Source organism: Cornus florida, unplaced genomic scaffold (genome assembly GCF_030987335.1).
Source record: "Cornus florida cultivar Cherokee Brave unplaced genomic scaffold, ASM3098733v1 CherokeeBrave_3.0.0_Hap2_Chr06, whole genome shotgun sequence".
In the NCBI taxonomy this organism is placed as follows: Eukaryota; Viridiplantae; Streptophyta; class Magnoliopsida; order Cornales; family Cornaceae; genus Cornus; species Cornus florida.
Window position 1 is genome coordinate 52,727,220 of NW_026775576.1, and position 72,089 is coordinate 52,799,308.

General features: G+C 36.2%; 1 protein-coding gene and 2 pseudogenes across 1 annotated transcript; all 3 read right to left on the reverse strand.

Moving 5' to 3' along the window:
- Nucleotides 1-3,829: 3,829 nt before the first annotated feature.
- Nucleotides 3,830-5,572, reverse strand: LOC132314105 (thaumatin-like protein 1; annotated as a pseudogene).
- Nucleotides 5,573-11,824: 6,252 nt separating this feature from the next.
- On the reverse strand, nucleotides 11,825-49,023 carry LOC132314107 (uncharacterized; annotated as a pseudogene).
- An 11,535-nt stretch (nucleotides 49,024-60,558) lies between these two features.
- Nucleotides 60,559-62,044, reverse strand: LOC132311522 (thaumatin-like protein 1b). Its single transcript, XM_059809439.1, has 2 exons — nucleotides 61,950-62,044; nucleotides 60,559-61,425 (listed from the first exon to the last, which is right to left on the reverse strand). Exons 1-2 carry the CDS (start codon nucleotides 62,005-62,007, stop codon nucleotides 60,746-60,748), a joined length of 738 nt encoding a protein of 245 aa, XP_059665422.1. The 5' UTR covers nucleotides 62,008-62,044; the 3' UTR covers nucleotides 60,559-60,745.
- Nucleotides 62,045-72,089: the final 10,045 nt, after the last annotated feature.

Below are 72,089 nucleotides of genomic sequence, written 5' to 3' on the forward strand. Positions count from 1 at the left end.
AACTTTCCTGGGACTTAATGTGTTAAATACATCATTGATATAAAATCCTCAAATGACTTTTCATATCAATCCATTTCAATTGCTAAAACAACTAGCAATTACATCTTCCTTTCCTTGACAGCTTGCACACAAAGATTCATAATTCATGATGTCCCTTACCACAACCTATACTAACTGTTTAACGGATTCAATAGGTTAATTTTAAACATTTAAAACTCCCCATAACTTTCCAGAAAGTCCATTCAAGCCCCTAAAATCACAAAATATCAGAAAAACACCCCGTAGGGCATTTTTACAAGGGAGCCGGCTCTAGAATCCTTGGAGCCGGCTCCTGAGCTTCCAGAGCCGGCTCTTCCTCATGAAGAGCCAGCTCTCTCTTCATGGGAGCCGGCTCTCCCCCTGAGAGCCCCCTCTGCTTCATCTCTGCTTCGTCCGGTGATCTTCTGTACTTCCGGCGAAGTTCAACGTCCCTGTCCCAAATATTTTTAACATACCTAGGGTTCAATTTAAGTTCTTATTATCCTAGAAACTCCGCACCTTCTTGTATGAATTAATTGACAAAAAATCTAATCCGAAAACAAAAACAGTTTATATTTCCTCTGTTCGTCTTCCTTGATTCCGGTAAAGTTCTATCCTCTGTTCCAAAGTTTTCTTAAAGTTCTTAAGGTTCAAGATAAGTCCCAACAGTCCTAGAAACTCCTCAATTTCTATTACGAATTGTTTGATAGAAGTTCAAATCAAAAACAACACAGTTTATGCAAGAAACCGATTTCAGTTACTTAAACGTAAAACAAGTTACAGTCCAACATAACATGCATCAACCATCAATTTTAAAAGTTGAATTAATCCCTGGAGACTATAAAGAATGCACATAACACAATTTTACAGGAAGAAGATAGAATGAAACTTGCCTTTAGGTTTCAGTTTGAAACCTTAAAACGTCGTCTCTATAATCCGGCAACTCCAAGACCATTCATTCTTCCTCTGTCCACTGCTCTCTACCTAGGTTGCTCCTTGGCTCAACCCACGAGCAATTCCCTTTATTAATCTCCCAAGACCCCCTCTGTTTACTCTCAAAACCATTCCAGAGCCTCTGTTTTCCCCTCTCTAGATAATACGTGAATAAGGTTTCTCAAACCCTTGCAGACATATATTGTTCTATATATATATCGGCTTCTGTAAAAATCCTAATCCCAGCTTACTTATACGTCTGCTTACCTAATTACATAAAACAAAACCCTAAACTTAAGTATACGCAAACACTGTATTAACAAATGACCAAACAGTTACGTCCATTACAATTAAATAGATAATTAAATAAGACATTTAAAACAAACAAACCAAGGAAAACAAATAAATCAATATAATTAAATAAAACATTCCAAACACATCAACAATTAAATTAAAACAATTTCTAATTAATAATTAATTTAAATACACAAAAATAATCAATTAAGCAAATACACATAAAACAAATTCACCATTAATCAATTAAGAACCCAAAACACAAAAGTCACATAATTAAATAAAAACGCAATAAAATCAAAATTAAATTCCCAATTTATCCTTTTGAAAACTAGGGGTATTATAGGCATCATGGCAACATTGCCACAAAAAATGCTTGATTTTAGAAGGGATGTCATAGCACCAAATAGACTTCCACCAAGCAACGACACCCGAAACCCAAAAGAGATTACAATTAGACGCAACGGGAACCACTCCAGTCATCTCATTTAAAGAAGCAGCTAATCGATAAGCAGAATTAAAAGAAAATGGGCCCAATATGGAACATCATCTTTGTCGTGATAACTAATAGCAATCCAAGAAATAGCCTAGGCAACTGGTTCCTAAAATAAATGATAGAGAAGGTCCATCCACCAGGAATGATTAATAGGATCAATAAGCTCATCCACATAGCGAAAAGAACTAGGATCAACATCAGGCCGAGGAGTGAGCAAAGCCAGCAGACTAGAAACCTAGTGATCATGCCAAATATGAATAGTTTTTCCATTACCCACCGACCATCTTAGCCCTGCCTTCAATAAAGGTTGGGTTAACTAAATACTGCGCCAACCCCATGATGGATTGGAGCCCAATGATGCATCTAAACAGAACAAGAAGAAAAATACTTAGCTTTAAGCAGTTTTATAATCCATACCTCAATGAAGAACTTGGAAATTCCAAGCATGCTTGGCCAATAACGCCAAGTTAAAACCTTCCAAATCCCTGAAACCAAGACCCCCAAATTTCTTGTGCTGACACAATAGATCCCAAGTGAGGCAATGAATATGTTACTTTGTCTTAGACTTATGCCACCAAAAATCACAAATGTATTTCATCAACTTAAGATAGAGAGATCGAGGAAGTTTAAATGACAACATAACATATGTAGGAAGTGCATTCAACACCACCTTAATCAATATTTCTTTTCCACCCGCCAATAAAGTTTTGGATTTCCAGGACACCAGCCGATCCTGCATATGTTGAGACACAAACTGAAAGACATCCTTTTTAGAATGCCCAATAATAGCTGGCACACCTAAGTAACGAGCACGCAGTCCATCCTCGGAGAGACCAAGTAGCCGACTCAAAGAATATCTCAAACTTCGGGAAGCATTTTTAGAGAGAAAAATGGAAAATTTAGCAACATTAACTTGTTGACCCGAGGCTTGTTCATATTGCTGCAATATTCTTTTTAAAGATGTAACCTCACTTTTAGAAGTAGAGCAAAACACAATAGAATCGTCTGTAAAGAATAAATGAGAAATTTCAGGAGCCCCTTGCAGATTCTAACTCTTGTTAATACCCGAGCTTGTTGAGCACGATTAATAGCCAAGAGACATTCTCTGTGGGGCCCTTTAATGGCCTATATAGTTGAGCCGCAGCTGTATTCATGGATACCCACTCACTTTTGTTGATATACCCTCACAAACAGATTGCGACTGGACTATTAGGTTAGTTGAGACCTTTTGAATAAGAGAAATTGCATCGAGATGATGGGATTCAATGCAATATTAGAATCCAATAGGTAAATTTTTTTTTTATTTTTAAATCTCATATATTGATGCAAAATTCCTTAAATAAGATGATTATTTGCAACAGAATGAGAACAGTCACAAATAGAATAACTCACAATAGATTCTAAAATCTCATATATTGATGCAAAATTCCTTAAACAAGATGGTTAATTTGCACAATGAACACATATTGTCAACTGGACAGATGTAACGAGTTGGGTGGCTCGCAGTCCGACTCAAAAGCTTAAGTTATTAAGTGGTGCTAACACCCAACCCATCAATGATTCATTTCACTTCACATCCAGATTTAATGTGGGACAAGTCTCCCTCCCAACATATCCCTTGTAACATTCTTACCCACCCGAACTTACAACCCCCGTTTAGGCCACCTTGCCTACCCGAAGAGGAACTCAAAACGCCTTTATTACAATCAGGCCACCTTGCTTACTCGGGAAAAATACACGAAGACCTCTAGGTCGGGCACTTGGCATGACATCAGATCAAAAACTGGGTGGGTCTAACTCTGATACCAACTATAACAAGACGGGTGCTTCGTGGTCCGAGATGCATACCTCTTCTCATCCGTATCTATTATGGGACAAATATTCCTTGTAACAGCAGACCTCTTCCACATGTTCATTCCATTTTTATATTTATGTATGGTACATATTATCTATATGTCAAGTGTGACCACAAGTACAAATTTAGACATGAACTTGTAACTTATACAAGAGAAATATAAATTGTTTAATTTCAGTAGCTAGTAAACAAGTAGGAGGGGGTTGTAACGGAGTCAGGAATTTGTTAAGAGGGGCAATGTTAAACATAATAAAATAAGGTTTTTTTAAATAAAGGTGCAATAAAAAGCAAGTTGAAGTTGTAGTAATGGTACAATAATTAAAATTCATAATTTCTATAATACTTCAAAAAAATAAAATAAAAAAACATAAAAACTTGACATTAAGGAATAACTACAAGCCCCCCTCAAAAAAATAAAAAATAAAAAATAAAAAATACTGTGGACATACAAAAATATTCTATCTAAACAAATATTTCTCCTCTCTGCTGTTTCTCATGGACAGAATGTAATGGCATAGTTAGGACCACCAGTGCACGTCAAAGTGCTAGTTTTGTCATCATAGGCATAACTATACGCCAACGGACACATCCCTTTCAAATACTTTGAATAGTCCGTGGGTGGACAAGTCTCTGGTGAGCCAAAAGGCCCGATGCAACAATATTGTGGCTGATTCAGTGCTAGGCATGCACTCTTGCAACCAATTGTGACACCATCTATTTTTCAAGGCAAGTTCTGGTGGACATTCGGCATTGACATCGATTGGGCATACCGTGGCGTTGCAGTTATCGGATCCACCTACGTACCGGGGTGACGGAAACCGGTAAGTTGAAGCCGTCCACTAGGCTAACGTCATAAAAATCTTATCCATTATAGCCTGCTAGGGTTAATTCTATTAGGGTTGCCGGTGGGATTGCTCCGGCACCATTACAACTTATCTAGCCAGAACCACAGTTGCCACTCTGACATGTGAACTTTCCACCAACGTCCATGGAGAAAAAAGCCCGAGCCCAAAACCTGCCTGACCATGAGGCCGGCGCGTCAAGGGACGATAAGGCTTTGGATGCTAACTCGAATCCAGTTGACGATAATTGAGCGCCACCACCCCCAGTGAGGGTTCCATGCCCAATAGTGTAAGGACAGTTATTTGTGAATATGAATGTGACTGAGTGAGCCCCTAAAATACAAAAGAATACCATATAGAATTTGCATGCACGATCATGAACATGCTTCACAAAAAATTTAAAAATATATATATGTAAACAAAAAAAGTGTCCATTTAATTATATATATATGGAAACCATTATAGTACTTGTAATTTACTTTAAAATTTTCAATTACCAAATCTAACTCCAACTCTATCAATTTCCTATGGAGATTAGTTATTCCTTTCTGTATCTAGCACTATCACTTTTTATTGGTATTCCAAAATTCTTGCACTTTATCAACACAAACACAGATTCTTTGAATACCATACAGACTATATTTAGCATAAAAACATATTGTCTTAAGATTAATATCATGAACATGTGTTTGTAAATGGTAATAAATAACTATATATATATATATATGTGTGCGCGTGCGCCAGTGTACATATAAGTCAAATTTGAGTTCATAACAAATCATCAAACATTATTTTTTCATAATAGAGAGTAAAAGATGAATGAGTTCAAGTTTCTGCAAAGGTGAGTCTATATTAAATAATAATAATAGTAATACTTATTATATAAATTGTTGTGAAGCAATCAAAAAAAAGAAAAAAATCAACTTTTTCATTATAATGTTTGAAGGATAATGAACCACTGACCAATTAATGAACACACACATTCACTATAATATTGTTCACGCACATATGTAATATCTGAAGAGGAAGTCAAGAATAACTTATAAAAGAAAAACAAAAAAAATACAAAAACTTACAGGAATAAAAAATGGTGGCGAGGGCAAGTGCAACGAGAAAATATTTAGCATTCGTCATTTTCTGTAATACTGTGATACTGAGTTCTGTTATGTGTAGTTGTGCTTCCGTAGTAGGAGGATTATATACATGGGTCAAAAGCGTGTAACAATAAATAATTAGCCATAAAAAACAGGAATCACATGATTTGATTACCTTTTTGAATCTTTAATTTGGCATTGATATTTTTTAGGTTAGATTATTATGTAATTTGAAATTTTGAGGAGAGTGCAATTAATAATATTTATGACTGAAATTTGAAATTTTGGTCAAATTACAAATTACTTAATTTGGCAACTATTAATTTTTTTAACAAATTAACTTGGTTTGTGGATGAAATTCAAGCAAATGTCATGTCATTGTTGTCCACGTTCATGAAATAAGTAGAAAACATGTAGACAATTTTTTTTTTCTCCCTTTTTTTAAAAAGGAAGTTTCCTTGCTTCGAAAGGTGAAATAATACCTTATTAGGCACAAGAAAATCATTTTTAACTCCGTGGGAAGTGTTCTAATATAATCTGTATCTATTTTCTACAATTAAATGTATGTAGAGTTTCTTACCATTTTTTAATTTTAAACTAAGATCAATTTAATCCAAATATATATATATATATATATATATATATATATATATATATAATGTTATGGTCTTTCTTGTAATTATGCGGATGGAGTCAAATTTGACTCTTAAGAGCAGGTCCAATGGTCTATATTTTGGCAAGATCCGCTCAATTTGGTGACCCAATCCGCTCGTCCCCAAAATTGAGCCGCCAATTTAGAATCGCTTTGTGGGTCATCCTTTTTGGCGACTCATTTCGTTATCCACAATGCCTGTATTATTATTTCTTTTAAAAAAAGAGTAATGGTACTTTGTTCGATCAAATTGGTCTATTCGTAGTCTGAATCTTACGTGTAATTGTCACTAATTATCTAAATCGTGTTGATATTTTATTTGCATGCTAAAGATACCAAAAATAAATACATGGAAAGAAGCTGAAAATGTTTTGACGGCCCATCTCTATCCCTCTGATTTCGTTCTGCTGATTCCTTGATTCTTTCTCTCTTTAACTCACTGTTCTCTCTTTTTCGGAAACGGATCATCTCTAAGAAAAATTATATCCAAGCATCTATATGTATTAATCCTACAACTATTAAGGCGCCACATCAACAACTTCTTTGATTCACTGAATATACTAAAAGTTACATCACTTCTTAAATTATCTAATTACAAGTTTACCCACATTAAAAAAACATTTTTTCTCTTTCTCCTCTCTTCCTTCTCTCTCCTATATATATATATATATATATATATATATTATATACGGTCAGAGTCTCGGCGATGGTGTCTCTGGCGTCCATGCGCTTAGAGAAGGCGGCCATGGGTCTTGTGATCAGGCTTCCATGTGTACAACAGGACCATCTCCAAGGTCGAAGAAACCCTAAATCGAGCCCACCGTGAAAGTAACATCCTTGTCCATGGAAATGAAACCCTACATTGAGCAAGAGAGAGGGCAGAGGAGGAGATGGACGGAGTTACCTCACCCTCTCTCAAAATTTCACAAACCCTCTCTTTGATCCATCCTTCCCTTGCTCAAGCTCCAAATCATTCAAACCCATTCCCTTCAACAAGCCCAAAACTCGGATCAGTCAGTTTCGCTGATGATATTGCACGCAGCTCGCGATCACGGCTTGAATAGACCCAATTTGCTTCTTTTCTTGATCCGCCATTGACAACTCTCTCTCTCAAACCTCCTCTTTCTTTATTTCTATGTCGTTCCAGAGAGTAGTGTGTCTCATCGAATTGGGTTCACAAGAATCCGTTGAAAAGTGGCGAACAAATGCTTCAAACCTTCAATCAACAAAACTATTCAAGCTTGAAGCCTTCAAATCAATTAATAATTCTAATGCTTGGCAGTCAACAAAACTATTCAAACTCTTAAATATATATTATTGGAGAACTATAATTGAATTTCCTAAATCGGATATAAATACAAGTTGAAGGATCATAATCAATTTTAATTGGAATTGACAAAAATAAAAAATAAAAAATAAAAAATCAATTCAACAGTAAAGAAGAGAGTTGAATTGTATATAATCTGTATATATATATATATATATATATATATATATATATATATATATATGTTATATATAGGAGAGAGAAGGCAGAGAGGAGAAAGAGAAAAAAAGTTTTTTTTTAATATAGGTAAATTTGTAATTTAACATAGTTAAATATTTTTAAAAAGTGCCGTAACTTTTAGTATTTCCAGTGAGTCAAAGAAGTTATTGATGTGGCGCCTTATAATCGTAGGATTAATACATGTAGATGCTTGAAGAGAATTTTTCTTGGAGAGGATCCGTTCCCCTCTTTTCCACTAGCAAAATTGACAGAAAAACAAAGCATTGAGAAGTCTCTACTGATTCATAAAATCAAAAGGAAAAATACATACATACATACATATATATATATATGTTTGCTTGAAGAGGAAAAAATGAACCCTAATAAGATTGAAGGTATTTTTTCATGTTTTTTTAATTTCATTTTCAATATATATTTTGGCTTCCGTATATTGTATCAGTTTTGGGGATTTGATTAGGAAAAAAAAAAAAAAAAAAAACTTCAAAAGTTCATTAAGAATTGTAATGATGAATAGTGAGTTAGAGATATAAATAATCAATGGAGCAGCAGAACGAAGAAGATGAATAGAGAAATTCTTTCTATATTTATTTTTGGTATCTTTAGTGCCCAAATAAACTATCAACTATTTAGGTAATTACGTGGCAGTTACATGTATGATTCGGATTAGGAGTAGGCCAATTTGATCGGACAGAGTATCATTACTCTTAAAAAAAAGGCCCTGTAGCATTCCAGATATGTTTTTAAAGTCCTGTTTACCTTTAAAAAAAAAAAAAAAAAAAATTTAAGTTTCTTGGCCTTTTTTATTTAATTTTTTCACCTCAACAAAATTAAACCAAAGAGTCATTAAGCTAGGCATTGTTTGGCTGAAACAAAGAGTGCTTTAAAGGCTTTTTTGGGCAAAAAAAGGCTTAGACAAATTCAGTTTTGTTTTTTTTGTTTTTTTTTTTTTTTTTTTCCTTTACAACGTCTACTATTATAGTTGTTTGGCTGACACAAACATTGCCTTAACAAACTATATTGGCCCAAAAAGTTTTTTTTGGGTCTTTTTTTTGCTCCTCTATAAATACGTCAATCGTACCATCATTCACCTCACATCCAACCCATCTATATTCTCAACTCCTTCAACCTACAACTATAACTCCTAAGTCATTTTCTCAATCTTAGCTATATTTTTAATACTCAAGTTGAATCCATGGATCCTCCACCCCCATATTATAACTACAACTCCCAAATTAACCAATCAAATGATGATTTTGAGCCCTTCAACCAATTTTATGGAGGAGAATCCCAATTTCCATCTCATCAACCATCCCGATTTTTCAACATTGGTACTAAAGTGCCACAATCGAGTAACTCCCAACCTTCAAGAAAGTAAAAGGTTAATCGGCCTCCCAACTGGTCCACACCCAAAGATAAGGCTTTATGTTATGCGTGGATGACCATTGGCTTTGATGCAGTAATTGGTTTAGACCAACAAAACTTAGCGTTACGGATCAGAATTCATGAAAATTTTGAGAAACATAATAGTGGTGCTGGTACACCTAAATGAAATAAAAACACTTTGTTGAATAAAATTTTCTAGATGTATGGCATAGATCAAAAGGAATCTGACTAGTGGGCAAATCAATGAATACAAGTTCTTTACTGTATTAAATTTATCATGTAAATATTTTAAACATTTTCCTTCTAATAATTATTGATTTTTTTTAATTAATTAATTAATTAATTAATTATTATTATTATTATTATTATTATTATTATTATTATTTTTTTTTTTTTTTTTTTTTTTTTTTTTTTTTTTTTGTAGATAGTAGTAACTAAAGAACTATTCTCTAGTCAAACTTGCACCCAATTTAAGTTAGACAGTTTTTTTGAAGTACAATAATAAATGGCATTCACATTGTACCGGTTTAGTAAGGAAAAACAAAAGGAAACATCAGCAAAAGAAAATGAGTGGAATCCACATTGATGATAATGAGCCTATCGGTTACTTAAACCTATCTACTCCATCAAGTAATGCAGCAACGACACCACGCTCGGTTGAAGGATCAGCACACATAGGCGAAAATGATCGGCCCGATGTTGAAGAATGTAAACCATTACAGAGACCACAAGGACAAACAACACGGAAGCAGAGCCAAAATAAGAATAAAACTTCTGGCTAATTACAGAATGAATTCAATAACAAATTCGATGATGCAACAACCCTTTATCATTCTCAATCTCAAAGTCCGAAACTCAAAGTGGAAAAAAAAAAAAAACCAGGCAAATAGAGCTTTAAAATAAAGAAAGAGCTAAAGAGATGTCAATCATGCAAAGAGATCCAGAATTGATGCCAACAATAGCATGGAAGGCATGGCTTATTGAACGTCAAAACGAGATATTAGAATCTATATGTTCATGCTATAACTCAAGCTTCCTATTGGAATTTTTTTTTCTAGTTGATTTTATAATAAATATTTATTTTTTATTTTTTTAAAAAAAGAAAAAAATCATATCATATTGCATTTGTTTTAATTTATTTTCAACCACAATGGATATTGTATTGTTTAATTTCTTTTTATAATAAAGTCATTTGTAGTATAGCCCTTGGGAAAATATTTTTTTAAAAAATTATTAAAAATACTAAAATATTATTATTTTGGAGAACGAAAATACACCATTGGAGCACATGCGATAGCTAAAATTATGAGAGTCCAAAACTCCAACTTGACTTTTGGAAATGTTCATGTGGCTCTTGGAAAATGTTGACATGGCAAATTTTAGCTTTTCCAATGACTATGTTTCTAACAGCTATATATTAAATAGTTATATTTTTCATATTATATAAATACTCATTTGCTCATCAAGAAAAAAAAAATGATTAAATTATTTGTTGTGTTATTTCCCAAAGACAATATTCTTCCACCGAACACATATATTTGCAAATAATTCAATTTAGTAAATTATTATTTTTTATTTAAATTAAGCAATACAATATCCATTATGGGTTGATGTATTTGTTATAGATGTGAAAACAAAGACAAATTTTTAAAAAAATAAATTTATTCTTTAAGGAAAAAAAATTGAAAATTAACTTGCTAGGGACAATAAAGTCCTAAGTCATGCATTAATGACTCTATTTTCAATGTAGTACAAAAAAAAAAAAAAATTTGAAAAAAAAAAAGAACCGTTTTGGCACTTTTTGTGTCAACCAAAGAGTGCTTAGCGGCTCTCTTCGAGTATTGTTGAGGGGAAGGAAAAAAAAAACCCAAATACACACAAAAACTGATATTTGGGATTTTTCTGAACCAAACAAGCGCTTAGAGCAATTACTTACATTGCTATGGGTCTCTTTAAAATAATAATAATAATAATAATGAAAGTGGGTCCATATGTGCGAGTGCGAGTGCTTGATGCTATATGGGTCACCCTTTTTGACATCACATTTCAATTATCAAAAAATTGGGTCCGTTTTAAAGTAACTTGGATTGCCAAATGCGAACTTGGGCTCGCTTAAATGCAACTACTGAAATTGCTCTAATGTCACATATAATTTTCATATATATATATTCCCTTTGGGCAATTTAATACAATCAATCAATATATATATATATATATATATATATATATATATATGCAAATGCCTTGATAGCCCAATGGTTAGTGCCTCTGGTGAATTTTGGGAGTATCAGACCTCAACTTTTTGTACCTACTAATCTAACTTCTAATCCTTCTTGCCTTGTAATATACACACACACACACACAGTGGAGGGAGTTTCGTCACGAGGGGATGCGCGATTATAGAACTGTATGAATTTAATTCTTTATTCCAAAAAGTTTTCTAACAAAAAGGTATTGGCTATATATATTGTAAAATGACAAAAGTGGTGCTAGATATGAATAGTGGAAATGCCTACACTTAAGAATACCCAAACATGGACGACCAAAGTAAAATTGCAAACTATACTCAGAATATAACTAAAATCAGATTTCAGTGAAGCATTGTTTCATGTGCATGCATTCCAACTTCCAGGTTGCAATTGGCAATTCTAAGAACTTCTGGGATGCAAGCTTGGTTGTCCCCCATTGTAGAAACAGAATTTGATTAGAAAATCAAAAGATATTTTATGCTTCTATTGAAGGATTATCTACTATATAACTCCGTCAAGATTGCCAACAACGAATCGACTCCCAGCAACTTCATTTATCATTTATCTGTAATCCATGTCGAAGAGTTTCACGAACGACCATTGCATCCATACTGCACAAAAAAATAACAATGTAACTGTAACGATCCACTCCACCACATGCTTTGATATTTTCTGCTTTGGGTCTGAGCCCGCACAGTTTTGCTCTTGAGCTTTACTCCAAAAAGCCTCATACCAATTAGAATGACACACCTATATATAAGCACTTCACTTTTCCCTTTTCCCAGATGATGTGGAATTGTGCACCCGTAGCTCACTAGTGTGGTAGCCTGTCAGCGTCTCGCACCCGCCCACGGCACACCAGCCCACAAGGTCATCACAATCCACCCCCCTTGGAGGTTCGACGTCCCCGTAGCCACATTTCTGGCTGGATCAAGCTTTGATACCATTTGTAGCGACCCACTTTACTACATGGTATGATATTGTTCGCTTTGGGCCTGAGCCTGCAACGGTTTTGCTCTTGGGCTTTACCCCAAATGGCCTCATATCAATTGGAGTGACACACGTACATATAAGCACTTCACCTTTCCCTTTCCCAGGTGATGTGGAAATTGTGATGATCTAGTGGGCGGGTGTGCCGTGGACGAATGCGAGACACTGACAGGCTACCACACTGGCGAGCTACGGGTGCACAATCCCACATCGCCTGGAAAAATGAAAGGTGAAGTGCTTATATGTAGGTGTGTCACTCCAATTGGCATGTGATGAGCACTGAAAAGTGCGCATTTAAACCCGTTAAGCTTAAGCATTCTAGTACCTTTATCTATCTTACTTTGCCGTTTTAGACTTATTACATGTTATTTATATTTTCAGGCACTAATCCCAAAATTGAGCTAACTCAGCCAAATAAGAGCTTAATTGAAGCAATCCTGAGATAAACCAAAGGAGGGAGCAAAGTGGAGAAAGAAAGGAGTAAAAAGGAATCAAGTTGTGCAGCTGAAAAGTTCGATCAATCCAACTTAGAGTTCGATCGATCGAACATCTATAATCGATCACAGTACTTCTCGATAGATCCAACCTTGGCCTTTGCTGAAATTCCAAGTTCGATCGATCGAACATCACCTTCGATCGATCGAACCCTATTTTGTCCTATTCAAATGATTGATCTTATCCACAGCTATACGCCTACCAACTACTTTTGTCTTTTTCCCCATAAATATCTTGAAAATATCCCAGCCTTGTCATTATCCGGAGGAGTCAGACCACTTCGATCGATCCAAGATGCAGTTCGATCGATCGAACCCATTTTCGATCGATCCAAGTTAAGGTTCGATCGATCGAACTTCCTCCAGCGAGAAAAAGTTAAAGTCCAGCTCATTTATTCCGTCCTTCATCCAATCATTGGAGAATATGCCTTGCACGACCACAGCTCATCATGGGGTGTATTTGACCTACCTATATAAGGAATATGATACACTTTTTGAGAAAAAAAAAAAAAGTCTCTTGTCACACATTGAAAATCATCTTGGAGGCTATTCTTGGAGAGGAAGAAGGGAGGAAGCTAGAGCAACCATTGGAGGAGATCTTCACCAACAAGGAGCAGCCATGGAGTTAGCCCTTGAGGGTTGGATCATCACTACCATGAGTGGCTAGACATCCTCTTGGGGCTAGAGTTAGCCCCAAGCATGCTTTCTATACTCTAATTTTGTGTATTATTGAGGGATTAGTGTTGTATGATACATCTTGATATTCATGTATATATAAATCTTGATTATTTCATGGTTTGTATGGTTTAATGCTTCCAATTGACTATTCTATTCTATCCATATGTCTATGTATGCTAGAGTAGGATATTCATGTGCTTATCCCTAGATTTAGTGTTTTTGATGCATGTCTATGTGTATTGATGCTATAGATCTAGAGATCATCAAGATGATATGCTTAATGAATGCTATTTTGGTTCATTTGATGGTTTATGCCTATTCTTGATGGTTTGTGCCTCTCCCCTAGTCTAGATAGCTTTATTTTCATGCTAGTAGTGTAGATTTAGTGTAGTGATAGTGTAATGTTAGATGGGAGGACAATCTACTCTTGATGTTTGATGTTCCATGCTTGTGAGTCCAAATGACATATTCCTCTAATATTGTATTGTATGTGGATTGTGAGCATAATGAAGGATTAATGACTAGTTATGATATGTTGTATCTTTCACATATGTTTAGACAATTTATTCCTCTCCCAATAGATATTTTGTACCTCTCACATGATGTTTAGATAATGCATGTTTAACTAAATCATCCTTATGGATTGCTTGGACTATGAGCCTAATGAAAGGTTCAATGACTTGAATTGTTATTTTGTTATCTTCACATGTTGTTTAGACAATATATTCCTCTACCAATAGATGTATTGTGGCCTCACACATGTTGATTGAGACAATTTGCACTTGTTGAGTCACCCTTACCAATTGAATGTCTTTTACACACACAACATTGTTGCAACATATTCATTTCCCTCATTAGTCACTTGATTATGGTTTGGAATAGTATTGCTTGGTGGTAACCTCTACACCCCAAGACCTCTCTCTCTCTTGTTTACTTCATATTATTTTATTTAGTTGAATTCAATTTAGCTTAATCAACCAACCCAATTCTCTTTTGCAATCATTTGGTACGCTAGAGTCGAAGTTGAAATTCCAACACGTATGATCCCTTGGGACGATCCCTACTCACTCTTGCTACGTTAGTAGTGGTGTTGGTAGTGGTTTTTATAAATTTAAATTTGACATAAAAGGCTTTTCTTGAACCACACATTCACTACATTTAGTTTGGCGTTTACAAGCAACCTCGTCAGATTTTGAAAAACTTGTTGGTTTCCTTGATGGAGTCGCCACAACCAACAAAGCTTGAAAGTTGTGTGTGAATTTAGGAGGTGGCCAAGTTTTACATTTATAGAAAGCCGCTACTACCTTTCTCTATATAAAATATAGATAGGGTGAGTAGGGATCGTCCCAAGGGATTATACGTGTTGGAATTTCAACTTCGACTCTAGCGTACCAAATGATTGCAAAAGAGAATTAGGTTGGTTGATTATACTAAATGAGCTAAACTATAATAAAGCAATGCAATAAGATAAAGAGTAAGTAAGAAGGAAAGGTCTTGGGGTGTAGAGATCACCACCAAACAATACTATTCCAAACCATAATCAAGTGACTAATGAGGGAAATGAATGTGTTGCAACAATGTTGTGTGTGTAAAAGACATTCAATTGGTAAGGGTGACTCAACAAGTGCAAATTGTCTCAATCAACATGTGTGAGGCCACAATACATCTATTGGTAGAGGAATATATTGTCTAAACATCATGTGAAGATAACAAAATAACAATTCAAGTCATTGAACCTTTCATTAAGCTCATAGTCCAAGCAATCCATAAGGATGATTTAGTTAAACATGCATTATCTAAGCATCATGTGAGAGGTACAAAATAGCTATTGGGAGAGGAATAAATTGTCTAAACACGTGTGAAAGATACAACATATCATAACTAGTCATTAATCCTTCATTAAGCTTAAAATTCCATTACACCACAATATTAGAGCATATGCTTCTTGCATTCAAAAGGATGGAACATCAAAGAACAAGCATGAATTGTTTCCCCAACTAACACTACACTACTTAAAAGAGAAGCACAATCCATCAAGGAATAAGTATGAACCATCTAGAGAACCAAAATAGCATTCATTAAGCATATCATCTTGACAATCTCTAGATCTATAGCATCAATACACATAGACATGCATCAAAAACACTAAATCTAGGGATAAGCACATGAATATCCTACTCTAGCATACATAGACATATGGATAGAATAGAATAGTCAATTGGAAGCATTAAACTATACAAACCATGAAATAATCAATATTTATATATACATGAATATCAAGATGTATCATACAACACTAATCCCTCAATAATACACAAGATTAGAGTATAGAAAGCATGCTTGGGGCTAACTCTAGCCCCAAGAGGATGTCTAGCCACTCATGGTAGTGATGATCCAACCCTCAAGGGCTAACTCCATGGCTGCTCTTTGTTGGTGAAGATCTCCTCCAATGGTTACTCTAGCTTCCTCCCTTCTTCCTCTCCAAGAATAGCCTCCAAGATGATTTTCAATGTGTGACAAGAGACTTTTTTTTTTTTCTCAAAAAGTGTATCATATTCCTTATATAGGTAGGTCAAATACACCCCATGATAAGCTGTGGTCGTGCAAGGCATATTCTCCAATAATTGGATGAAGGACGGAATAAATGAGCTGGACTTTAACTTTTTCTCGTTGGAGGAAGTTCGATTGATCGAACCTTAACTTGGATCGATCGAAAATGGGTTCGATCAATCAAACTGCATCTTGGATCGATCGAAGTGGTCTGACTCCTCCGGATAATGACAAGGCTGGGATATTTTCAAGATATTTATGGGGAAAAAGACAAAAGTGGTTGGTAGGCGTACAGCTGTGGATAAGATCAATCATTTGAATAGGACAAAATAGGGTTCGATCGATCGAAGGTGATGTTCGATCGATCGAACTTGGAATTTCAGCAAAGGCCAAGGTTGGATCTATCGAGAAGTACTGTGATCGATCATAGATGTTCGATCGATCGAACTCTAAGTTGGATCGATCGAAATTTTCAGCTGCACAACTTGATTCCTTTTTGCTCCTTTCTTTCTCCACTTTGTTCCCTCCTTTGGTTTATCTCAGGATTGCTTCAATTAAGCTCTTATTTGGCTGAGTTAGCTAAATTTTGGGATTAGTGCCTGAAAATATAAATAACATGTAATAAGTCTAAAACGGCAAAGTAAGATAGATAAAGTACTAGAATGCTTAAGCTTAACGGGTTTAAATGCGCACTTTTCAGTGCTCATCAGCATGAGGCCTTTTGGGGTAAAGTCCAAGCGCAAAATCGTGTTAGCTCAGGTTCAAAGCGGACAATATCATGCTATGTGGTGGAGTGGGTCGTTACAAATGGTATCAGAGCCTAGGTTTAAGAATGCCAAGATGAAGGGAATGTCGTCAGAATGGAGCTTAAGATATGAAGTGTGTTATGGAATGCGTAAATTATTTGTTGTCGAAGCATGCTCCATCTTAGGTTTGATTAATTGTTAGGACTAATGATTATATCATTTTTCATTAAATAGGATGTCGGGAGCTGGTATGAGGCCTTTTGGGTTAAAGCGCAAGAGCAAAATCGTGTGGGCTCAAGCCCAAAACGGACAATATCATACCATGTGCTAGAGTGTGTCGTTACAAATGGTATCAGAGCTTAACCCAGCCGGAAGTGTGCCGACGGGGACGTCAGGCCTCCAAGGGGGGGTGGATTGTGATGATCCTGTGGGCGGGTGTGCCGTGGGCGGGTGCAAGACACTGATAGGCTACCACACTAGCGAGTTATAGGTGCACAATCCCACATCGCCTAGGAAAGAAAAAGGTGAAGTGCTTATATGTAAGTATGTCACTCCAATTGGTATGAGGCCTTTTAGGATAAAGCCCAAGAGCAAAACTATGTGGACTCATGCTAAAAGCGGACAATATCATACCATGTGGTGGAGTGGGTCGTTATAAATGGTATCAGAGCCTAACCCAGCCGGAAGTGTGCCGACGGGAACGTCGGGCCTCTAAGGGGGGTGGATTGTGATGACTATATGGGCAGGTGTGCCGTGGGCGGGTGCGAGACACTGATAGGCTACCACACTAGCGAGTTACGGGTACACAGTCCCACAACGCCTGGGAAAGGAAAAGGTGAAGTGCTTATATGTAGGTGTGTCATTCCAATTGGTATGAGGCCTTTTATGGTAAAGCCCAAGAGCAAAACCGTGCGGGCTCAAGCCTAAAGCGAACAATATCATATCATGTGGTGGAATGTGTCGTTACAAATAGTATCATAGCCTAGGTTTAAGAATACCAAGGTGAAGGGAATGTTGTAAGAATGGAGCTTAAGATATGAATATGTTATGGAATGCATAAATTATCTATCGTCGAAGCATGCTCCATCTTAGGTTTGATTAATCGTTAAGACTAATGATTATATCATTTTTCATTAAATAGGATGTCGGGAGTTGGTATGAGGCCTTTTGGGGTAAAGCCCAAGAGCAAAACTATAGGAGCTCAGGCCCAAAGTGGACAATATCATATTATGTGGTGGAGTGGGTCGTTACAAATGATATCAGAGCCTAACCCAGCCGGAAGTATGCCGACGGGGATGTCGGGCCTGCAAGGGGGGCTGGATTGTGATGACCCTGTGGGCGGGTGTGTCGTGGGCGGGTGCGAGACACTGACAGGCTACCACACTGGCGAGCTATGAGTGCACAATCGCACATCGCTTAGGAAAGGAAAAGGTGAAGTGCTTATATATAGGTGTGTCACTCCAATTGGTATGAGCCCTTTTGGGATAAAGCACAAAAGCAAAATTGTGCAGGCTCAGACCCAAAGCGAACAATATCATACCATGTGGTGGAGTAGATTGTTACAAATGGTATCAGAGCCTAACCCAGCCAGAAGTGTGCCGACGAGGACGTCGGGCCTCCAAGGGGGGTGGATTGTGATGACCTTGTGGGCGGGTGTACTATGTGCGGGTGCGAGACATTGACAGTTTACCATACGGGCGGGTTACGGGTGCACAATCCCACATTACCTGGAAAAGGAAAAGGAAAAGGTGAAGTGCTTATATATAGATGTGTCACTCCAATTGGTATGAAGTCTTTTGGGGTAAAGTTCAAGAGCAAAATCGTGCGAGCTCAGGCCCAAAGCGAACAATATCATACCATGTGGTGGAGTAGGTCGTTATAAATGGTATCAGAACCTAATCCAGCCGAAAGTGTGCCGACGGGGACGTCGGACCTCCAGCAGGGTGGATTGTGATGACCCTGTGGGCGGGTGTGCCGTGGGTGGGTGCAAGACACTAACAGGTTATCACACTGGCGAGTTACGGGTGCACAATCCCACATCGCCTGAAAAAGGAAAAGGTGAAGTACTTATATGTAAATGTGTCACTCCAATTGGTATGAGGCCTTTTAGGACAAAGACCAAGAGCGAAACCGTGCGAGCTTAGGCCCAAAGCAGACAATATCATGCCATGTGATGGAGTGGGTCGTTACAGTAACTTTATAGCAAGATAAACCATGCATTCCCAGAAAACAGCCGAAAGGGTATATCTTGTGTGTTTATGATCGAATTACGAATACTTTTGATGCCTCAATTTAATCATATTTGGTGTTGCAAAGTATCCAAATTAGCACGAGGCCTCCAGTTCCTAGGGTTGACCATTTCGGATTTGGTCCTCCTTTGTTTTTGAACAAAATGACAATTTCTGAAAAGCTGCAGATGGGTATCTAGAGTATAAACGAGAGCGCACACACATAAATTCGGAACTAAATCCACGATCCATTTCCCACAGTATAGTAAACAGAATCGAAACAATGTAACAAACTATAAGGGAAGAACCAAATCGTCTCGATTTTCACTATTTAAAAGAAATTGTCAAATATTCAAATAAAAGCCCTGTTATTTCAACAAATATTCTGTCAATTAGATAAGGGCATATACCAAATTCATATTGGTCTGGCAGCTATTGAAGATCTGAATCATCTGATCAACAACACATGTGTAGCCTTCACTTTTCTTAACCAACAAAAAATAGAATACTTAATGTGATTGGACAACGAATACGCAAATTGCATTAGGTCAATAGGAGTTATCGATAAAATTGATCAACAATCAAAGAATACAAAATTTCAAGGAAATTTCTTAAAGTTAGTATTATTACACTAAAAATGAAGCAATTCCATAAACATTGATACAAATTATGATGATAATTAGAAAGAGAAAGAAACAAAAAATTACAAGTCACTTGCGTTTTCGCTCTGGAGACATAGGCTAGTATAAATTTGCTCTGCCCTCCCCTCCCCTCCGAACATGGAGAAGCTGTTTCACAGTATCAAAAAGCAATGGAACGTCTATTCTGTTGAAAGCTTACATATTGTCCAGGGCTTTTTTTTTTACTAGTGATTTTCTTTCTTTTTTCTGAAGTTTCAATATCATCGAAAAAGAAAAAGAAAAAAGGAAAGCAGTGTGAATCATTCAACTAGGAAAAAAAAAATCATTTCAACTAGGAAAAAAAAAAATCATTCAAAAAGAAATGCACTGCCATGGGCCAGTCAGGGCAGCTTATGATGAATCAAGGTTCAACAAGGGAGTGTATGAACTTTCAAGACAAAAACAAACAGGTTTCGGGAGGAGGGGGAAAAAAAAACAAGAATAATTGATTTCAAATAATAATGAAAGAACAACCAATCAAAATTGTTAATAATAAGAAAGGCTCGTATATAAGTCAGAAATAACAAATTAAATTAAGCCCCAATTTTATGAAAAGGAAAATGTAATGACTTCCACACTCGAAAGGAGTTAAATGCCCTTCTAAATTATATATCATTCTAGGAAGAGGTTCTGCTTTCAATTAGGCTTGAAAGCCAGGCTTACATGCACTTTGCTTCATTTTGCAATTGAATATGCATGTGAAGATGTACTACAATTAAACATGGAAACATCAATGCATGTGTCTGAGCATATGTCCGCACATTCATACATTATGTGTGTACGCATATTAGTTGAAAGATTTAAGGAAAAAAAAAGAAAAAAGGATATATATGTCAGCACCAAGAATCAGATCAAATCCTATCAAATCCCGTTGTAAAATTTGGTTTAGCTGATCAGAATTTCCCCATTCTAGCTTCTCAGCTATCAACCCTGCATATAAAGAGTCAGAAAAATATGTCAACTTATCCAAACATAAATCTAGATTTTGCAACTTTGTTTCTTTACCAGCACAGCAATTAGAGTTCTCAGAAGATGAATGCAGCTCTATATTTTTCTTCAGGATCTGAAGGAAAAATTAATAAACAGTTACAACATGAGATGATTAAGTTTAGAAGTTACCAAAAGTTAAAAAGAAATTATATCTGAACACTTGACCTGCCTTGAGGACTTCCTCATTATGGTCAGTCAACACGACTTCACGGCAAAATCGACTGCAGAGTATTCCAGTTATGCCTACACGTTGGGAGGCAAAGCCATCAGTCTATATCATCAAGGACTCAAAAATGAATAGTGTTAAGAAAATTGTAATAGAGAGACGACTGGACTGACCTTTTCTTTCTCTAAGTGGATAACTTTTTGAAGAAAGAAAAGAGCGCAAGAGATCCTCGCCAAGAGGAATTACAATGGGAAATCTAACAGTAAGTTAAGGATGCACAAACTATAAAGCTACATCCTTAATGCGTTTAAGTTTGGAAACTACATAACCAATGAACCAAAGATGATCACTCCACATCCGTATATCCAAAAGTCCAAGACATATAGAGTATAACTAAACAAAACATGCCTTCTGCAATTTTACTGACCTATATGAGGATCCTATCTTCTAGAGCTGTCAAACACAAATTTCTGGACATAAACAAACTTTGAGGAATAAAAGAGCTCTAAAATCCATCCCTCATGTTACACTATAGGTTGGCACCTTCTAACATGCATCACTTACTCTCAGAACTTTGTAGGTATGCAGTTTATCAATTGATCTAGAAGATCTGTCTAGATTGCAACATAGATTTTTGATCACGCGCCGGGGGCTGGGCTTAAGAACATAGATTTTGATGTTAGCTGACCCTGGCAACCGCAATGGATTGGATTCCAATATCCGCAAAATTTTACTGTCAAACACATACATTGCTTTGGATTATCACTTACCAACACCAGATCCTAATTCTATAACAGAACATCCTTGAAGGATCTCAGCATTCTTTGAGAGGTAATCATTCAAAAGCAGCGCACCAGGCCACACCATCTGCCCCGTCAAATCAAAATCAGCTGTCACAAATAATTAGCATAAAAAAGATATTATTTTATATGATAGGCAACATTTAGCATTACTTGACCAAAAAGACCGCATACAATAAGTAAAAATTCATCTTCTTCACAGATTCTATTCAATTTCTTGCGATATAGCCAGCAGAATTCATGGGTCAACTTAGGATTAATATGGCAGGTTTTATTTGATTTTATTTTCCTTCTTTATGCCTTGTGATTGTAGCCTTCATTGTAGCCATTCTCTTGTATATATGCACCATCGTGTATAGCCATTAGAAATATAATGAAATGAATATACAGTATCTTCCACAAACTGTCTCCATCTCTTCCAATATTTGACATGGTATCAGAGCTTCTTTTTTTTTGAAACTCTTTCATGGCCTCTTCCTCGAGTTCTTCCTCGAGCTCTTCCTCGAGTTCTACCTCAAGTATTTATTCTTCCATGGCTTCCTCCTATTCAGCTGATGATCATTCCAGCCCATATTTTCTCCACCACGGCGACAGCCCCGGCACCATGCTGGTTTCGCAGCCCCTCGATGGTGACAATTACTCCACCTGGAGTCGCTCCATGTATATGGCCTTGAGTGCAAAACACAAAACTGGTTTTATTGATGGGTCGATAACTAAACCCAGTCCGACTGACCCCCTCTACATGCCATGGATCCGCTTCAATCATATGGTTCTCAGTTGGATTCTTAATTCAATCTCTAAAGATCTAAGTACCAGTGTGATATATATTGACAACGCCTGTGATATGTGGCTTGATCTCAAAGACCGGTTTTCTCATAGCAACGTTCCTCGCATATTTCAATTGAAGAAGGCGATTTCCTCTCTCACTCAGAATCAAAATTCTGTAAGTAATTATTTTACCAAACCCAAAGATTATTGGGATGAGTTGCTTAATTTTCGTCCTCTCCCTAGCTGTTCTTGTGGTGCCCTCAAAGAATTGACTGACTACCAACAAGAAGAGTATGTCCTCCATTTCCTGATGGGTCTTAACGACTCATTCTCTCACATACGCGGCCAGATCCTTCTCATGGAACCTTTGCCGCCTATTAACAAGGTTTTTTCCCTTGTTATTCAAGAAGAAAAACAGCATGATATCACTTCTGCTCCGGCTCTTAATATTGAATCAATTGCCTTGGTCAGCAAATCAAATTTTCCTCGGCCACCTCCTTGGTCAAACGGTAAGAAGACCAATTTCAACCCTTCTCGACGTGATCGTCCCACTTGTTCTCATTGCGGTATTCTTGGTCACACGGTGGATAAATGTTACAAGCTTCATGGGTATCCTCCCGGTTATCGCACCAGGAATGATTCTCAGCATTCGGCCAATTAAGTAGCCACCACGGCTTGCCCTTCTAATGCGTCATTACTACCGATTTCCCAACAGCAATGCCAACAACTTATTGCTCTCCTCCAGAGCTCTTCTTCATCTCAGGCCTCGAATCATGTAAGTAGTATTTTATCTCCACCATCCCAGTCCACCTCCACACTCTCAGGTACATCTTTTTGCCTTACCTCATCCAATACTGACCCGACCGACCACATGGTCGGGTCTGTCACTTACCTAACCTCCATCACTTCTGAATCTCATGCTTCTGTCAAATTACCTAATGGCACATTCGCCTCTGTCACTCATATAGGCACCGTGCACCTCTCGGATTCCCTCATATTACATGATGTTCTTGTTATGCCTTCCTTCTCTTTTAATCTTATCTCAACCAGCAAACTTGTTCGTTCAATTTCATGTTGTCTTATATTTCTCCTTGACTATTGTTTTATTCAGGACCTTTCCACATGGAGGACGATTGGGATGGGTAAGGAATCCGCCGGACTTTATCACCTGCTCCATCATTCAGTTGGCTCGCCTGTTGCTGCTCCCGTAGCTGCTATTTCTCCCAACATTTGGCACTACCGTCTCGGCCATCCCTCTCCTTCTCGCTTACAATTATTAGCACATTCTGTTTCTGATATTTCTATTTCTTCATATAATCATTGTAATGTTTGACCTCTTGCAAAACGGTCTTGTTTATCATTTCCAATAAGTTCCACTAAATCGAAACATGCTTTTGATTTCATTCATGCTGATATTTGGGGACCATTCTCTACAGCTTCTTATGATGGTTCTCAATTTTTTTTAACCATTGTTGATGACTTCACACGTTGCACGTGGGTTTATCTTATGCATTACAAATCTGAAACTCGCTCTCTTCTTCAATCTTTCATTGCACTTGTCTAGACTCAATTCAATAAACATATTAAACCAGTGCGTAGTGATAATGGATATGAATTCAACATGCAAGATTTTTTTGCTGAAAAAGGGGTTTGTCATCAACACAGTTGCATCAACACACCTCAACAAAATGGTGTTGTTGAACGCAAACACCAACATATTCTCAATGTTGCTCGTGCACTCCGTTTCCAAGCCAATCTTCCTCTTCGTTTTTGGGGTGACTGTTGAACGCAAACACCAACATATTCTCAATGTTGCTCGTGCACTCCGTTTCCAAGCCAATCTTCCTCTTCGTTTTTGGGATGACTGTGTTCTTACAGCCACCTATCTCATCAATCGCATTCCCACTCCTCTTCTCTCGGGTAAATCACCTTACGAGCTTCTTTTTTCTTCTCCTCCATCATATTCTCACTTACGTGTTTTTGGATGCTTGTGTTATGCTTCCACCAATGCCCAAAATCGTTCTAAGTTTGATGCTCGTGCTAGGCGTTGTCTTTTCTTAGGATATCCATATGGCGTCAAAGGCTACAAAATCCTTGATCTTGATACAAACAATTTTTTTATTTCTTGGGATGTCATTTTTCATGAAAACATATTCCCTTATCAAGATCATCCTCCCGACACTTCTCCAGTTGTCATTCCTCGTCCCGTTCCTGAACTCGTACAAGAAGCCTTACCATCTTCCTCACCTTCACCCGTGACCTCACCTCCTCCTTTACCCACACCACCCGAACCCTCCAATACACAGAAGTCTTCCCGACCCAGGCAACCACCCAAATACTTGCAGGACTATCATTGTCATTTGGCGTCTTCTCCTGACCCATCTCAACCATCCCCTATGCGGACGGGATCTCAGCAGTCAGGTACTCCTTATGCTCTTTCCTTATCTCTTTCTTATGATCGTTTATCTTCAACTCACCGTGCTTTTGTCCTAGCTATTTCTTCCTATGTCGAACCTAGCACCTTTAAGCAGGCTGTCCAACATGCTCATTGGCGTGATGCCATGGCCTCTGAAATTAGAGCTCTCGAGAAAAACAATACCTGGATAATCACTACTCTCCCTCCCAACAAGCATCTTGTCGGCTGCAAGTGGATCTATAAAATCAAACATAAGTTTGATGGCTCTATTGAGCGTTATAAAGCCCATTTAGTTGCCAAAGGCTACACCCAACGACGGGGTTTCGACTACCACAACACTTTCTCTCCTGTAGCAAAATTGGCTACTGTTCGGTGTCTTTTGGCCGTTGCCTCCATAAAAAATTAGGAACTGCACCAACTTGATGTCAACAATGCCTTCCTTCATGGTGATTTCTATGAGGAAGTGTACATGTCTCTTCCGCCTGGTTTCTCTAATAAGGGGGAGAATCAAGTCTGTCGTCTTAACAAATCACTTTATGGTTTAAAACAAGCCTCTCGACAATGGTTTTTTAAGTTGTCCAGCACTCTTAGAAACCATGGTTTTCAACAAGCTCAATGTGATCATTCTCTCTTCATTCGGGTACATGGCATCACTTTTACAGCTTTCCTTGTCTATGTTGACGACATTATCATTGCAGGCAATGATAGTGCTTCTATTGCCGATCTTAAAGTTTTTATCAATAGTCACTTCAAAACCAAAGATCTGGGTCTTCTAAAATATTTCTTCGGTTTGGAAGTTGCTCGTTGTTCCAAAGGGATTTCTTTATGTCAGCGCAAGTATGCTCTAGAAATTGTTGCCGATTACGTTCTTATTGGCTCCAAGCCTGTCACTTTTCCCATGGTTCAAAACATCAAGCTCAACAAGTCTGATGGGCCTCCCCTTGATGACCCCACCAGTTATTGGCGCTTAGTTGGCCGCTTATTGTATCTCACGATCACACGACCAGACTTATCATATGCTATTCAGATTCTGAGTTAATTCATGGATAGCCCTCGACAACCCCACATGGATGCGGCCACACGAGTTATTCGTTATATCAAAGGAACTCCGGGTCAAGGCATTTTCTTTCCATCATCCTCTGCACTTCATCTTAAAGCTTTTTGCGATTCTAATTGGGCTGGTTGTCCCAAGACTCGTAGATCTATTACTGGGTATTGCATCTTCCTTGGTAATTCTCCTATTTCTTGGAAATCTAAGAAGCAAAGTATTGTCTCCCGTTCTTCTGCCGAAGCTAAGTGTCGTGCCATGGTTTCCACTTATTGCGAACTCACTTGGTTGTTAACCATGTTGCATACTTTATAGATACAACACCCCCAAACTGCTCTCTTATTCTGTGACAACCAAGCTGCTTTGCACATTGCTGCAAATCCGGTCTACCATGAGCGAACCAAGCATATAGAAATTGACTGCCATCTCATTCGCGAAAAATTGCAAGCCGGTATTGTTCGCACTCTTCATGTATCTTCTTCTCATCAGATTGGCGATCTCTTCACCAAACCGTTGGGCTCCGGTTAGTTTAATTTTCTCATCCGCAAGCTGGGTGTGCACAACATCCACACTGCACCTTGAGGGGGAGTCTTGCGATATAGCCAGCAGAATTCATGGGTCAACTTAGGATTAATATGGCATGTTTTATTTGATTTTATTTTCCTTATTTATGCCTTGTGATTGTAGCCTTGATTGTAGCCATTCTCTTGTATATATGCACCATCGTGTATAGCCATTAGAAATATAATGAAATGAATATACAACATCTTCCACAAACTATCTCCATCTCTTCCAATATTTGACAATATATATATATATATATATATATATATATATATATATATATATATATATATATATATGCATCTGTATTAGCCAAACCCTAAAAGCCATGACAAACTGTTTCCCGACAACTGCTACAAATTCTATGTAAATTAGAGTCTATGATTTTAGCTGTCTGATAGAAACAAAAACACGAGAAAGATGCAATCCTGATACATCTATCAAATTCTCCACTCTAGCTGAAATTCTTCCACGAATGGCAACAAACTCAGAAACAAACAGAAACGTGCACAAAATTGAGTGTATATAAGCTAACTACTCCTTTAACACAATCAATCACCTAGGTCCAATAGGATGCACTATAGCTCTTGTTGAGAATGAATTTTCAACCCAATCAATCACCTAGGTCTATAATTGTATGCAGTGTAGCTCTTGTTGAGAATGAATTTACACAAATCACTCTGATTTATCTCTGCCCATTAAAAATCACACACAAATATATAAACCACTGAAATATTCAATCGACTGATTAAGAAAATTATTTTATTTCTTTCAGAGACTTCAAACAAACTTGCGCACACCCACAATATTGCCCCTAGCAGAGCTCGAACACTTGACCTCGCCTTTGGAGTGAAGAGATCATACCCATCTGGGCTAATGCGTTTTAGTGACTGACTAAAAATACTATATACTCAATTTCTATACATATTGTTCTAAGATTAATTTAGTAATATGAAAACAAGTACTGTAAGAGCATAAAGCAAATGAAATTGATCCAGAGGACACAATATGCAATTCAAGGAAATGGGTTTGTGTTTCTGTGATTATTATAATCAAGCATCGAAGCTGATTGTAATGAAGGAACTCACTTGAAGTTGATCGGAGACAAAAGAGCTCAAAAATTTGAGACCCAAATGTAAACATTGTAAGCTCGTAGCTACACAAAATCAACCCATTTATTGAATAGAATATAAAGATTGAGAGATACATACTTGTCCTTTATGAAGAGTGATTTGTCTAAACAAACAATATCATCGTCTATTTATTTCCTTTCCATCTATTCTTCTGCTTTGTTTAAACCCCACAAGGGTTTGTTTCCTATGATTTTGGGTGTTGCCAAGGGCCGATCTTAAAGACCCCACAATAGTAAAAGAGAATACGGGTTTCGGGTAAAATAAAATGGAGAAAAATCGTCTCCATTCGCTTCTCACTGGAACCGGTCCAGTGTGGGCCCCCTCTACTGAAGTGGCAAAGCAGGTAAAATACATAGTCACTGTAGTTTTGCTTATACCATTGCTCTACCTTTTCTATACGCCCTTTTTGTACGCCCTTCCCTCTCTGTATTTCATTTTCAACTTAAAATTCCTCCCAAAACCAAAATTAAGGTTAGAGCCAAAACTGATCTGTTATATATATACAGATATATGCCTCTGCTCTGATTTATAAACCAAAAACAAAAAATCACCATCGCCGCCTGTATGTATATGTGTGTGTATATATGTATCTGTATATATATATATATATATATATATATATATATATATGTATATATGTATATATATGTGTGTGTGTATATATGTGTGTGTCTGTTGGTGTTGGGGCAGGGAAGAAAGAACAGAGAGGAGAGAAGGTGAGAACAGTGACTCTGATTTGATGATGTTCCATGGCGGCATGCATCGTCATCATCACCACCATGACAATGGGTTCAAGCACCATCACCATGACAATGATGATGAGGCAGGGGCGGCGGCTGAGGGGTTCTTTACACCGGGCGTCGGACGGCGATTATGTAGACCAGTTTGAGAAGAGAGTCCTCTGCTCTGTAAACCAGCACACAAAACCCCGAAATTTAGCTTATTATGATGCAGTTTCCATGTGTAGTCATGGCACAACCTCTGTTTTGTCTTCTCTCTCTAGATTGAGCTACGCGGCTTGTTATTTTAGAGAGAGAGAATAAGGGGTTCTGTATATGGATCCAATCACGACAGAGCTCGCTCATGAAATACTATCCCTCTCTCATCACCATACAAGAGAGAATAAGGGGTTCTGTATATGGATCCAATCACGACAGAGCTCGCCCGTGAAAGACTATCCCTCTCTCATCACCATACATGAGATACAATTTAATACATACTATATATATATATATATATATATATATATATATATATATGGGATATATATATATGGAAACTACATATTTTAAGTATGCATTAAACACTTGTGCTTATTAGGAGGGTCGATATGGATTCAAACTAGTATAATATTTAATTAATTTCTGTACAAAATAAGAACCTCAATTAACTTTTCATTAAATTCACAGTCCTAGAGAGAGAAAGGAAAGCCCGAAGTTACTACGATAGAGACTCTTCGCAAACTCGACTTAATTCACAGCCATAAATCGTTGCTAAAATTTCAATACCATGTGTGAGTGTGACTTGGGGGATGAACTCTCTCTCTCCTCTCTACTTTCTCTCTCTAAAAATGGATGTTAAATTTACTTACTACCACCAACATGCATGTAGATCTCATCTATGAGAAGTGGAAGGTGACAACAGACACCAAAATTGATTAAATAGATAAAGAAATTGACAAATACCATCTTGGGCCGTAATTACCGGACACCAACTATATATATGTAGGAATATGTAACAACATACAATACAAATGTCGAAGAGATCAAATTATTATTATCACAACTTTTTTTTAATGTGTATCATGTATGAATTACATATAACATCAACATATTTTCCCAACACATTAAAAAAAAATCAACTACATCAAATTATTATTACCACAAGTTTTTTAAACATGTGTCATGTATGAATTGCATATAGTATCAACATATTTTCTTAACACGTTAAAAACAAAAAATAAAAAAATAAAAAATAACTATCACAACTCAATTTCACAATTCCTAAATTAATAATAAGAATCACAAATACTTTCAACATATATGTATGAAGATTTACATATTTCATCACCTACTTTTTGTAACAATATACAATACAAAAGTTGGAGAGATCAAATTATTATTATCACAACTTTTTTAAACATGTATCATGTATGAAGTGCATATAACATCAACATATTTTCATAACACGTTAAAAAAATTATTCTCCACGACTCAATTTCATAATTCAAAACCTTAAAATCTATATAATCAGTCAATTATTTCAAAACCTTAAAATCTCAAATAAATTTATATTTGGATACTTAACTGTACCGATACATAATCAATGTTTATTATTTATAATTTTACTGAAAATGAATGGAATAAAATATCTTTGTATACAATATATTGTTATATGTATATTTGGTTGTAATTTTACTGAAAAGGAATGGAATAATATATCTTTGTATATAATATATTTTTATACGTATATTTGGATACGGTACTGATATATTTTTTTATATAAGATGGTGATTTGTAATTTTTCTAAAAAGGAATGAAATAAAATATTTTTATATATAATATGCTGTTATACGTATATTTGTATATAATATATTGTTATACGTATATTTGGCTGCTGTATTAGTACATCTGGTAAAAAAAAGACATCAGTAACTTTGTTGACCAAATTGCTTAGTGGGAGCTGAGTTGGAAGTGATTAGATGGTGAGGTGGCAAAAAGGACTGAGGTGGTTTAATCTCAACCCTTGGATTCTCAATGGACCTGCGCCAGTGAGAGGTGCACTGGAGCAGATTCGGATCTAAATAGAACAGGGTTTGCTTCCCCGAATCAGCAACATCCAATCCAGCCAGTGCATTGGACGGTTCTGTTCATTTTAAATGACAAAAATACCCCTATACTCATATTCAGATTTCAGACGACTCTTCATTCACTGTTGGGTCAGAACCACCATCATCATAATCCCCACAACGAGAGGGAAGAAAACAGTGGTGAGTCACCACTTCTGTCACATAGATTCTTCAAAAAGTAATGAAATACTCGTGTTGGATATATATTTTCGGACATGCGTATGGAATATGTGCCCGATACTTTTGGTTAGACAATGCACTTAAAAAGCATAATCAATCATTTAATTACATTATATATATATATATATGTGTGTGTGTGTGTGTGTGTGTGTGTGTTTTAAAATGAGTTAAATACCTATATCGAACATGATATTAGATAAAAACAATACTTTACTCTAAAAAATAAAATAAAATAAATATTTAGCCGTGTCATTCTATTTGGATATTTGACATGTTGTGGAGAAAAAATTCCCCACCAACCACAACAGACCATATGGCAATAAAAGTGTAGCCCATTGCTAACTAAAGCCACCCAGAAGCCCATAACTAGTTAGGAGCCAATAACAAAAAGTCCATAAACATGTCAAGTCGGCCCGATTAACGAAGGAAGCTCCACTTGACATAAAACGGATCAAGGGTCAGCCCGATTACGGTTAGCCCATAACTCCATAACGCCCACCATAAAAGAATGGGGCACACGATCAGTAGGCATAAACACCCACGTCTAGAAAAACGGCCAAGAACGGCTCAATGTAATTCTTTGCATAAAGCTTATAAATAGAGCATAAATGAGAATGGAAAGGCATCGAATTTCCATCATTGTTTGTCTCTTGAAAAATTGTCTATTGTTTCCCTTGTATTTCATATACTTCCACTTGATTTATTTCTTTAAGTGTTCAGGAATGAGAAATTACACTTACACTTTGGCATCGTCTATGGGAATTCATTACAAAAAAGTCTGTTTTATACCACTTTCATGCGACATCGCTCCGGAATGGCAACAGAATCTGACACTGCATGAGCACAGCAACAGGACATCATGCAAAAAATGCGTGAAGAGATGCAAATGCAGTTCGATGTCCTTCGGTAAGCCAACAAGGCTAGTGTCGAAAAGCTCAATGCACTAAAATAAGCTCAGGAAGCTAATATAACGCAAATCAACGCTCGACGCCAAGAAAATGAAGGGCTTCGAGGTAATGCTTAACAGAATAATTAACCGATCGAACCACAACCCAGACGTCAGAACAAAGATCCCCCTAGCGCCCGGGCTCAATAACCCTCATCTTCAGTAAAGGGGTCTACGGTAGTAATTCGATGGAGCACTGGATGATGCTGAGGAATTAGCAAGCCAATCCTAGGAAATTCCGCTCTGGGAGGACCTCTAACCACCAAGGTTCCACCCTCAGATGATGCCGATTCAGGAAGAAATGAGGCATGGGTCCCGATTGTTGATCAGCAATCACCAGAGAATGATTTTATCGCTAGGTTCCAAAAGGAAATGAATGAGCGAATCAAAGGCCCAAACACCCGAAGACATGGCGAGAGAATTCATTGCATAAATAGTGAAAACTCCCTTTACAGATAAGATAAAACGGGTTGCAAGACCTAAGAAGTTTACAATGCCAAAGTTCATCAAGTTCAATGGAATTGGAGACCCTCTCCAGTACCTCAATCATTACACTCAGGAAATGATGCTAGAGGCACACAATGATCCGTTTATGTGCAAGATATTCTTATCCAGCCTAACAGGGGTAGCCCTGGAATGGTTTAAAATTGTCCATGCAAGTCAATCTCAAACTTTGAAACTTTATGCATCGTGTTTCTTGCCCAGTACTACGGGAACAAGAAACAGAAAAGACCATTGCCTGTCTTTTCACGATTCGACAGATGAAGGGAGAGGGCTTGCAAACAATTCTCATTCGATTTAACATGGAGTCCTCTGGTATTTTGAATTACAATCAGGATACAACTATAGAAGCATTCAAGATAACCATGGTGCAAGGTTCGTGTTTTCATTCTTCTCTGGTGAAGAAGACTCCGACTAACATATCAGAGTTGAATTCAAGAACGCAAAGCTACATTAGACTCGAAGAAAACGAAATAACCAGATAGGAAAGGGCAACTCTGGTTACAGTCGAAAGCTAACCAAAGGAACACTTAAGTAGCTCGAGGACCCAATGAGAACCCTCGAGATTGAGATTGAGATCGAGGGAAGGACCCCGGAGAAAAAATCTCAAATAGCCGAAAAGGTCATACCTCTCAAGGTGACACTGGCCAGATTGTACTAGCAGACCAAAGGTAGAAACATTTTTCAGATCCCTCCACTGATCAAATAACCAATGGAGCAGAGAGACCAAAGTAAGTACTGTGCATTCCAGAGTGATTTTGACCACTTAACCAATGATTACATGAGTCTGAGAAGACAAGTGAAGGCACTATTGGCCAAAGGCGAATTGGCAGACTATCTGATTAACCCGGGACAACAAAGGCAACCTAAGCGAACCCGACCAACTCCAAAGGCTGTGGCGAATAACTATCCTGTTCGGGTAATCAATATGATTCATGGTCGTCCGGAAGAGGATGAACAACCAGAGAATTCTTATATGATTCAACTCAAGCAAGCCCATAAGTAACGAAGGATTGGCAAAATCAACGCTGCCGGGTGCAAACTAAGTCCCACATAGGTTTTCTTCCATGAGGGAGATCTCAGGAGGGTATAGCATCCACATAAAAACCCACTAGTAATCAGTCTGCTAGTGTTCAACTGCCTAGTCAGACGCGTACTAATTGATCCTTGTAGCAGTGCCAACATTATAACGAAGTGGACTTTCGATCAACTAAAGTTGGCCACAGATCGGATTTGCCCCACCGAAAACCCCTTGGTAGGGTTCGATGGAAGGAGAGTGGAGCCCCTAGGCGTAATCTCATTATCAATCACTGCATCCAAGAGATCTTTGAAAAAGAACTTTGTGATTGTGGATATCCATCCAACCTATAACTTACTAATGGGACAAGGGTGGATCCATTGTTTGGAAGGGGTCCTATCAACTCTACATCAAGTCAAGAGGTGCGTTAACTCAAACGGTCAAGAAGTCATCGATATTTGAGGGGATCAAGTGGCGGCGAAGGAGTGCTACCACACAACGATTTATCTAACTAATAAAGGCAAACAATTGCTGAAATAGCAATTATTAGGCTCCTCCTCTCCCAAAGAGAGTAAGGAGCTAGAAGAGGAGTAGGCCATAAAGATAGTCACAAGGGATTAGCACAAGCTAACCTATATAGGGACGCTTCAATTAGCCCAAGAAAAGGAAGAGCTGACAAAAGTTCTAAGACAGAATACCGATATCTTCGCTTGAAATCATTGGGACATGCCAGGCATTGACCCACGGATAGCGTGTCACAGCCTAAACGTGGACTCGAGCCATCACCCAGTGAAACAAAAGTAGAGAAGATTCGCCGCTGAAAGGAATAAAATCATTGCCGAAAAGATCGACCGACTTTTGGAAGTAGGGTTCATCAAAGAAGTCTAGTACCCTCAATGGTTGTCAAACGTGGTTGTTGTCCAAAAGAAGAATGGCAAGTGGAGAGTATGCATCGACTTTACTGACCTAAACAAGGCTTGCCCGAAACATAGCTTCCCACTACCCAAAATCGATCTGATGGTGAACGCCACGACCGGGTATGAGAAACTAACTTTCCTTAATGCTTATTTAGGTTACAACTAGATCCCTATGGACCTTTCGGATGAAGAAAAGACTTATTTCATTACCGAACGAGGGACCTACTGTTACAAAGTAATGCCCTTCGGATTGAAGAAGCAGGGGCAATTTATCAACAGCTAATTAATAAAGTGTTCGAAAAGCAAATCGGTAGAACAGTTGAGACTTACATAGACGACATGGTTGTAAAAAGCAAGGACAAAAAAGATCACTTGCAACATCTGCAAGATGTTTTTGATACTCTCATTGAGAATAAAATGATGTTAAATCCAGCAAAGTGTTCATTCAGGGTGTCCTCAGGCTAGTTCTATGGCCATTTGGTGAACAAAAGAGGGTGGACAAAGCTGCTACAGAACAAAGAACCCCAAACCATGAAGAAAGTCCAAATCCTCACTAGGAGAATAGCGGCTCTTAGCCGTTTCATATCTAGGTTGTCAGACAAATATAAGCCATTCTTTGATGCAATCAAGGCAAGAAAAGGAGACATTTGAGAGGCAGAGAAGCGAGAAGCTCTCATAAAACTCAAGGAGTACATGACGAGCCCTCTAATTTTATCTACCCCAGAACCCGAAAAACCATTGTATCTCTATCTTGCAGTATCCCAATGTGCGACCAATTCAGCCCTAGTAAGAGAAGTGGGAAAGAAACAACACACAATCTTCTATTCCAGCAAGACCATAACTGATGCAGAGAGTAAGTACTCGATGGCAGAAAAAGTCATCCTCGCTCTGTTCTAGGCAAAAAGGAAGCTTCGGCATTACTTCGAGGCCCATTGGATAATAGTCCCCACGACACATCTGATCAGAGCAACTCTTAGTAAGCTAGATATTTCGGACCGGATTACCTAATGGGCAATTGAGTTAAGATCCTTTGACATTCAGTACAAACCACGCACTGCAAAGAAAGGGCAAGTGGTTGCAGATTTTCTCTTGGATACTGATCTAGAAGAAAAACAACAAATCGCAGAAAACCCCTACTGGGAGTAATCTGTCGATGGCTTCTCGAGCCAGAACGAAGCTGGGGCAGGTTTGGAAATGAGAACCCCCGAAGGGACCAAACTCTAATAATCAATCCGACTAGAATTCCCAGCCACAAATAATGAAGTAGAATATGAGCCACTGTTGGCAGGGCTCAAACTGGCTAAGGAACTTCAGGTAAAACATCTTTGAGCTCATAGTGACTCACAGCTCATCACCAGACATGTTACAGGAGAATATATCCCCAGAGAAGAAAGAATGTGTGCATGCCGAGAAAAAGTTGAAAAACTAGCAAAGTATTTTGACACAATTGAATTCCAGCAAATCCCAAGGGAAGAAATCCCGATCACCGACTGCTTGGCCTACGCGGCATCCATAGCAGAAGAATCATTGACCAGAGTCATCCCCATTGATATTTTGGATACACTAAGTATCATAAGAGGGGTATAAGTACTAGTCATTTCATGGGAGCCAAGCTGGATAGATCCTATACTAGCTTACCTTGAAAGAGGGAAACTCCCTAATTCTAAAGAAGCAGTGCGACAACTAAGAATAAAGGCTGTCAAATACTCGGTTGTAGGAGGACAGCTCTTCAGGCGATCGAACTCTGGGCCCTACCTCAAATGCCTGACTCACACGGAGTCCAGATAAGTTTTAAAATAGCTGCACAAAGGAGAATGTGGGAATCACTCTGGAGGCAGATCACTAGCTCACAAAGTTCTGACTCAAGGCTACTTCGGACCCTACCTGGCAAGGGCAGCCGAAGAGTATTCCTGAAGATGCGACAAGTGCCAAAGGTACGCCCCCTGTTCCATCAGCCCCCAGAAGAGATGCACACCATGAGTAGCCCGTGACCCAATGGGGAATGGAAGTAGTAAGACCCCTACCACTGACCACATCACAGAAAAGGTACGTCCTATTAGCCACTGATTATTTCACTAAATAGGTAGAGGCAGAAGCATATGCGAGTGTAACTAATGTCCAAGTGAGAAAGTTCATCTAGAACAATCTCATATGCAAATTCAGAGTACCAAAATCCATCATTATGGATAATGGTTTAAATATGAATAATCAGTACACTCAGCGTTTCTTTGACAAATACGGGAATAATAAAAAAATGTCAGCTACATACCACCCACAAGGCAATGGGCAAACAAAAAGAACCAACAAGACAATCTTTGTCTGCATAAAAAAGAAACTTGAATACAAGAAGGGAAAATGGTTGGAAGAATTGCCAAATGTCCTATCAGCATACAGAACTACTCCGAGACGTCGGCGAAACTTCTTTTTCTTTAGCCTACGAAACCAAAGCCGTAATCGCCACTAAAATGGTAGCACTTACCATCCGAAGCTTAGCTTGGGAACAGAGAATAAATAATCAACTTCTAAAGCATAAACTGGATCTCTTAGAGGAGAAAAGAGAAGCAACGGCTATTTGGCTAGTTGCTTATCAACAGAAGATAACAAACAGCTATAACAAAAGAGTCAGATGTAGAGGTTTCAATCTAAGAGACCTGGTGCTCCTAAAGTCAGAAAAGTATGTTGGCAAATTAGATTTTAATTGGGAGGGCCCATACCAAATCTCAGATGTGATTAGAAAAGGAGCTTACAGACTCCAACACCTGGATGGCACTGAAATGGCCAAACCAAGGAATGCGATGAATTTGAAAAGTACTTTCAATAAAGCAATCGTACAATGTTTTCCAGTACTTTATTTTTTCGAGTAAATAAAGTTATCTTTTGTCTTTTTCGGAAGTCCCACATCGGATAAAAACAAAACTTTTAGTTATTATTTAAGATAAAACAACACAAAAATGTAAACAGTGGAGTGGAATCCCAGATAGTTTGTGACCCATAATAGGACCCACTATCAAGGGTCTCCACTTCACACCTTTTTATCTTACTATAGAAAGATAAAACTTCTTTACCCACGTATAACAATGTCCCACATCGCTTGAAAAATATATTTCTATGCTTTTCTTATAAGATTACTCGATTTACTTACATATCAGTGAGTGGGACCCCTTGACAATGAGAACCCATTTATGACATCGAAATGCCCCATTGTCAGAGGTCTCCACACACTCCCCACATCTTTTTTAAATAAAAAATGTTTCCATGTTCTTAGAACTCAGGGTCCCACATCGACTAAAAAAGGAAAGTTACTTTTTGTTATTAAAGTACAACCCAGTTGGTATAATCAGCGGGTGAGGACCCTGAATTATGTGATCCATGAACAAACGGAGCCCATCGTCGTGGATCCGTAATTCAGAGCCTTCCCTGCTTTCTTTTAAAGTCAAATCCTTTCAAGCGAATAGTTCTTTTTCAAATCAATCAATGTCACACATTGACTAAAAAGGAATTATTTTCTCTATAGTTAAAACAGAACCACTAGACTTCAGGGTCAGCGGGTTAACCGCCTTAATAATGGAGGCCCATTATAGACCCATTATTAAGGTAGAGACCTGTTTTGACCACGATAGGCCGATAAAAATAGGTTGTCCTCACATCGAGACATTTTTATTATGTTTTGACCTTCATAAGTAAAAAAAAAAATAAAACAATAAAATACCGAACGGCCACAAGAACCGATAGTAAAAACAGGCGAAGGCCCCAAGAGCTGAACGCCCAATTGGATTTGATCAAAAAATTGATTAAATCCAAAAAAGTCGAATGGCCACAAGAGCCGATCGCAAAAACAGGCGAATGCCCCAAGAGCCGAATGCGCAATCAGATTTGATCAAAAAATTGATTAAGTCCAAAAAAGCCAAACGGCCACAAGAGCTGATCGCAAAAACAAGGGAAGGCCCCAAGAGTCGAATGCCCAATCGGATTTGATCAAAAAATTGATGAAGTCCAAAAAAGCCAAATGGCCACAAGAGCCGATCGCAAAAACAAGCAACGACCCCAAGAGCCGAACACCCAATCGGATTAGATCAAAAAATTGATTAAGTCTAAAAAGTCGAACAGCCACAAGAGCCGATCGCAAAAATATGCAAAGGCCCCAAGAGCCGAACGCCCAATTGGATTTGATCAAAAAATTAATTAAGTCCAAAAAAGTTGAACGACTATAACAGGCGATCGCAAAAACCGGCGACGGGCCCCAAGAGTCGAACGCCCGATTCGATTTGATCAAAAAATTGATTAAGTCCAAAAAAGATGAATGGCCACAAGTGCTGATCGCAAAAATAGGCGAAGGCCCCAAGAGCCGAACGCCCAATTAGATTTTATCAAAAAATTAATTAAGTACAAAAAAACCGAACGACTACAAGAGCCGATCGCAAAAACAGGCGAAGGCCCCAAAAGCTGAACGCCCAATTGAATTTGATCAAAAAATTGATTAAGTCCAAAAAAGCCGAACGGGCATAACAGCCGATCCCAAAAATAGGTGAAAGCCCCAAAAGCCGAATGACCAATCGGATTTGATCAAAAAATTGATTAAGTCCAAAAAAGTTGAATGACCACAAAAACCGATTGGGAAAATAGGCAAATGCACCAAGAGTAGATCATAGACAGAAACTCAGGCATAAGCAATCTCAAGAAATACAAAGGAAACTTTCATAAAAAGAAGAAATTTTTACAAGAGAGACAGGATATACCCTACACCTCCAAAAAAGCAAAAGGATTAAAAAAATAATAATAAATAAAAAACACATGAATAATAAACTATTCATGTGCAGGATCTCCTTCGGGTTCAGTCCCACCTTCCGCATTAAATCTCTGCGCAAAAGCATTAACCAACTCCACCCTAGCTGGAGTAGAGGAAGGGGCATCAAGCACCAAAGAAGGTAAACTTTGAGAGCTCAAAGGATATTGGAGAGGAGGTAAAACTTCAGTAGCTACCACACCCTTTAGCAAAGCACTAAACTCAATCTCCCTTGGACTAGCAGAGGGTTTAGCATATTCCCCGGTGATTAAGAGCCCTTGCTTGGCATCATGTTCATCGGCATCACCATAATCCCTCTCCTCAGAGGGAAGTTATCCCTGGGCAAAGCCAAGTCTGAAACCCTTGGCATAACGAAGATTTGCCACTTGAGAAAATCAGTTAAACATCTCCAAACCCCTGTCTTTGGAGGTTTGGATCAAAGAATTTGCCTTCTCAAGCTGAAGGCCGAGCTCAGCCGCTTTGTTCTCAAGTTCCTTAGCCTTTCCTGTCAAAGTATTCAATTGACTTGAGCTGCTAAACTTTCTCCTTTTTAGCCTCAACGAGAGAAGCTTCCAAAAGGTCTACCCTCTTTTGAAGGGCAGCCGATTGATTCACCTAAAGAGAATCAGCCAATAGCTTTTTCATGAAGGCAAACATCAAAAAGGAGCTCCGCGAAAAAAGGGCAAAATGTTATCAGGAGGTCAAAATAAAGAAACTAAAGAGAAGGGTCAATTAAGATTACCTCCATAATGGACTTGGGGGTAAGGGGAAGGAGATCATCAACACTCATCTGCTGTTGCAGAATCTCGTCCTTAGGTAGCCATATCCCTTTGGCCAAACCAATCAGTGTCTCCGGGTCCTCAGCCCCGGAATCACCTATGGTAATAGGGGAACCATCAACCTTCAGCATTTCGGGGAACCACCTTTTAGCAAACCCTGTAAAGTCACCCCGGCGACGTCAGCAGCCCCAGGAACTAGGGCACTTTTACCCCCGAAAGCCCCAGCCATAAACTTGGGGTGCTTTGAAGGAGAATCATCCTTCGCGGAAAAACACTTGAGCCCTAGCACAAACTGAACCCCCTTCTATTTTTTAGAAGAGGAAAACTTGCCCACCTCAACAAAAGTGTTCTTCCTCTCCTGCAGCAATTTAGCAGATACCTCCCTCTCTTTCCTAGTTGTTCGAGATTTTGGAGGGGGAAGTTCCATCGCTGATTGAGAAAAAGAAAAAGAGGAAAGCGATGCAAGGCTAGCCTCGGAATCAGAAACGTCAAGGTCAATAGGCTCCTCGGGATTTTAAACAATCACAAGAGAATCCCTAGAGATTGTCTCAAGAAGAGAACAGGAGAGAAGGACCTTAGCAGAAGGAACGTCGCTCCAGACTCTTTCTTGCAAATAATCAAGAATGCTATCTGCAAATTTTGAAGAGAAAAAGTCAGTTTTCTGACCCAAGAAGTCAAAAGTATAACAAAAATGATTTACAATGCTGACAAAGCAAGAAGGCTCGCCCGAATCATCAAATGTAGGAATTGATAGGGCATGAAAACTCGATTGAATAAATAGATTCAGAGCGGAAGGAGAACGCCACGCCCTTCCAACTTTAATAATTTTATCTTTTCACTCCTTATCAGAAGTGTTAAGATGAGAGAAAAGAGCTCTACCCGGTCTAAAATGAAAGTGGAACCTACCCTCTCCACCTTTCGTTCTATCAAGAGTATAGTAGAATAGAAAATCGGCAAGATTCAAGGTCAAACCTCGAACCCTATTTAAAGCAAGAAGGCAAGAGAGGATGCGGAAAAAATTAGGAAGCTAAATTCAACACTGATAGAACCCAAAGATAGAAAGGGTTAAGGGGAAATCGAAAAGCAGGAAAGTGTAAAGCCGATAAGAGCATCTCGCCCTCTTCCAAACCCTCGCTGGTACTAAAGTTTAAATCATAATCATACTCCTTAAGGGTAATATCAGAAGGGACACGGTTTTTCTTCCTCAATTGAGCGATTGAAAAAGACATCCTTTCCACAATATCCAGAGGAAGAATTATGGGACCCTCGGCATAACCACTCGAACTCTCCGCCGTAGTTCCCGATTCAAATCAGATATATGAACACTATGAGTTCGTTCGCTACTTCCTTGACTCATAATATTAGAAAGAATGAACGAAAGAAAGACTAACCTTGACAGATGAAAGGAGATGACACAGTAGCGGATGGATTCTTGCTTAAACTCAGAAATAGGATCACAGATATGAACACCTAAGTGACAAGAACACAATATATAGGCAAAGTGAAGCAGAGAACGAAAAGGCGAGCATGAAACCCTAAAAATTGGAAGCACAAATGGTAATGATAGGCAATAACAGCCGCAAAAATTTCTCCACTTCCTAAAAGCAGTTGTAAATTCCATATATGAATTCAATTCATAAAAGGAATTAGGGGCAAAGTGTGGAAGGAAAATTCCCCACCAACCATAACATACCACGTGGCAATAAAAGTGCAGCCCATTGCTAACTAAAGCCACCCAAAAGCCCATGATTAGTTGGGAGCCTAATAACAAAAAGTTAATAAACATGTCAAGTCAGCTCGATTAACGAAAGAAGCTCCACTTGATATAAAACGGATCAAGGGTCAGCCAGATCACGGTTAGCCCATAACTTCATAACGCCCACCATACACAATCAGTAAGCATAAACACCCACGTCTAGAAAAACAGCTAAGAACGGCTCCATGTAATTCTCTGCACAAAGCTTATAAATAGAGCATGAATGAGAATGGAAAAACATCGAATTCCCATCATTGTTTGACTATTTTTTCCCCTGTATTTCATATACTTCCACTTGATTTATTTCTTTAAGTGTTCGGGTGTGAGAAATTGCATCTACACACGTCCAACTCATGGATACACACCTGTGTCCGACACCCGTACCCGAGTCCATATAACATAGGTCACCGGAATGAAGTATGTAAGGCTGTAAATTAATTTGGTCCAATGAAGTATGTATTTTTTTTTTTTTTCAAGGCAAGAAAGGATATATTGATAAAAGTTAAAAACAAAGTTACATGGATTCAGCAGTAGCCATGCTACCATTGCTTCAGGAACATCTCCCTCAAAAACACGATCATGCTTACAAGTAAAAGCAAGAAAAGCACCTTCGTGTGCCACCGAATTTGTTTCTCTGAATATGAATTGTACCTGAAAATCCACCTTGACTTTTTTTTTTTTTTTTTTCCCCCAAATGAAAGGAGTATATTGAATATAAACAAATAATACATGGAAACAAATGAGGGCAGACCCTCATTTAAAACAAAACATAGTCCTAGAAAAGGACACTCAAACACCTAAACTAGCAAGCAATGAAAAGTTACAAAATGTCTTGGAGATTAACTCCCATCACATCTAAAACCTCCCATAAAATACATTTAGCATGATCCTTAGCTTTTCTTGCAACCTTATCATGCAATCTGTTATTCCTCTCCCACCATAGAAAGTACAAAGTAGCAGTGTAACTAATTATGGCCATCTTCTTGATATCTCTCCTTTGAGAGCTCTGGATAAACTGATCTGCCAGGTATTGAACACCTAAACTTCTATGCAAATTCCACCCACAAGTTTCAGAAAGAAAACTCCACACTTTCCAAGTGTAGATACAACTAGAGAACACATGGTCCAAAGTTTTTACTTGTTTATAACATAGATAACACCTTGCTGCCAATGCAAAGCCTCGTTTTTGCAAGAATTCCTGAGAAATAACTGTTCTTTGCATAACTAAGACTGAATGAACAGACCATCTAGGCATACCCCAACTCTAACATAAGCCAGCCCAATCCACCTCTTCAATTTTCTGTCTCGCAGCTTCCCATGCTGCCTTAAAGCAAGAATTTTTAATCCACAGAATATTATCTTCCCCACCCTGAATCACCTAGTGTTTAAACATTTGCATCAGGTCCTGTGTAGCATTACTCAATTTAACTTCATCCTATTGGCCATTTGTAATAAATTCCTTCATACAAATCTTCTTGTCTCTTCTCAATTATCCCAGAGTTCTATAATTATAAATTTCTTTTAAAAATCTTCCATCACACCATGGATCAAGAAATACTTTAATATTCTTCCCATCACAAATTTTATATCTACAATTAGTCATGATGTAGTCTCTGACAGCAATCAAACTCCTCCACACAGTAAAAGAAGTCCCTTTTGACACAACATTCCAATATGAATCCCTTCTCAAATAGCACTGTCTAAACCATGCTTCCTACAGCCTGTCCTTGGACAACAAAAAATCCCAAGCAAGACACATTTTCCCAGCTATATCAATGTCTTCAATTCTTCTAAGATTGAAGCCCCCTTTTTCTTATTTCCTACATGTCCCCACATAAAATTCCTCATTCTTCTCTCAATACAACTTGAAACAGCAATATGAATTGAGTAAATTGAAGTCCAATTAATATTGCACCATGGGGATGATCACAACTCTGCTAAGCTCCACCCTACCTGCCATAGACAAATGCATTCCATTCCATCTGAAATAGTCATAGGAGCTATAGTGACCCTTGTCACTGCCTTCACTAAAGTTTTAGCACCTTCTCAAAACCCCAATCAATAGCCAAACCAACAGCCTTTCTGAGAACCAGAGCCCCACCAAATCCGCTCCCGAAATATTTTTCAAGAAACACACGGCAGCAAAAATGATCTTCCCCGAATGGTCCCAAGCAACAATCCCTCTACCTGCTTTCTTACTAATCCTAGAGAATGATGCGTCTGAATTAATTTTAATCCACCCTTCTGGTGGTCATGAGCACCTCACCTGCCTTCTCTCCCTAAGGGAAATTTGTCGATTATGAACCGCTGAAGAAGTGCTTAATTGACCTAAACTCCTAATATTGACAAACAGCTTCTGAGGATATATTATGCTCTGACCACCACATCTCCTCAAAGACCCAGGCATTCCAAGCTTTCCAAATGAACCGACATAATGAAGCCGCAATCCCTTTCAACTCAAAACTTCCATACGAAGAATTCCAAAGGTCCAATTGATTTGCCCACCACTTTACCCAGCAACTGTGTCCAATTAAGGAGCAATCAACCCGCAAAGCAGAAGATTTCCATACACAAACGGCACGAGGACAACTACAGAGCATGTGAGTGAGAGTCTCAAGCTCAAGACCACACACTTTACACATCAAATCATTTGACAAGTTTCGTTTAACTAAATTTTCTTTAACTGCCACTAACCTATGGACACATCTCCACACAAAATGTTTAATTTTCTGACTTACTTGCATATTCCACGTCTCCTTCCATAAACTGTCTTTTATTTTAATACCACTTCATTCCTCTTCCTTGAAGTAGTTTATAAGCAGAATTGACCAAAAAATACCCATTCTTTGTATAAAGCCAACACTGTTTATCTTCCTCACCCAACAAACTAATAGGGATTAGAACTATTTGTTAAACATCCACTGGACGGAGCGTCTGATGCTAAAGATCTTCATTCCAACACTTCTTCTCCTGGTCTATCAAATCTGTAACTCTATGAACATTAGTGGAAGATGGACAACTTGATATCACCTTGGGATTAATTTTATCTAGGATTCAGTTGTCCTCCCAAGCCCATACTTGACGGCCATCCGCAATTCTCCACACCAGACCTCGCTCAAGCAAATGATGTGCTACCAGAAAACTTTGCCATGCCCATGAAGAGTTAGCCCCCTTTTTTGCTTTCAAGAAAGAGCTGTGAGGGAAGTACTTTGACTTACATATTTGATAGAATAAACCTTTTTTTTCAACTTCTAGATGCCCATGAAGAGTTAGCCCCCTTTCTTGCTTTCAAGAAAGAGCTGTGAGGGAAGTACTTTGACTTACATATTTGATAGAATAAACCTTTTATTTCAACTTCTAGATGCCATCCTTGCTTAGCTAACAATGCCAAATTAATCTTCTCCGTGTCTTTGAAACCTATAAACTGATCCCAATTCACCCAATGGATTTTATTCTGATCATTAGTTACTCCCCACCAATACTGAAGGATTTACTTTTTAATCACTTTGCACACTTCCTTTGGAAGCTTAAAACATGCCACTGTATAGGCTGGAACTGCTTGCAACACACTCATGATGAGTACTTCGCTACCTCCAGGAGATAAATAAGATGATTTCCAACCATTGATTTTATTTTTGATCTTCCTTTCAATGTAATTGAAAATTTCAAACTTAGAGCTGCCCACCACTGCACGAAGACCAAGATATTTACCCTGGAGACCCTCCCTAGCAACACGCAACATATTTCTGATTCTTTCTCTGGTATCTGCTGTAGTATTTTGGTTGAAGAGAAAATCACTGATTTTCCCAAATTTGTGGCTTGTCCAGAAGCTTTTTCATAGTCTGATAAAATTCTCATGATACATTGAACCTCTGAATCCATAGCCCTACAAAATAATAAACCATCGTCAACAAAAAAGAGGTGCGAGACCTTTGGGGCTCTTCCACAAATTTGGACTGCCGATATCTGTCTAGCCTGCAAGGCATATAAGAGATACTTGGAAAAACCTTCCACACAACATAAAAAAGGATAAGGGGATAGTGGATCCCCTTGTCTAAGCCCCCTGTTTGGCTTAATCATCCCAAAAGGAGTTCCATTTCAGACAATAGAAAAACTGACAAATGAAATGCAAGCTCTCATTAGTCCAACCCACTCTCTTGCAAAGCCCATTTTTAACATTATTGCAAGCAAATTCTCCCATTCGACTCTGTCATAGGCTTTACTAATATCAAGTTTCAAAGCCATATATATAAGCTTCCTCTCCCTTCTTTAATTTCAAGAAATGCATAATCTCATGGGCCACTAGAATATTATCAAAAATCAACCTTCTAGGCACAAAAGCACTTTGATGCGTCCCTATAACCTTATCCAACAACAACTTAAATCAAACATCGAAGCTGATTGTAAAGAAGGAACTCACTTGAAGCTGATTGGAGACAGAAGAGCTCAAAATTTTGAGACCCAAATGTAAACTTTGTAAGCTCGTAGCTGCACAAAATTAACCCATTTATTGAATATGAATATAAAGAATATGAATAAAAAGATTGAGAGATACATACTTGTCATTTATGAAAAACGATTCGTCTAAACAAACAATATCATCGTCTGCCTTGTTTAAACCCACAAGGGTTTGTTTCCCATGATTTTGTGTGTTACCAAGGGCCCGAGCTTAAGACCCCACAATACTAAAATAGAATAGGGTTTGTTTCCACGAATCAGCATCCAGTCCAATGCACGGGAAGGTTCTGTGTAGTTTAAATTAGTCCTATGCATCGGACGGTTCTGTGCATTTTAAATTAATAAAATGCACCAATTTACTTGGGAAAAATGTAAATAATGAGAATTTATTTAAATGATTCCCATTTTGGGACAGAGAAAATGGGTGGTCTACTGAGTGTCAATAGTTTAAAATCATCTAATAATTTCTCATCAATGGTAGTGTGGATTTAACTTATCCACCAAGTATCAAACGGTTAAGGACCATCCACGGAATAATAATTTATGCCATGTACCATATTATATTAATATAAAATTCGCTGTTAATACTAACCTTCCACTAATATCCTTAACGCTACTTACTCAATTTTTTAAAAAAATAAAATTATAAAAAAATCCGGCACATTTGTATGACTTATCTTTCTTTGAACTCGCCGCGACGCTTGAGATTTTCATTTTGATGGTTTCCCATCCACATTGATTTTCATGGCATCATCATTAACAAATAATAATAATCAATTGTATAATTCTTGTACATTTGTTGTTGGGACAAAAGAAAGAAATTAAAAGGCAAGAAACATAGACATTAATGCTCCATGTCTAAAATAAATATTTTTACAAAACCCTAATATTGAAAAGTCCAAAATATCATGTTTATTCTAATTTTATACCAATTTGTAGTCTACTTACATTTCAAAACAGAATTCCCACAACTATCTAGTACTTTCTGTTCTCCCTTCGGTATTCATATCATGATAGTGATATTTTGAAACAAAAGTAGACTATAATGATATAAAATTGACTAGGGATGGTAATTTCTTCCAATTCGACGAGTTTTCGCCTCATTTGTGTTCCTAAAAGGGTGGATTTAATAGCCCTTAAATAGATTTGGGACGGTATGTAAAATAATTAAAAATCCAAAGCGGGTTTGGGTTTGGGGCTGGGATTGGGGCTGGGTCGGGGGCGGGGGCAAGGGCGGATTTAGTGATGAACCAACCCCAATTATATATGTACCTTTTAATTATATATATATATATATATAATATACATTTTATATTTTTAAGACTCTTGTTACTTTGCTGAAAGTGTCCGTTAATATATTAATATTCACTACTTAAAAATTTAAAAGTTGAGACAGCTTATTTATCAGTCTAATTTGAGCACATTGGACTAGTGTTTTTTTTTACTATGTAATAAAGTGACATAACCGGGCCCGCCCCTGCCGCGCCCTGCAATTAAACGGAGTACATGAGGTGGAGTCGGAACTTTATCTATCAGAGAGGGGGCGGAGATGGCATAACAATTACAAACCCCGTTCCAGAGTAGTAGCGGAGTTGGTGTGATAGATTTTTTAATGGGGCGGAGTAGGAATTAGCCAAACCCGTCCTAATTCCGTCCCGTTGCCATTCCTAATATTGACGTATACATGAATGTTTACTATTCAATATCAGAGCTTTGGAAAATATTTGTTCAGATATGGAAATAATACATGGACTCTGTTTGCTTAAACAAGCTTACTAAAAGGATTTGTTGTCTCTTCCTTTTTGAATGCAAAATGGAGGTTAATTATAATAAATGAAACTAAATTGAATCATTTTTTTGCATGAAGTTGGGAAACATGATGGTGGTGTGAATAATTTTTGCATGAAGTTGGGTAATTAACTTGCGTTTTTTTTCACATGAATGTTGATTATAAGACTTGATCTACATGAGTGTTGATTATAAGTGATAGTAAAGGAATTCAGTATAGAAGATAGTATGTTATTTAATTGGAAGATATCATTTAAAATTTTGAAAATTTATATTTTGGAAAAAATTAAAATGAGAATACTTCGTAACTTGACTGATTTGATAGCGTTATGGTGGTATTTTCCTCTTTATGCCTTTTCAAGTCACCAAAATTAGGCCATGATTTTTTGCAGTTCAACAAAATAGGAATGTATAAGAATTACATATTCCCGTCCTTGAACATTGGAGTATTTGGTGAATGAATTGAAATTCTAACAAATATTTAAAGGAAGTGAAGAATTCTCAATTAAGAAAAATTATGTTATTAAAAATATAAGAATCAAATATGTTTAATAATCCATAATAATAATAAATAAATAAATAAACTCACAAGTCACAGCTCTTCTTATTAATTATATTTTGTGTTAAAATAAATTAAATTAAAAATCAAGATCTACCAGCACCATGCAATATTCCTCTGATTTTACAGAGAATTTAATATAGTAAGCCACCAATAATGACAGAAAATAACAGATCAGCTCATTAATTCCATACTTCCTTTCTTGATTTGATGTTTCATAAGATATCACAAGCAAATCCGTGTTACATTCAAGAAATAATCGAAAGATTCGCCATGGCCCCACACAGTTTAGCTTCTAGCAGACAATTGGAATAGCACAAATCACATCACCATGTTACAACAAATCAAGTTGATGCAACAACGATAATTTGCTGCTGCTTCCTCTCAAAGATCTACATATAAAGTAGAAAAGCTAGTGAAAGAGGAAAAAATCAAGACTTGCGTTTGCTTTACGCTCATAAGATATTGATATAGTACGTATGCGAATTAAAGTCTTTTGGACGTTTATCTCTGTTGATCAGTATCGAAGCTATAAAAAAATTAAAATAATTCTCTATTTATGATTTAAAAATAATAATAAAAAAATTAAAAAAATTAAAATAATCCTCTATCAATACCACATCGTTTAAAGTTTAGTTTCATTTTGGAATTACTTCCCTGCTTTTAGTTGCTATGGTTACAGTCTTTAACAAATATAAGCCAGCATATACGTAATAAGATTTAGGGTTAATTACAATGACACCTTCTGAGGTTTATCTTATTGACAGCCATATACAAGTTAACCCACTTTTAAACAATGACATCCCTCAGCTTTACTGCCTTTGACAAAGACACCCTCACATGTGGTAAAATGACCCAAATGCCCTTTAACTTATGACATGACACTTTTAAATAACAAAATTACTAAATTACCCATTCTAGTAAATTTAAAATGTCCAAAATAACCTCTCACATACATACCGACTCACTTTGCGAGATCTGCAATATAATTAATATATACATAACCTGGTATATATATATATATATATAAGTTACTATATATATATATATAGAAGTCAAGTTACATACCATATATAGAGACCATATATAGAGAGAAGTTACAGATCTCGATATATTATAGATATATATAGACATCAAGTTACAGACCATGTATAGGGACCATATATAGAAAGATAAGTTACAGATATATATATATATATATATTGACTCACATATATTGATATGTGGCCAGAACCAAGTGTATTTTGCCGCAGCGCAAAGGAATCATATTTTAGATCGCGCAAATATATATATACATATATATATATAGCTTGAAATATCGCTTGAATATATATCGACTCACATATATCGATATTTCAGATCGCGCAAAGGAATCAAATGAATTTGATTCAGATAATTTCGGTGATACCACCACCACCTCTGCCGTAACCTCCGACCACGGTCTTATGATGCAAATGGATCTGGATTGATCTGTGGGTTGCTCCTCTGTTATTTTTGCACAAAGCGTGGTGGTGGTGATAAGAGATGTGATACTGTGCAATCACCGATGGGCGGAGAGAGACGGTGGTGGCGGCGGTGGTTGAGGAGAAGTGGTGGCGGCGGCTGTGATTGAAAAGAAGATGATGGCGGCGGTTGAGGTTAAGGAGATGGTGGCGGCGGGATGTGGCTGAGGATAAGTGGCGTGGTTGTGGTTAAGGGGCTGCCTTTGAGGAGATGATGGCGGCTGGTGAAGAAAGAGAAGGGGGTGGGGATCGATTAGAAGAAATGGTAGAAGGGTAAAAGTGTCATTTTAAAATTTTAATATTTTACAATTAAAATTAGTTAAATATTGATGGGCAGTTTTGTCTTTTCAAACCTTTTAAGGGTTTGTTTGGTTCCAAATTTTGTCAGGGGGTGTCATTGTTCAAAAAACGTCTAACTTATATATGAGTGTCATTATAGCAAACTTCAGGAGGAGGTATCGTTGTAATTAACCCTAAGATTTATCAAGGTCTTTAAGGCTCCATTTGATTAAATGAAAATAGAAATAAATTAAAGAAATGAAATGAAAATTTTCTGAATACTTTAATTTAGTTAAAAGGAAAAGGAAAAGGAAAATATTTAGGAAAAGTTGCTTTTCATAAACACCTAACTTTCTTATAAAACTTTTCTTCAAAAAAAATAATAAAAAAATTTGATTTCTTGAGAAAATGTTATGAGCTTAGAATAATGTCATTTCTTCTATAGTAAGTTTCTATAGTAAGTTTAAAGGTTATTGTAACCATAAAATGTTAATTTCCCATAAATTTCTTTTTTAAAAAATCATATTGAAAAATTTTCACTTTCATTTTTTTTTGAATACTTTTTATGCTAATCAAATTTTGCATGATGGAAAAAAAGCATTTTTTTTTCCTTGGTGTTCAACACAATTTTAATTTTATTGTGTTGACCAAACATACACAATAAAATGCTTTTTACCTTCCAAAGATAATAATAATAATAATAATAATAATAATAAGCTTATAGTTTGAACCTATTGGTTGTACAATGAGCATAAGAACATGGATACTTGCTGATCAATTGAGTAGAAGGATTAATTTGCACACTGATTCATTGTAAGTGGGAAGACCTCAGCTTCCACGTGTTCATTTTATTTTTATATTTATTGTACAAGGTCAAGTGTGATGTGACCACAAGTACAAATTAAGATATTAATATGTAACCTTTTTTTTTTTTTTTTTTTTTTGGCAAATACAAACACAAAAAACCAAACAAACTAAGCTCCAACACCGTCCGTAGCCAAAGGTACGACCAAAGGAGGTAAAAAAGACAAAAATTGATCCGACCCAATTTCAGGCCTTGATAACGCTGCCAACGCATGAGCCACCCGATTACCCTGACGACACACATGAGTTAAAGTAACAGATGAAAAAATCCGCAAGTCTTGAGAAATGTCAAAACAGATGGAAGCAATATCCAATGGACAAGTCTCCCTACACAACACCCCATTCACAACCACTAGCGCATCCGCCTCAAACCATAAGCGAGAAAAACCCAAATACATAATACAACAAACAACGTGCTGACACGCCAATGCATCCGCCTCCAAAGCTGAAGAAGCATAAAAGGGACGAAAAATAATTGCATGAAGCACCTCCCCCCTAAAATCACAAACAAACAGCACCACCACCCCCCTGTAGAGATTGCCTACAAAGAGAAGCATCAAAATTGCACTTAACAATTCCAGATGGAGGAGGACTCCACGAATCCACCAAAGTGATAGCTGGTGAGGTCTGCAAGGAAGAACATAGGAACCTAGCATCATGAAACTCCCAAAAACTAGCAACAGCCTTTTGCACCACAACCGCTTGCCGCCATAAAAACCCCTCAAAGACCATCTGATTCCTGGCCTTCCAAATACCCCAAGCACAAAAAGAAATCAAACTAAGAACATTCTTAAACTCCAAAGAGAGAATAGCCTTCTGAAACAAAAATTTCCAACCAACCCATAAATAAGGAAAAGGAGAAGCTGAAAAATCAAGACGCAGTGGTGATAACTTCCACACTTGAAGGGAGTGAGGGCAAAAGAAAATAAGATGCACCACAGACTCCTCCTATAAACCACAACGAGGGCAAAGAGGCGATACCCCACACCCGCGGGCTAACAATGCTACCCGAACCGGTAAAACATGTAGACAACAATGCCAAAGAAAGTGTTGCACCTTAGATAAAGTACGACACCGCCAAATCGAAGACCAAGAACAAGAAGGAAGGACATCTCCTATAAAATTTGACATAGAAATGGCTAATTTATAAGCAGACCGCACTGAAAACTTACCTGACCGCTCTGGATGCCAAATTACCTCATCCTGTTTATCCCAACTACTGATATGAATTTTGAGAATTTCCTGCACTGTAAGAGGTGGAAAAAACTGAGACAAAACATCCACCTTCCACGAAAACGTAGTAGTATCAATCAACTCGGCTACAGAAGAAAAAGGAGGAGGATCCGGTGGTAGTTGCAGTTTATCCAGAAGCGTAAGGACCCAATAATAGGTAACTTACAAGAGAGAAATCTAAATTATTTTAGTTACACTAAACAAAAATTTCCCCGTTGTCTGTCCTACTTCTATTGGACAGAATATAATAGCATAGTTAGGTCCACCATTGCAAGTGAAAGTGCTAGTTTTGTCATCATAGGCATAGCTATAAGCCAAAGGACACTTCCCTTCAAAGTACTGAGAGTAGTTTGTTGGTGGACAAGTCACTTCTGTGTTATAAGCTCCAATGCAACAATATTGTGGCTGATTAAATGCTACGCATGCACTCTTGCAACTAATTGTGGCACCATCTGAATTTTTCACCACAAGGTCAGTCGGACACTCGGCATTGACGTCCCGAGCATGAGGAGGTGTTGCAGCTGAACCCATCTACTAGGCTAATGTCGTAAAAATCTTGTCCATTGTTGGCTATTAGGGTTAATTCTACTAGGGTAGCCGGAGGGATTGCACCGGCACCATTACAACCTATCTGACCGGAGGCACAGTCGGCAGTCTGACAGGTGAACTTCCCACTGGCATCCGTGGAGCAAGAAGTCCGTGCCCAAAACCGGCCGGTCCACGGGGCAGGCACGTTGAGGGATGATGAGGCTTTAGATGCTAACTTGAACCCTGCTGACGATAATTGAGCGCCGCCACCGCCGATAAGGGTTCCGGGCCAAATGGTGTAAGGACAGTTTTTTGTAAATGTGAATGTGGTTGAGTGAGCCCCTGTAATACAATATATATAGTTAAATCTCTTACCTTTAAAAAGAGCCGCTAAATAAAAATACTATAGAGCTTCAATGCATGCAGTTCAAATCAAAACCATTTAGGCAAATACTTAAAAGGCTTCACATAAATAAATAATAATAATAAAAAAAAAATAAAAAAAAATTATGATAAAGAAATATATGTGTACAATTAAATCAATATTCACACACATCATGCATTTGAGTTCATAAAAGATCATTGAGTATTGTTTTTCTGATAATACAGAATAAATAGGTTAAAGGGTTCAAGTCCCGTATAAATGTGAATGTGTGAGTTTTTCATATAAAATGTGCTAAATTTTGGTCCACAAGTTGGAATCTATAACAAGAAACATCAACTTTTTCATACAAATTAATTTTGGACTTAATGTTTGAGAGATAATGACACACATCATGAATGTGCACCTAGTACAATATTATTCACACACGCATATATATAAATACATACATATATATAAGTATGTATAATATCTGAAAAGCAAATATAAAATAACTTAAAAAATAAGAAAACAAAACTTACAGGAATCAAAAATGGTGGCAAGGGCAAGTGCGCCGAGAAAAACTTTAGCATTCATCATTTTCTTTTAAAAATGTAATAGTGAGTTCTGTTTTGTGTAGTAGTAGTATGGGGTTACAGTGTTATATATATAGGGTTTGTTTTTGGATATTTTAATTTGGCATTGATTATTTTGTACAAGATTATTATGTAAATGAAAAGCTTGACCGTGATCTAGGAAGAGTTCAATTATGACTGGAATTTGAAATTTTGGTCATGCATGAACCAAGTGGTTCTCATTTCCTCAAAATTACTAAATTTAACCAATTAATATAAAAAAATTTAACACATTAGCTTGATTTGCGGAAGAAATTCCAATACAAGCCATGCGATGTGATACGTTCTTGAATTAATGGAAATAAGTAGAAAACAAGTAGCAGAGAATTTTCTATTTTTTACCAATAGAAAAAAAAAATAGATTTTATGATATTGTTAAAGTTTAAAATAAGGTATTATTAAATTTAATCCAAATATATATATATATATATATATATATATATATATATATATTTTAAATAATAATGTGTTATTGTTTCTTTGAAGGTTATAACTCTTTTAATTTTGGAGGTACTAACCAACAAACATTTTAGGTTGTTAGGACACAAACTTTTCCCCAAGTAATTTTTTATTTTTATATAATATTATTTAAAGGGATAAACACTTGTGTTAAACAAACTCCTATTATATACACACACCTGGATTTTTTTATACCTTTCAAAATTTTATATCACAAACTTATGTCTACAGCATTTTTATTTTTAATTGGAACGTGATATTGGCACTCCAAAATAATACCTTGTTATTGCGAGTAAAAAAAAATGTAAAAAATGCCCTTATTCAAGGCTTCAAAGTTATTCTACCATCTCCGTACTCCTGTTCACACCTTATTTCACTTTTCCTTCCTCTCTCATGTTTCCTAAACAAACAGAAACAGAATGATTAGAACTCTTACTCTTTTGTAATTGTGAAGAGAGACGTGTGTTGTATCTTTAATCAGCGCAAATTACATATAGTATGTGAATTTATGTAACAAACACATTATCCTTATTTGGGATACGTGTATTTGAACTATGCAAGGCTGATACTTTTCTAGCTCTCCACTTTTCTTCTTCCAACGCTCAACCTTGCATATCAATATACCATAGATGCTTAAATAGGGTATTTGGGACTTTCACAACAATTTTTGATGTATTTATAATTATTTTGTTTAAATCTATTAAATTAAAAAATAAACTTTTAAAATAGACCATTTTATTATTTTGGACTCCTAACTGTATGTTTCCCTAAAAAATAATCTCCTGACCAATTATAACAAAACATTTTTATCTATGTGTAGGGATGACAACGGGGCGGGTTTGGAGCGGGTTTCCCTAAATCCCACCCCGCGCCCTTTTAATTTTTGTTAAGTCCATGCCCGCCCCTAGACCCACCACGGGTTGGATTTTCATGTCCAGTCCCGCCCCGTTGGGAAATAATGTGCCCCCGTACCCACCTCGCCAACAATTATTTTTTATTTTTTATTTTTTCCCACTTTTTGGAACTTAAGCTCTGATATTTAAATGTGAAAAGTCTGGAAATGACACAACATAAATGAAATTATGTATCCCAACAAAAATAAAAAAATAACATGCACATAACATAATTCAGAGAACATAATAAATAAAAATAAAAGTTTAAAACAACCAAATCACAAGAAGTTCGAAGTTCTAAGTTCCAACTTCCACTATAACCAAAACAAAGCAAATTTAATACCAAGTTTACATCCCAAATTAGGATTGTAAGAGATGGGTAACTAGGTAAGCCGCTAAAATAAGTTATTAATATTATATATATATATATAGTTATAGTTATAGTTATGTGCTTAGCGGGGCGGGGCCCCTAGGATATGTATACTGAACCCTTACCCACCCTGTGACCTGCGACGGGTACAAAATTTGTATCTATGCCTACCCCAACGGTATAAAAAGTATTCTCCTATCCGTTATTAACGGGGCGGGACGGGGCAGGCTCCGGCGGGGCGGTAAAAATTGACATCTCTATCTATGTGCACAATATTTTACATATTTTTCAATTTCCAAAATAAGATATTATTTAATAAGATATATAAATATGTATGTATAAGTGAAAAAATGGTGTGTGAAACACAACCCACCACTTGTCAATCCTCTTAAATATATAATATATATTTTTATTTTTGTATTAAATAACAAATAGTTGTTTATTTCAATAGGATTTATCGTATCATGGCATTGATTTACATTGTTGTTACTAATATTTTTATTTTATTTTTTTATTGGTTACAATTGTCTATTTTTTTGAAACAAACTAGTTTTTATTCTTCAAAATAAGTTATCATTTAACTTAATTCGAAAATATATAAAAATAATAAATTATTTTACTCAAGTCAAAGTTATATACAAAGTACAAAAAATAAAAAATAAAAAAAAAATAATTTTTTTAAAAAAAATATATAATAAATACAAACTCCCTCTAAGATGTGTTTGAGACAATTTAATAATTTTTTTGTAATATAGAGAGTAATTTTTCGTAATATAGGGAGAGTAATTATAAACTCTCTCTAAGATAAGATGTGTACGGAAGTGACTATCTAATAATTTCTCCATATGGTAGGAGATTTAAATTTTGATAAGAATCAAGATGTCTTTAATTTTTTAAGCTACGGTGACTTTGTTGTAATATGCAGTGTTTTTTACACATTGTAGGACTTGTTGAATGGTCTTCCTATGTTTTTTAGAAAAGACATGAGAATTCTTAATTGCACAAACTTTTTTCTACATTGTAGGACATGTTGAATGGTCTTTCTTTCTAGAAAAAAAAAAATCCGAGAGATGAATTAAGTCTACATCATAGGTACTGCAAGAACTCTAAAGTTTGGCCAAATATACAACAAAACAAGATTTATGAGGCAACTACAAAGTCACACAGGAAAGCAACTAATGAATCAAGAACAAGAAAACAAAAATGGGAGGAAATTAACATCCTCTTACTAGAAGACGTGACCAAACCACCTATGAAACAATCGCGCCTGGTGACTGGCTTTGCGGTCGCTATTGGTTGAGAGAACCAACTCATGATGGTTATAATGGGTATTTTTTCGTTTAATTTATTTAAATGATTTAAATGGACATATTAAATACCCGGAATACATAATTTATATTAATATGCTAAGGATTAGAACAATATGAAATTTTAATTAAATTTGCATGTGGTTAATGGCTAAGAAGGATTTAATTGTTGATGATTATTTTAGCAATTTATATAGATGTATATGATTTTAATCATGCATTGACAGTATAATATAATCATATATTGTTTCTGATTTTATTATGCTAGGGATTAATCAGTATGAATTTCTAATTGAATTTGCATGTTGATAATGGAGGATTTAATTGCTTAAAATTATTCTAGCAATTTAGGTAGAGGTTAAATGATTTTAATCATGTATTGGCTTCATAATATGATCATAAATATATCTGGTTTCTGTTATACTTATTTCGGGATTTATTTGAAGTGATATTATATCTGTAACATCATTTATAGATTGTATGCATTATATGCACTAGTATGGGATGGTGGCATATTATGGATGGATTAACTAAAAATATTAAATCCTACCTATTCATATTTTTCTAGGGACGGATTAACTAAAATGTTAAGTCCTGCCTATTCATGTCAGGTCAACGAAAAGTTGGATGACATTCTATGGTTTATTTTTATGTTGGGATAGGACGAATTTTATATATATATATATATATATATATATATATATATATATATAGTTATATGTTATGATATGAACTTGAGTCTCGAGACCATGGTTAGGGTGCGTATATTGTCTAGGATGGATAACTGGATATAACAGATATTTGTGTGCCTTGATAGGTCTAGGTACTCTTGCCCACTTTATGTGCAATTTGCATGTTGCCTACTATTTAGGTTGAGGCAGACCTATTGTCGTGTGAACATTCTGTAGTGTGTATCTATATATATACGGACTACTCAACTATTGTTGAGTTGACTAGCATGTATACGTGTATCGGGTCTCTGTTTGGAATGTAGTAGAGTAGAACTTGTTCGTGGGCCTAACCCACTATCTTTTTCAGGTGTTCATCAGGTGTAGAAATGGTTCGTGCTGAGTAAAGACCAACAGTCTACTTCACTCTTCCAATTTTACATTGGAGTTTCAGTTATATTTTAGTTTTCAGATGTAGACAATTATTAGTACTGTTACTTTTCAGTTTTGGTGTTTTAGGGATTCACACAGTATGTATTCCCGAATTGTATTACTGGAGGATTAATTGTATCAGAAGAATTAATTAATAAAAATTTATTCTGAGGATTTAAATATTGGATTATCATTTTAGTTTTCATATCAGAATTTTTATCTATTCTTACTTATCCTTTTGTATTCTGTGTTCATTTATTGCCAGTTTGCTTTTGATATCTTGTACTTTCGGGTGTGGGCCTAGCCAACCTACACATGGAAATATGGGAGTATCAAACTATGTTAGTTTGATGGTAACTTAATATAGTACTCATACCCTAATCTTTCTCGTTCGGTCGCACAATCCATTTCTTGTATGTAGAAACAAGATATGTAGATGAGAGATATTGAAAATTAATAACTCAGCCTATGTGGATGAGTGGAAGATGTTGGAGTATGGATCGGGTTTGTCCCAGACTCTCAACCTGTGGAGCATCCACATTATTTGAATTCTAAATTTAGAATTCAAAATATAACGGAGTGATAAGATATTATAATCATGAAAATCAAATTGAATGAAGTTTCTCCATTTTACTTTCTCTCAACACTATCTTTATCCGGTAGCCGTCAACCCTAGGATTTGGATTGTGAAAAAGATATAGACAACTTTGGTAGCCGCTTTATCGATGAGTTAGATGGTCAAGAACTTCGTCAATTTGCAAAAGGATTTTGTTGATCGGTGGTTTTTGGGATAGCTCGTAACACAAGCTTTCAGATCTTGCGCTTTTGATATTCAGACCGTTGAGGTAACCGAATCATTATATATTATTATTTCGTCATAACCAAACGTAAACATACAAATTTGCATGCTAATTATGTGATTTTCCATTATTTTCTTACAAAAAATTCATGCTAATCAAATATTGCGCAATGGAAAATTTAATTTCTTTCAATCTATTATTAATCTTTAACCAATGTAAGCGGGCATATAGGTAGCAAGATTTTGGTGGTGTTTGGGGTGATAATTAAGGACTTTTATAAGGAATTTTGCTAAAAGGAATTTATAAGAAAAAAGTTGTTTGGTTAGTGTATTTTTTAAAAGCCTTTTAACTATTAAATTATATTTTATATGACAATAATACCCATATCTTTGTACCGCATTTTCATTCAAACCCATCTTCTATGACCACCCTTTCCATAAAACTTTTCAATCATTTGTTACTGTTTACAACATGAAAATTAGAATGAAGTAAACAAAAACTACAGCAACAAAGAACATCATTCAATGGCCTATTGCTGACAGAAAATTTTCAATTTTTCATCCACATTTCAATTCTTGACATAATTTTTCTTCCTAGTTAGTTGACAGAAATTTATAGACCCATTTTCAATTTTTCATCCACATTTCAATTCTAAAAGGACCATCAATATTAGTTGTATCCTAAATTTTATCACTAACATCTCTGCAAGTACATCCACATGTCTCTCTAAAAATTTATGAAAATTCAACTTTGAAGCCTCTTTCCTCTCTCTCCTCTTTCCATTTTCAATCAATTAGAGAATAGATCACTACATACATGGCTGTTTTGACGACCTTGGAGATAAGTGACTACAAATGGCCTATTGCTGATGAGTTGGATCTCTGTTTGGGGGTGGGGAAGTGGAGACGCCGACGATGAGGCGGCAGAGGAAGAGTGGTGGCAGGGGATTTGAAATTAATGGTGGTACACGGCGGTATAAAAGGAGGAAGGTGGGTTGCTTGTGGGTAGTTTGTTACAGCTGTCATTGGTGGAAGCCACGGTGGAGTCGTATAGGAGATAAATTTGGAGAGAGACACAGTTAAAAAGAGAAAAACTGATATGAGAAAAGGAAGGCTAAGATGGTATTTTACGATAACAATGCCTGACGTTGTGGAACGTGGATTTTAAAAGCAACTAATCGTTGCTTTTGCAAAACGGACTTCCAAGCAGTTGAGTTTTTATCAAAGCCCGTTCGAAATTTTTGCCAAACAATTACACTTTTTATGAAACCGGCTTTGTGGGTTTAAAAGCCCAATTTGGGGGTGTAAGAAGCCCAGCCAAACAAGGCCTTTATCAGGTCTTTAACACTCCATTTAGTTAAATGGAAATAGAAAGAAATTAAAGAAAGGAAAAACAAATTTTCACAATTCTTGAAAGGAAAATTTTGAGGAAAAGTTACTTTCCATAATCACCTAACTCCCTTATAAAAATTTTCCGACTAGAAAATACAGAAAAAATTTAATTTATTGAGAAAATTTTATGAACTTAGAATAATATATGTCATTTCTTTTATGATAAGTTTCAACGTTATTGAAACCGTAAAATGTTGATTTCCCATAATTTTCTTAAAACTCAGATCAAATGCACAATGAAAATTTTATTTTCTTTGATTCACTTTAATTTCTTTCACTTTCATTCACTTTCCACTATTAATTTCCATCTACAAACATACTTAAACATACAAATTTGCATGCTAAATTATGTAATTTTCCATTCCCCAGCGGTTCATTCACTTCACTTTTTTTTTACTTTCACTCTTCAGTCATCACTGTTAATTTCCATATATCCAAATGGAGCTAAACATACTAAATTACATGCTTAGTTGATAATCAAGCTAGCACTGTACACCTTGGTGTTCAATGCTGATCATTGATAACAAACATAAACAATAAAATGTTCATTACCGTTCAAATATAATAATAATAATAGTAGTAATAATAATAATAATAATAAAATGCATATATTTTGAACCTATTGTCCTATTGATTATACATTAAGCATAAGAACATGGATACTTGCTGATCGATTGAGCAGAGAATCACACAGAATCAAATGGATGCTACGGTTAATTTGCACACTGATTCAACGTAAGTGGGAAGACCTCTTCCACATGCTCATTTTATTTTTATATTTATTGTACACATTATTTATAGGTCATGTACTGTGACCACGAGTACAAATTAAAGTATTAACAAGTAACTTACAAGAGAGAAATCTAAATTATTTTAGCTACTACTAAACAAAAATTTCTCTCGTCTGTCCTATTTCTCATGGACAGAATGTAATAGCATAGTTAGGTCCACCATTGCAAGTGAAAGTGCTATTTTGGTCATCATAGGCATAGCTATAAGCCAAAGGACACTTCCCTTCGAAGTACTGAGAGTAGTTAGTGGGTGGACAAGTCTCTGGTGTGTTATAAGCTCCAGTGCAACAATATTGTGGCTGATTAAATGCTACGCATGCACTCTTGCAACTAATTGTGGCACCATCTGAATTTTTCACCACAAGGTCAGCCGGACACTCGGCATTGACGTCGACCGGGCATGATGAGGTGCTGCAGCTGCCGGTTCCACCTTGTGGGGTGATGGAAACCGGCAAGTTGAATCCATCTACTAGGCTAACGTCGTAAAAATCTTGTCCATTGTTGGCAGCTAGGGTTAATTCTACTAGGGTTGCCGGAGGGATTGCACCGGCACCATTGCAACCTATCTGACCGGAGGCACAGTCGGCAGTCTGACAGGTGAACTTCCCACTGGCGTCCGTGGAGCAAGAAGTCCGTGCCCAAAACCGGCCGGTCCACGGGGCAGGCACGTTGAGGGATGATGAGGCTTTAGATGCTAACTCGAACCCCGTTGACGATAATTGAGCGCCGCCACCGCCGGTAAGGGTTCCGGGCCAAATGGTGTAAGGGCAATTGTTTGTGAATGTGAATGTGGCTGAATGAGCCCCTGTAATACAATATATATAATAAAATCTCTTACCTTTAAAAAGAGCCGCTAAATAAAAGTACAATAGAGCTTCAATGCATGCAGTTCAAATCAAACAAAACCATTTAGGCAAATACTTAATTGGCTTCGCATAAATATTTTTTTTATGACAGAGAAATATATGTGTACAATTAAATCAATATTCACACAAATCATGCATATGAGTTCATAAAAGATCATTGAGTATTGTTTTTCTTACAATACATAATAAATAAGTTTTAGGGTTCAAGTCTCGTATAAGTGAATGTTTGAGTTTTTCATATAAAATGTGATAAATTTTGGTCCACAAGTTGGAATCTATAACAAGAAACATCAACTTTTTCATACATATTAATTTTGGGCTTAATGTTTGAGAGATAATGACACACATCATGAATGTGCACCTAGTACAATATTATTCACTCACGCATATATATATATATATATATATATATATATATATAATATGAAGAGGAAATATAAAATAACTTAAAAACAAAACTTACAGGAATCAAAAATGGTGGCAAGGGCAAGTGCGCCGAGAAAAACTTTAGCATTCATCATTTTCTTTAAAAAATGTAATAGTGAGTTCTGTTTTGTGTAGTAGTAGTATGGGGTTATAATGTTATATATATAGTGTTTGTTTTTGGATATTTTAATTTGGCATTGATTTTTTTGTACAAGATTATTATGTAATTGAAAAGCTTGACAGTGATGTAGGAAGAGTTCAATTATGACTGGAATTTGAAATTTTGGTCATGCATGAACCAAGTGGTTCTCATTTTCTCAAAATTACTAAATTTTACCAATTAATATAATTTTTTTTAACATATTAGCTTGATTTGCGGAAGAAATTCCAGCACAAGCCATGCGATGTGATACGTTCATAAATTAATGGAAATAAGTAGAAAACAAGTAGCAGACAATTTTCTATTTTTTGCCAATAGAAAAAAAAAAAATAGATTTTATGATATTGTTAAAGTTTAAAATAAGATATTATTTAATTTAATCCAATATATATATTTAAAATAATAATGTGTTATTGTTTCTTTGAAAGTTATAACTTTTTTAATGTTAGAGGTACTAACTCACTCGGCTATCCCTCTTTATATTGGATTGCATGTTTTTCACAAAAAATATAATAAAGCACATGAAAGAATTTCTTAGGCACCAAATTGTATAATTACTAAAAGATAAATTAACTATCTTACTAAATTTCTTTATTTCTTTTTCTTTTGTTTTTTTTTTTTTTTTTTTTTGTTTTTTTTCGAAGGTACTGCAATTGCATGTACATTTTTGCTAGTACTATTAAATGTACATAGAATTTCTATAATTTTTTTTTTTTCATTTCTAAAATAAAATGTTATTTTATTTAATAATATATATTTATGTATGTATAAATAACAATATGCTATTATTAAATGCACCTAAACATTTTAAGTTGGTTAGACACAAACTTCTCCCCACATTATTTTTATTTTTATATAATATTATTTAAAGGGAAAAACACTTTATACTTGTGTTAAACAAACTCCTACTATATCTTTTTTAATTTATATCACAAACTTATGTCTACATCATTTTTATTTTTAATTGGAACGTGATATTGGCACTCTAAAATAATACCTTGGCGTTTCACAGTTATTGTGAGTAAAATAAAACGTCAAAAATACCCTTATTCAAGGCTTCAAAGGTATTCTACCATCTCCCTACTCCTGTTCACACCTTATTTCACATATCCCCTCCCTCTCTCATGTTCTGTAAGGCTTCTTTTGGATACGCAGTAAAGAATAGAAATGATAACATTAGTTATGAGAGAAAATAAAGAAAATATAAGGATAGATATAATTTATATTGATGTTTAGATAGATAGGAAAGAAAAGAAAATAATAGATAGTATTCTTGTTTGGATAAAATAGATGAAGAAAAAAAAAAAGAAATGATAGTAATCAAATTACTATCTTACCCTTTTGTATCTAATCTAAATCAAATAGCTTGTTTGACTCTGCAAAGATTCAAGATACCATGAAATCAATAACAGCAGCAAATAACAATTGAGAGAATACCCGTTTGCACATAATAATTATTGAAAGAATATACTCTTAACAAATATCAGTGCCCTTAAATTAAGTAGTTTTTAAAAAAGTTGTTTAGCACCATAAAACTATTTTTAATGCAATTATCTAAATACCCTAACAATACCCAAAGGCCAATTTACTTTTGTTTACCTAAAAAAAGTTTATTTAGGCATAATTTCTTTGGCAATTAGATCTATTTAAGCTAATAAAGTAATTCATTTCTTCTTTCCATTCTTTTTTTTTTTTTTTTTTTTTTTTTGGTGACGATTCCATATTTGTAATCTCTATTAAGAAGGTAATCTTTTGTATATTTCAAAACTTGCAATCCATCCATACTAAATTCCCCTCGTTCAAATTCATATTAAAAATTTGAGAAGATGCAACCTCCCCATTTTAATTCATGGAACTTCACATAATTTACAGGATTAATAATAAGGAAGAAATAATACTAACAAGTGAAGGACAAAAACAACCCAATCAGGTTATTGGTACTTCACTAAACAAACAAGCTGGAAATCTAAAACCCATTTGAAATAGGTATCATAAAGAAAATTTGTCATCCAACAATATCAAGCACCCTGTAGGTACGACTAAATCAAAAAAAAAATAAAAAAAAAAAATATTTGTGTTATGTTATTAGGACTTAAATGGAATAAAAATGTTGTGTATCTAATTTTGAAGGCCATTTTTGTCATAATAAAATTTTACTTAACTTGGTTTCCTTCCCAATTCTTTCTTTTCTACCCAATTCCTCTCATCCAAACACCATGTAATGTATCCTTCCCTTTCTTTTCTCTCCAAATCACTCTAAACAAAGCCCAAAACAAACAGAAATAGAATGATCAAAACTCTCACTCTTTTATAATTTTTAATCGTCACAAAGTACATATAATATTTGAATTTATGTAACAAACACATTATCCTTATTTTGGATACGTGTATTTGAACTATGTAAGGCTGATACTTTTCTAGGTCTCCACTTTTTTCTTCCAACTCTCAACCTTGCATATCAATATACTATAGATTTGGGATGCTCAGTCCTTAAACAAGTGTTGTTGAAGAAAAAATATAATGTTATTATTATTATTATTATTTTCCTGCTTATGCTTTCATGAAAAAAAAAAAAAAAAAAAGACAAAAAAAAAAAAAAAAAGAAAGAAAGAGAAAAGGTTTAGTGTTTTAGCCATTATATATTGTCATCTCTAATTGGTATTAATTAGTTATTGTCCAATGATATTTTTTATTTTCTCCTGGTCTCTTGTTTGGTTGCTTCGGTTTGTTTGTTGCGTAAATAAATCAATTAGAAGTGGTGCAAGACCTTACCACTTTGACAAATTCTGAAAGGATTTCTTGTGTCAAAAGAATACAAAGAGATACATGTGATAGAATCCCACTATAATTTTGAACAAGGGTCTTTTAGATATTTTATTTTATTAATAACAGTAGTGGAGCGAATATAACTACCCTTATTTTTAATATGATATTTTTTAAATGGATAACCACTTGATTAATTGAAACATAAAAATTGTAATTAGATTTTATGGTGTGTCAATATTATGGTGTAAGATATATGATGACTTACATGCAATACTTCTTTCAATTCTTTTCTTGAAAATAAAATATTAGTACTTGCTACATTATTTTGTTGGGATCATGTGATACTCTTTGTGTTCTTAACAAAATAATATAGGTTATTATTGATTCGTTTATTTTATTTTGCTGTTTTATTTTCTTTTATAATCTTGTAAATTGGTCTCACTAAAAATATACATGAAATCAATTTGAAAAGAAAATTTCTGGAATTTTTTATTTTTTTTTTGGACATATATATTGATAATTAATCAATTTTATTAAAGAATGAAACAAGCAGCACCTAAAAACGCATATTTCTTGACAATCAGAAAAGCAAGTTAGATTACAAAGAGGGTATTTGGGACTTTGACAATAATCCTTGATGTATTTGTAATTATTTTGTTTAAATCTATCAAATTAAAAAATAGACTATTTTATTATTTAGGACTCCTAATTCTACTTATATGTAGTTTTTCTATAAAAAAAAAACTCCGAACCAATTATAACTTATCTATGTACACAATATTTTACATATTTTTAAATTTTCAAAATAAGATATTATTTAATAGGGTTAATTACAATGACACCCCCTGAGGTTTGGGGTATTAACAGACGTATATAAGTTAGCCATTTTTTGAACACTCACACCCCCCGCCTAAAATTTAATCCAAATAAACCCTTAAAAGTTGTGAAAAGGCGAGATTACCCTTCAGTAAAATATCAATTATTAATCTAAAATATCAAAATATATATATATGACAGAACTACCCTTCTTAAATCATATCTCTCTCAACCCTCTGCTCTGAAAAAATCCAAACTCGATGACCAGTGCCGCGCCGCCGCTGCCGCAGTTCTGACCTTCATGCTGTGCCACGCCACCACCGCTGGAGTTCTGAGCTCTGCGTTGAGGACTGACGAGGATGCCATCGAGCTGTTATAGGAACCGCGAACCAGAAAATCGTCGCCGGAATCGTGACTGATTCCTCATTGCCGGCTCGAATTCTAATTTGCCCGGCAACGGCCTCTGGCCAACAAAAACTCCGGATACTCTCCGGCAATGCCCTCTGTCCAAACCCTCACCATCATCTATTTTTAGCAAGAGGGAGACTTGGTGGGATAAATCGACCGCCGAGAATAGCGGCTGTGATAGATCCGGCGGGGACGGGTTAGCGGTGAGTTCTGCGAGGATGAACTCGGCCTCGGCTTTGGAGAGCTCGGCCGGTGGAGAGCTTAACTGTGGATGGCTCGGCCGTGGAGGACTCGCGACGGCTGGTGAGGGCTCGGCCTCGGCTATTGGCAACGGGAAGACGGCCTCGGCAGTGGGTGACGGGCTGATAGTACTGAACGCCGGTGGATAACTTGGCTGGACGGAATCGACAGTAGTTGGCTTGGTTGACTTCGGAACGGCAGTGACAGGCGCGGCTGACTGACAGCGGCGGTGACGGGCTCTGACTCGTCCGAGTTAGACTCGGTCGGGTTCAATGGCTGTGCTCGGAAGGTGGAGAGATGGGGACGGCAGAAAGCTCGGGTTCAAGTAGCTGGGTTTTGGTTTTTAATGGGTTCATTTGGCTGGATTTTTTTTTGGTTTTTCATGGGATCAATTGATGGGTTTTGGTTGTGGTGGTAGAGGTTGCAATGGTGGGTGGAGAGAGAAAGAAGGTGTGGGCAGTATTGGTGGCGGCGGTGGCGGTAATACAGCCGAGTTCAATGACAACCTCTACCCTATGTTTTGTATGTATGTATATATAGATATATGTGTGTAATTACCCTATTATTTTGTATGTATGTATATATTGATATATGTGTATAATTTTGAATTGTTGGGTTTATGTGGTGGCGGTGGTGGAACAACGAAGAAGATGGTGGTTGTCGAGGTTACAGTGGTGGTGAATGGTGGTTGTGTATATTAGCTAAGGTTATTTTGGTCATTTTACGTGGTCAAAGGGTAAACATGTACTTTCATCCTATTTGGGGTGTCATTTTTTAAGTTTGCAAATTTGGGGGGTCTCATTGTCCAAAAAAGAACTAATTTATATATTACTGTTAATACGATAAACTTCATGGGGTGTCATTGTAATTAACCCTATTTAATAAGATATATATATATATATACACACACACATATATGTATAAGTGACAAAATGGTGTGAAACACAACTCAACACTAGTCATCCCTCTTAAATGTATAATATATTTTTTATTTTTGTATTAAATAACAAATAGTTGGTTATTTCAATAGGATTTATTGTATCATGGCATTTGATTTGCGTTGGTGTTACTAATATTTTTATTTTTATTTTTTATTGGTTACAATTGTCCATTTTTCTGAAAGAAACTAGTTTTTATTCATAAAATAAGATATCATTTAACTTAATTCGAAAATATATAAAAATAAGAAATTATTTTATTCAAGTCAAAGTTATATGCAAAGTACAAAACAAAATAAAATAAAATAAAATTATGATACACGCAAACTCCTACTAAGACGTGTTTGACTTGAATAAATTCTCTCTAAAGATGAGATGTGTACCAGGTATAATTTCTCAGTTTTGTGGGAGATTTAAATTTTGATAAGAACCAAGATGTTTTCAATTTCTTAAACTATTGTGACTTTATTGTGATAAGCAGTGTTTTTTACAGGTTGTAGGACGTATTGAATGGTCTTCCTCTTTTTTTTTCTTTTCTTTTCTTTTCTTTTTTTTTTTTTCAGAAAAGGCATATGCGAATTCTTAATTGCGGAGTGTTTTTTTTAGGTTGTAGGACATGCTGAATGGTCTTTATTTCTAGAAAAAAAAAATAATAATAATAAATTAATAAAAATAAAAAATTCAATCCGAGAGATGAATCAAGTCTACATCAGAATCAGAGGTACTACAAGAACTCTGAAGTTCGGCCAAATATACAACAAAACAAGAAATATGAGGCCACTACAAAGCCACACACTAATGAATCGAGAACAAAAAAACAAAAATGAGAGGAAATTAACATCGTCTTACTTGAAGACGTGACCAAACTAAGTTACAGCTAGCATAGCCTTGGTCAACCATTTGAGAAGGAAAAATGGTATTGCGTTTAATATTTTGTGGATGATATTCATATCATTTTCAAAACAAAAATGAAATAAGTTAGAATGCCTTGTTAGTTGATGAACATGATGTATTTTATGGAAGCATGTTGTTTACACCCAAATTGGGTATTTGGTCCCAAGGATTTGGTGTCAATCCATGCTAGCTAGGACCACGGCTCTGCAGAATGGTGGTAGATGCCAGGGCAAACGATATTTCAATTTCATCATCTGCGAATTAACCTCATCACTCCTACAATAGCAGGGGGACTTCCTCCTACTTCCATCAAATCAAATCAACGCATGCGCTGTGAAATACAAAACCAAGTTGAAAATGGAATGCGCGACGACCACGTGAAGAGGGCGTCCCAAGTTGTCACGTTAAGTATGGCCCCAAGCCATCGCATTGGGTGCAACCTTTGACCTCGCTTCTGCTAAATAGGGACTCATTTAGTTAGAAACAAAGTGAATAGTCATTCATATTCTATACGTTTAGTTATTTTCTCTTTGTTTCTTTTTATTTTAATTATTTAAAAATTTAATTGATTCAAAATTGTTGAATTATATTAGGGCTTAGTTTCAAAAATGATAAGTTTTGTTATGTTCTCTTTGTTTCTTATATTAAGATATTTCTTATATTAAAAATAGAGAGATGTTACTTGCACTCTAAAATTATACACACGCATTCCACTTTTATTTATTTATGAATGAAATCATAAAATTAATCCTTAACTATTGTAATAGGTCTCTTCCTTTTTCTCTCCTCTTTAATCTCTACTACTCTCTCTAGAAAAAATTTTATTTTCATTTCCAAATGAGCTAACTGCAATATTTCAAAACAGTAGAGTTAAAAAGTGTAATTTTTTGTGTGTCACTAACATGATTATTAATTGTGTCTAAGACCCTTGATACGAATACGACACGATTATTATACGTGTAACATGACACGACATATGTAACTTATTTAATAAACGAGTCAAAACTTGACACGACACGAAAAAACATGTTTAAGTCATTTTTTACATGAATACGACATGTTTATTATATACGTTTAATTAAATGGGTTTTTTTTTTACACGAACATGATACGTTTAGTTAATTGTGTCATAATTATATTTATCGGGTTAAACACGAATATAACACGTTTAATTAATGGAAAAATTCGCGTCTACACAATTACAACACGAACACGTTTAATCCAAATCCAAACCATCTCATGTTCACAAGCTGATCGTAGTTGAGAAGCATCTATTTACTCAATATGATTGGGACCCGCATATCTATGAATTATTCAAATCTAGGGTTAACAAAACTTGTGTCTCTGATCATGCTTAATATTAACGTTAACCCGCGCTTCATAACTGTGAAGTTCACATTATCGATTTGCTGAACCTTCGTTCACAGGATTATATCCATCATCTTTTATGTTCATCAGCACGTTATCGAACGCGCCGACTCTATGTTCTCTCTTCGGTCATGTTTGACAAAAATGAGAGGAAACAATCGCGCCTGGTGACTGGCTGTGCGGGCGCTGCTGGTTGAGAGAACCAACTCATGATGACTTCTTTGAATTGTTATCAAACTTACCATCACTTGCTCATGTGTTAAATTAAGGGTAAATAATTAAGAGTAAATTATATTGATCTTTTTTAAAATTTTGACAAATTTCACACAAGTAGAGAATTTAAGATTTATTATTTTAACTTTTTTTGAAATTTGGGTATATGGTCAATAATCCCCTACTCCATCAAAACTTGTGAATTTTTTTTATAAAATGACCAAGTTGTCTTTACACTCATGTATTTATTTATTTAAAAGATTTCTTTTAAGAGAGGGTAACATGGTGGAGAGAGAGAGAGTAATAAGAGAAATAAGATAGAATAATTTTTTTTTTTTAAAGATTTTATAACATATTTTGTATTATAAAAATATATTATATATAAGGGTATAATTGACTTTTTATAATCTTAAAAGAGTTCAAAGTAATAAATCTCAAACGCTCCATCTGTGTGAGATTTGGCCAAACCTTAGGGGAGGTAAGTATAATTTACCCTTAAATTAAAATAAACTCTCTTTAATTTCAATTATGAAAAATCAAAAAAAATCAAAAAAAAAAAAAAGAAGAAAACAATTTCTTAGAACACAAACGAACCAAAAACACAATTAAAAAATTGACTTTAAATCATCAATATTGGAACTCAAGCATTAAAGAAGCAAAAACACTCAACTAAGAAATGACTCTAAATCATCAATGTCTAAGAACAAAATGTATTCCAAAATATGGTCTAATTATACTATACAATATAGTATTACTATTTAAATATTTTTTGCATAAATATAATGTGTGTATATATATAATTATTATTATAAAATAATAATCTATATATATATAATATCTTATAAAATGCAATTATATAAAATAAAGAACCTGAAAATAAGTCAACGTTGGAATTTGATTATATATCCTTAAGACAGATTCGCCCCGCTATGGTGCTAACGGACTTAGTGGCGTCTAACTCCTAGGATACAACGACTTTTACTTCCTTCGGTAATAATACTGCAAATCAAAGGAATAGGCGAACCGGCTCGGTGTAGTACTCTTTGACTCGAACTCGAAATGACTGACTAAACTTAGACTCGGAGTGACTAACTAAGGCTCAAACCCAAAGATAATGGCTCGTACCCACAGACACTTATAGAAGAAGAGAGAAGAAGAAGAGAATTCAGAATTAGAGAAAAGAATTCTGAATTGGAGTGCTTTGGAATGAACCCAAGGGGGGTTTATATAGGCCTCATAGTGCCTTTTGGTTTTAATATTTTTCCAATGTGGAACAAACACTTCTACATTTTGCAAACTCATTTAGGCTTATAAAACACTTTACTTTGGAGCTAATTTCTCATTCACCTGGAAACGGATTTGAGAAAATAAATATACCATGTTCATCTCTTTGTGGAGGGGAACGCACTCATCTATAGATTCGCAAAAGATTCTTATCGGAATCTATTCAAAATCTCATCCAAAGTTTATGTTTTTAATGCCCCGTTTCCAACAATCCCCCACATGAGTAGAAATTTGCATAAATTGCAAATGAAGAAGATACAGACACAAGAGAGAGTACTATTGGAAAGTAAATGCATCGGGATAGATAGCTTTTGGTCTTGAACCTTCTCTAGTGTATTATTATCGGATTTACTGGCTAACCTGTGAACATGATGTCTTGAATTGTTCAGCCATTGAAGTAAACCAGGACAATAGCAAATACACAGTTCCTTCCCGCATAAAGTCGGTTCTCATGGTTGTGTTCATATGGCCCTGAACAACTCCTGGTATTTCATGAGTACTCCAAAATACTTAGCCTTAGAAGTTCTCATAAAAGCGGCCCCACTCACACTCATATAGGCGACTTCTTATTAAGAGTATCCTACTATACCCCACTTGATTTTTTTCAAGGTATAAGAGTCATTAAAAGCATAGCTTATCCTACTCATCACTGTAGGTAACACTGTCTCATCATAGTAATGGGTTAAAGATTAATCTTCCCAATGCTTCTGGTGAGCCATTTAGAATTTCTGTTGTCCCTTTGAACCTAGATCTTGGGATCTCCAGTCAACTAGGTTGGGTTTCTATTAAGATGACCCGTTAGCTTTTGACTTTAATCCCATTCCCCTCGATGAACTATACACTTGCTCTCTTGTCAAACCTTTTGTAAATGATTCCACTAAATTATCTTTTGACCTGATATAATCTATTGAGATTATCCCATTTGAGAGCAATTGTCTAACGGTATTATGTCATCGACTTATATGTCGAGACTTACCATTGTACATATTACTTTGTGCCCTTCCAATTGCTGATTGACTATTGCATTGTATAAATATAGCGAGCACAGGTTTAGGCCAATTTGGAATATCTTCTAAGAAATTACGAAGAC

Coding starts and splice junctions, on each gene's coding strand:
- LOC132311522 (XM_059809439.1), bottom strand. CDS start 62,007: ATGATGAATGCTAAAGTTTTTCTCGGCGCACTTGCCCTTGCCACCATT. Junction 61,426..61,949: donor TGCCACCATTTTTGATTCCT/GTAAGTTTTGTT, acceptor ATTGTATTACAG/GGGCTCATTCAGCCACATTC.